At 39.1% G+C, this 60586-nt stretch overlaps 3 protein-coding genes across 4 annotated transcripts; all 3 read left to right on the top strand.

The window, feature by feature from the left end:
* The first annotated feature begins 3421 nt into the window (after window positions 1-3421).
* LOC128629186 (interferon-induced GTP-binding protein Mx2-like) lies at window positions 3422-12920 on the top strand. The gene is made up of 7 exons (XM_053676075.1): window positions 3422-5455; window positions 5562-5716; window positions 5932-6070; window positions 6205-6403; window positions 11275-11416; window positions 11871-12689; window positions 12859-12920. Exons 1-5 carry the CDS (start codon window positions 5350-5352, stop codon window positions 11309-11311), a joined length of 636 nt encoding a protein of 211 aa, XP_053532050.1. The 5' UTR covers window positions 3422-5349; the 3' UTR covers window positions 11312-11416; window positions 11871-12689; window positions 12859-12920.
* LOC108258636 (interferon-induced GTP-binding protein Mx2-like) lies at window positions 12700-15617 on the top strand. Its single transcript, XM_047151197.2, has 2 exons — window positions 12700-13116; window positions 15116-15617. Exons 1-2 carry the CDS (start codon window positions 12826-12828, stop codon window positions 15338-15340), a joined length of 516 nt encoding a protein of 171 aa, XP_047007153.2. The 5' UTR covers window positions 12700-12825; the 3' UTR covers window positions 15341-15617.
* A 4397-nt stretch (window positions 15618-20014) lies between these two features.
* On the top strand, window positions 20015-56863 carry LOC108258627 (interferon-induced GTP-binding protein Mx2-like). 2 transcript variants are annotated; one of them, XM_017457386.3, is made up of 12 exons: window positions 20015-20345; window positions 28291-28428; window positions 28532-28686; window positions 28909-29047; window positions 29182-29380; window positions 33265-33343; window positions 33431-33553; window positions 52585-52726; window positions 53183-53341; window positions 53881-53957; window positions 54127-54384; window positions 56351-56863. In XM_017457386.3, exons 1-12 carry the CDS (start codon window positions 20156-20158, stop codon window positions 56573-56575), a joined length of 1884 nt encoding a protein of 627 aa, XP_017312875.1. In that variant the 5' UTR covers window positions 20015-20155; the 3' UTR covers window positions 56576-56863. The 2 variants fall into 2 exon arrangements, with proteins under 2 accessions (XP_017312875.1, XP_017312876.1); XM_017457387.3 differs by lacking the exon at window positions 20015-20345 and adding an exon at window positions 22932-26898.
* The last annotated feature ends 3723 nt before the right edge of the window (window positions 56864-60586 follow it).

The following is a 60586-nucleotide window of genomic DNA, read 5'->3' as shown; positions in this document are numbered from 1 at the left end:
CGCCCCAACTTACAAGCTAGTGTTAATGCCCAAATTTCAGCTTGTGCAGAGAAGTGCGAGGGTAACTTCCCTGAAAGTAGTACGTTCTGATTAATTACAACGGCAAAACCCACCAGATTTTCACCTGTTTGTGGATCCTTTAGGCTTGAGCCATCCACAAACATAACTAAATCAGGGTCAATCAGTGGTGAACCAAGTAAATCTGGTCTAGCTGTCATTTTCTCATGTACAATAGTTAAGCAGTCATGATGTGGTGTACCGTCATTAAGAGCAGGTAAGAGAGTACCCGATACCCCCGTATTTAGTTACCTCTCAGTGGTAAGGTGGGGTTGAGTCAAAAGGACAGTGGTGTAATGCAGTTGTCGATAAGACAATAAGAATGGAGTCTTTTTTTTGCAACAAAAGCACTGAAACCTGACGTGGAATCAAAAGTTTCAGTTCCTTAAAAAGTACAAAGTGGTGCCAAAGCTTCAAAAGCTAAAGCAGATGCGATGATAGCTTGCAAGCGTGATGGCATTGATTGTGCTGCTGGGTCTAGCTAGGGTACTATTTGCTGGAAACACCTCTAGCTTATACAGTATTTACACTGACAAGTTACAACCTATGTAGACACCTGTCGATATTCTACATCATACAGGATTTACACCAACAATGCTTTCTTGGACCAGCAACAACAATAGAAAGACATTTCCCTGTGTAGTGTAACTCACACAGAAACACACATACACACACCTGTTAATGTTTCCTTCCTGTCTGTCTCTCTCCTCCTCAGCTCTTTCTCTCAGGGGCTCTATGTCTGTCTGGCTCTCTCCTCCTCTCCTGTCTCCAGATGTTCTTTTGGTCCTCCTCTCCTCGGCTCTCCAGAGGCTGTCTTTCTATGTCTGTCTCTCCTCCTTCCCCACTATTTTCTCTACTCTCCTCACTCATTTTGAACTACAACCACTACTCCCACAGTCCTCTCGATTCAGCGCTGGGTTATTTGAAGACAGCGCACGCTTTACACACTTGCGCTTGACCAATTATATCATTCTGTTTAGATTTTAAAAAATCATCATGCTTTTTATCGGTTATACATGGTGTCATTATCAGAAGGCAGCGGCTATTTACACTAAGTGACAATAAATAGCGACATATTCTATTTACACTATATAAAAGTAGCAGTTCTTTGCAATAAGGGGAAATAGTTGTTAGATGCTACTTATACTTATAAATAGTGGCAGATACTATTTGCATCTCAGTATTGTACTTGTAAATGTGAAAAATGTACATGACTGTATTTATTAACATTATTAAATGGATGCCACCTTACTGGGAAAATAAAGCCCTCTACTTTTCAAAACCACTTTTCAAATATTTTCATTTTTATTGAAAATAAATGCCTTTCCAATCTGATATGTGATGGGAAAAGGGAAAAGAGCGAGTTCGGAAAAAGGCGGATTCGAACTCAGGTCGAACGCGTCAAAAGCTACTTTCAGGCATCTTTTTTAATCTTGTGTGGGCCAACCAGACATTGTCCTCTGTTTTCAGCAATGTAAAAATTGGGCCTGCCTGGGCCCCAAGTGCGCATGGGGTCCTGGGCCCATGCCCATAATGCCCATTGGATAATCCTGGGTCTAGCTTGGTGGAATAGTACACCACCGGCTGTAATTTACCACCGTGTGTTTGCAGAAAGACAGAAGTCATAAGGCCATTATTTATATTAACAGTTTGAATGAAAGGTGTAGACATATCAGGTAATCCCAGAGTGGGTGCGGAGGCCAACTGTGTTTTTAGATCCAGAAAAGCTTTTTCAGCCTCTGGAATCCAGATTATTTGATAAGTTAGAGCCAAATTGGAGCCATGTGATATGGAGAGCAATGTTGTGGTTCTTTCAGCAAAATGAGGTGTCCAGGCTCAACAATAATTTACCATTACTAAAAAGGAAAGCATCTGCCTTTCAGTGGATGGTTTAGGAAGAGTAGTGACAGCCTGTACTCTCTCTTTCATGAGTTGTCTCCCTTCAGCTGAAATATCATATCCTTTTTAGGTATTTTACATTAGATTTCTAAAGTTGAAGTTGTTACGGCTCATTCTGTGGCCATTTTCTGCCAAAAAGTGTAGTGATGCAAGGGTGGACTTTTGACACTCAGCTACATTATTAGAGCATTAAAGAATATCCTCAACATAAAGAACGACCTTACTGCCGCAATTCGAATCAAATCTTTCTACATTTTCAGCCATTGCCATAGAAAACAATGCTGGACTCTCGCAATACCCCTGTGGACACCGAGTAAATGTGTACTTTTTCCTTCAAATTGAGGCACCGGTATTAAAGACTTGTGCTCCCAAAGGGATATTATATAACATAGTATATGGATCTGGGACAATAGGAGTGCGAGGTATTATTTCACTATTTACAGCTTGTAAATCTAAGACCCGGTGGAGGGGGCTGCTTTTTTAACTGGAAACAGGAGTGTGTTACATGGGGAATCAGGACATGGAACAATTACTCCACTTTTAATTAAGTCTTGAATGAAGTCTTCAATGGCCTCTGCTTTCAGAGAATATTGTCTTTTACAGGGTCGATAAGAAGATTTTGGATCAACTACTATTGGAAATGCTCCTTCCATGAGTCCCACATCGGCACTTCCCTGTGACCAAAACTTTGATGGTATTTGGGCGATGAAGGGCTCCACAACCCTTTCAGAATTTTGCTATAAAATTAACAGGCTTTTTTGCGACAGTAAACCATTTTAAATCAAGAGAATACGCTTGTAATGCAGGGTAGAGGCGTCCTTCTCCACTGATCACAATCCCTCTAATCCGGTGAATTAAAACAATTCTTTAGTAATCCCCCACACTTCACCCTAAGGACAGGTGTGGTGGGTTTGTGGTGTGAAAAAGTGTTTGTTTTTTTTTGTTTTTTTACTTAAACCAACAGAAACCACACAAAACCCTGCTTTAATCCAACATAGGTTGCAAAGGTGATGTGAAACCATTTCACTTCCTTTAAAAAACCTTTTCCCGTACATGGTATTGGCACCAGAATTAGGTTTAAAATACATAGTACAGTGCATGTTTTCAGGATTTTGAAGGACAGCACTGGGAGAAAGTCTCTCTTTAGACTTTAGTCTTTTAGGGGAGAGTGATTAACCTTGGCCCTGAATTGAGTAAATCTAAAGTATAGTAATAATGTGGTGCAGAATTACCCAGAGCAACACCTTGAAAAGAATTTTGGTCTGTTCTAAAAAATTTCAATTCCCTCACTAGAAGATTTGTTCGGGATTCCTAATTTGTACATTAGATCTCAACCCATGAGATTAACCGGAGGCTAACAGTATTCATTTGTTTAGTCAGTTGTACAATATTTCTTCCCCCATTGGCAGATTGATCTATGACTGTCTCAGAAGACACTGGGTTAAGCTTTAGTTGCCCCTCACTTGAATCTCAACAGTAGGTGGTGAATGAACGTTTAACATAGCTAACAAATGACACAAATTAAATTCTGAATTTTAAACTTTCATCTTCAGGATTATAGGTATGAAAAGGTAATAAATTAAAGGTTACATGACCTGATGGTGTGTTTATTTCAAGCTCTGGATCCTGGTCAGTTACACCTGCCCCTCATCCGGGCCCTGCTCCTCATCAACCCAATGCCCCTCCTGTCCACACATGAAAGACATTTCTTCCCCCATGTATGCCTTTTACCCAACCTCATCCTTGGCCCCTTCTCCTCGGGCCAGAACCTTGGAAAAAAGACCTGGTCAGTGTCGCCCCACATTTGGTTGTCCATTTGCTGTATTTGTTTCTGTATCTTATTCGTGTCCAGGTTTTCGTTCTGCACTTATAAAGTTGCTTTGGAGTCCCGAATAATGTCTTCTCCATGTCGTGGATAGCATGTTTCCAGATGACACAGTGCTTCTTGACTTACTTATTTATTTTTGGCTGCAGACGGTACATGAGTCACTTCTTTTGTTGTTGTTCATACGGAGAGTCATTTCCAGAACTACTCTGGAGTTAGCGTCAAAGATATTGGCCATTCTTTTGACAAATTGGTCCACACTTTTTCCAGTATTTTGTTTACAGCTCTGAATCTTAGTCCAATCTAGGCTTTGTCTGTAATGTTCAGTGATTCGTTCATAAAGAGCTGTGAGTCTCACTTGGTGTTGTTTGTTCGTGTTGTCGGTATAAGGAATCTCCTGATGATTGTCTCAGTAGGCATTGAAATCGCCTTCAACACAGCCCCAATATGTTTTCACTGCAATGTGCCAGTGTACTAATGTTACAAATAAAGTGAATCATTTGAATTTGTATAGAGTTGGATCAAGTACACACTAGCGCACATGCTAGCCTCAATTATCCATATTTATAAAGAAAAAACATGACAAGGAAAATAGAATGAAACCTGATGTTTAAAAAAGATGTCCTTGCTTTTCCTCGCCATCATGCTCATCGAGGTGCCTGCCAGTGACTAGCAACCAACTTCCTGTTTACACTTGTATACGCATGCCCAGTGTGCAAGAATGGTCATGTGACATGCATTTTCGGTCGTGTAGTGTGGATGGAGATCGTTTCTGGAACACAGAGGAAACGCCAGTGTGGACGAGGATGGTTTTCACATGCACTAGTGTAAACAGAGCCTGACTGTCCCTCAGTGGTGGAATGAATTTCCGACCACAATCAAGACTGCAGAATCTGTCAATATGTTCAAAAAACCCCACCTATTCTCTGAACAATTAACTAACCCCTAACTTGACACCACCACACTGGCTCTTCCACCTCTACTCTGTGAACTCTGCTTCTGCATTAAAAAAACTTGCATGGTAGCACTAATGGTAAATGGTCTGCACTTATATAGCACTTTTTCAACCTTAGCAGTTCTAAGGTTGTGTCTCAATCACTGATTCACACACACCAATGGTAGCAGAGCTGCCCTGCAAGGTGCTAGCTTGCTATTGGGAGCAACTTGGGGTTCAGATCAGATGTCACTCATGTTCCTTTCTTATTTACTGATCGGCAGCTGGTTAAATAACGAGAGTATTCTTCCTGCGCATGTTTATAATATTCATTGTTACATACTGTATGCATGCTAATACATTTCATACAACTTGTGTATACTGTGTATTTTGCTCTGCGTCAGTGTCTCACACTATTGGGTTGTTGATTTGCACTTTACATAGTCTTGTGTACTGTACTGTTATGTGTTCTTACCTATATAGAGGAATGACAATAAAAACCCACTTGACTTGACTTGAAATAAAAATAAACAAAAAGCTAAAGAGGAAAAGTTGATGAAAGACTAACAAGCAAACTGTTTCCTCTGCCAACAACCACACAGGTATTGTGACAAGATGTCCGCTCGAGCTCAAGATGAAGAAGAGCAGGAAGACAGACTTCTGGCATGGAAAGATCAAGTATGAGGATTATGAAGAAGAGATTGAAGATCCAGCAGACGTGGAGCAAATGATTAGAAAAGGTAGTGAACAGAATCAAGTGGTTAAAATTGAATACAAGCTAACAGAGAACAGTTAGCATCTGCTTTTCTTATTTATTTATTTACTTACTTATTTATTTATTTTTAGCTCAGAATGAAATAGCTGGGACTGTCATGGGCATCAGTGATAAGCTCATCAGCCTGGAGGTGACATTGTCCAACGTTCCTGACCTCACGGTCATCGATCTGCCTGGTATTACCCGTGTAGCAGTCAAAGACCAACCAGAGAACATTGGAGAACAAGTAAATTTGGGTGAAATCTTAAATATTTCATGGACATCCTTGGGACAGGCCATGCCTCCCTAACTGACATGTCTTTTCAATTAATGAATCATATTAGTAGAGCAGTATTCTTAATAAATATGACACATTTATGACATTGTAAACCCTGATAAAAGGTCAAAACTAGACCAGTGGTATTGAGCTGTAATATAAGCACATGCCTGACTTGGTTTCAGAGTAAGAGGCTGATCAAAAAGTTCATCACAAAGCAAGAAACCATCAACCTGGTGGTGGTGCCGTGTAACGTGGACATCGCCACTACTGAAGCGCTGAAGATGGCTCTGGAAGTTGATTCAAACGGCGAGAGAACGTTCGGTCTGTGGAGCCTTTTCATCAGTATATTATTTTAATATATAGTGAATGACAAAGTTTGTTGTGCTTCTTCTTCTTCTCTAACTTTATTACAGAAGATATCTTCCATGAGCTTCTGTGTGTGTTGATTATAACAGGTGTCCTAACGAAAGCTGACCTGGTGGATAAAGGCTCGGAGGAGACAGTGGTGTCCATCATCAATAACGAGATCGTTTACCTCAATAAAGGCTACATCATCGTCAGGTGCCGAGGACAGCAGGAGATCAAGGACTGTGTCTCTCTGAATGAAACCGTCAAGAAGGAAAGGGACTACTTTGAAGATCACCCACATTTAAGGTGCGCATTTTACTTCTCTTGTCTTTTGAATGTTTATTTTAAAGTCATTTATCTGGAATTTCTCTTTGAAATGTATTTTGTACTTTAAAGGTTCAATATGTAGAAAGTCAATTTTAATACACGAATATTAACCATGTTAGCTAGTACAATGAGTCAAAATGATCATTAAACAGGAAAAAATGAATGCAATAAGTGAGATGAGTGCAAAATGTGTTCCCTTTCAAAGGGAACTTCGACGTTGCGTTTGGCATAACACTAAGGGAGCGCCTCTCACGCGCAACCGGCATCTGAAGCTTGTGTAAAATCATGCCTATTTATAGGCCTGCTATGATCAGGTGATGTGGCAATTAAGCACATCACGTGATAAAAATACGGCACCTGTGAACCGTGCCATCAGCCTTATTATTTTCAGCGAAAGACTGCATGTCGGTTGTTTGTGTAAAGAAACAAAAAGACGCTTCATTTCCTCTCTATCTTTTCTCAAAATCTCTGGACTTTTCTATCCCTTTAAAAAAGAGAAGGAAAAAAAGGAATGAGCGAGAGAGAAAAATATGAGTAAGAGAATTCAGGAAGTGTGTTTCATCACGGGAGTACTGCACACTTTCTGGGTGAAGTGTCTAGGGATAGAGCATGCGATGGCATCCTCGAGAGGCTGCACATGGTAATGCCTACATTAGACAGCTCCGCTCCGCTCTTCTCGGAAGCCAAAGCGAGTTGGGTTTCAGAGCCTTGCGAATCTGGGCCGGCCGCTGCTGAGGCAGCTAACCATCTCAGGTCCGAGGGATCTCTTATGGATCCGGAAGAGGAGCCGGAGACAAGCGCTGCTATATCTCTTGCTCTGTCTTCCGGGTCCGGCTCTCCGCTGGATTTTGGAGCTCGCGTCACAACTCCTACTTCCACTATGTAAAGCCAAACGGAAAAAAAAGAGAAAAAAAAATACAAGCACAAAAATAATAGTAATAATTCATCTCTGACTCCAAGGAGTCAGAAGGATGTGCGAAAAACTGAGAGCAGCATTTAAAGTGCTGGTTGAGGTGATTATAAAGGCTGGATGAGCCTTTTTCTCCCCAGTGAAAGTAAATCTCGCACACTGCAGAAAACTCCCCTTTCTTTCAGAAGTGCATGACAAAATATCATTAGGGAATTCTATGGGAAAACCATGCATAAGCCATATTCATAACCCCACGATGTTGGATTATTCGGCCATTGTGGGGAATGAACGGCATGGCTATTTAGCTATGCTGAAGGGGGAGGAGGCGCTTGCGAGCTACCTCTCTCCATTGACGGCAGGTAATTAGGGGGGCTGGCTTTGCCATCCAAGGCCACCATGGCATTGGTGGGCAAGGCCTATTCAGTATTAGTCCTGCTTGTGGGTCACTGCAGAAAATGACAGTGTTGCAGGCCTACCAAGCAGACTTGCTGCGTGAGCTCGACATATGGCGGCATTCAGCCAGTTCCTTCCCTGTTGTGTCGAGTTCACCCGGGCATCCACGAGTGGAGCCCGGGCCAGCACTAGTGCGAGGGAGACACAGAAGGCGAGTATGGCAGCCCACCAACCCCCGTGGAGGGACTTATCAGGGGACATGAGGTTGTTTGGGCAGTTATTCCCCATTGCTACTGTAGGGCCTCCCCTAGATAGGTGGTCCCATGTTTTCAGTGTTCTCTGGTCAGCGAGCTGTCACAGGGCAACGAAAATCTGATGCTTTCCCTCCAGTAGAATGTGGAATAGTTAACATCACTAAAAGACCATCTGGCAGCATGGAAACTACTGCCAAATGTGTCTCCATGGGTTCTGTCTACCGTAGAAAAGGGTTACCGGGTCCAGTTTAGAGTCCCCCCCCGGGTTCAGAGGTGTGCTCACCACAGTAGTCAGCACAGACCAGAGTCCGACGTTAGTGCAGGAAGTAAGATCCCTCTTGACAAAGGGGCCATAGAACATGTACCCCGTTCCCTGAGGGAGGGAGGTTTTTACAGCCGTTATTTCCTGGTCTGCAAAAAATAGAGGAGTATGTGACCAATTTTAGATCTGAGTCATATCTGAACTGTACTCTTCGGACATACACGTTCAAGATGCTGACGCCCAAACTTATCGTTCCACAGATTCAGTTTGAGGACTGGTTTGTGATGATAGATCTAAAAGGTACATATTTCCACATTGATATATCACTAGCTTTATCCCCTCACACCTTCACAAAGTGCATGGATGGCACTCTGGCTCCATTGTGACTCCAGGGCATCCGTGTACTAAACTACCTGGACGATTGGTTAATTCTAGCACGATCTGGGGAACAGGCGGTTCAACATCGAGATGTTGTTCTTGCCCACATGAAGAGCTTGTGGCTCAGCTTGAACCTCAGAAAAGTATGCTTTCTCCAGTGCAGTGGACAACTTTTCTAGGGGTTATAAGGATTCTACTACGATGAGGACGTTTCTATCTCCAACATGCGTAGGGTCAATCCTAGCAACACTGAGCAAGATAAAGCTGGATCTTGGGAGACTATTGGAGCTTATGGGCCTATTGCACATGAGGCCGTTCAGTGGTGGCTGAGAATTTTGGGGTTTCACCCAAGGACAAAACCTCTGAGAGTAATCAGTGTCATGCATCGATACCTACGTGCTCTGAGAATTTGAGTGTCCCCAGTTTCTAGTCACACTCTAGGGGTGTCTCCTTAGCGCAAGGTGGTAATGACAGACACCTCGCTCACGGGCTGTCTTAGACAGCTGTCCAGCTCACAGTCTCTGGAGCAGACCTCATCTGGAGCAGCATATAAATTGCCAGCAGTGGTCTCATATATTGACCACTAGGGTGGATTATGTCCGCGACCTCTGTTCAGGCAGGCGCAACTAATTCTTATCTGGGCAGAAGGAAAGTTTGTCAGTGAGTACAACGTACACACTGGGACTATGGGGGCAGACATCCTTTTGAGGCAGGGGCTGATCCCCAGGAATTGGTGGCTCCATCCACAAGTGGTAGAGTCCATATGGTGGGTTTTTTTCCAATCAGGACTGCATGTGCTTGGCTCCGAGGAGAAAACACACGGCCCGCTGTGGTTCACGCTCAATCCTCCCGCACAATTAGGGCTGGACTCTATGGTGCACATGTGGCCGAGGTCACATCTGTACGCTTTTCCCCCGATCGCTCTTCTCCCACAAGTTTTAGCGAGAGTTCAAGTAGGAGATCTACAAGCTCTCTCTGTTGCCCTTTCCTGCCTTGTCTTTGCCCCTGGATTACCCAAGGCAATCCTGTATCCTATGTCGGATTATATTACTAAAGTAATATACATCAGCTGCCCACCCTGTGGTGTTGCAGGCTTTCTGCCCTCATCCATTCCCCACACCGGAACAAGAGAAAATGCACCTGCTGTGTCCAGTAAGGGCTCTCTGTACTTACGTCCACCGCTCCGGCCAGTGGCGTAAGTCAGAGCAGCTGATATACTGCTTTGACGGCGACAGTAGAGGTGATGCTGTGTCAAAGCAGCGCATCTTTAATTGTGTGGAAGCAATCTCTATTGCTTATGAGGCGCGCGGTCTCGCTACGCCTCTGGGCATAAGGGCTCATTCCACTAGGGCGGTCGCCTCTACGAAGGCTTTGTACAAAGGGGTATGTCCTTACAGGATATGTGTGCTGCTCCAGGGTGGTCTACGCCACACACATTCATTCAATATTACAGCCTGGATATTCATTCCACATCGGGTAGTAAAATAACAGCTTTACCTTCACTTTTCCTCCGTCAGCCTTTCTTGCCTCGGCTTCATTTACTCTAAAGAAAAACTAGCGCATGTGGGTTATCACAGAGTGTATACGGCGCCGGAGAGTCTAAATGAACACACGGGCAACCAGAGCAGTTCAAAGAGACGTCTGATTTATTCATAGAATAACAGAGGCTTTTATAGGTACAAATAGCCGTGCATAGGCATACTGCTGTGTGGAAATAATATGGCAGTTGAACTGTCTGGCCACATACATGAAAAACATCTTAGGCAATACAAGAATGTACAGCAGTTGTTGAACATATATGGTGTGGTTCGCTTAACAGAAATGAGGAAGTACCTATGGTGACATGTTAAACTGGCATGTACACATCAGACAGATTCTGTAAAGTTCATGAGACAGAAATTAAACTATAACCTAAACATACTTATACATATCTGAGGGAATAGAGAATAGAGAGTTTCCAACAGGCACCCTATATATCTCGCTCTCTTTCTTTCTTAAAACTGCTCATTACATTTTGATTTCAAACTATTTTATATTTTATACTTTCAGACCGGCTTTTATCAAGCCAACATCAATGTTTGTTGTAAAAAACTTTACCTATCTAGTGATGAGTTGTTTTAGATCAATAGCTTCAACTGTTCAGAAGCTATTGGGGTTTTATTTGTTTTTGTTTTTCCAATTAAAAATTGATCAAATACAATAACAGTTAAAATTTGTCAAAGTGAGTGGTGCACTATGTTATATAGAATGTGTATAATATTATACAACTTGGTTTGGAGCAATGATCCTGAACATTTAGAAGCTATTGAATTATGTCCCAAGTAAAAGTAAATCAAGGAAACAGATCAATTTGGCAAATTGACATATGAAGTATATTCTAGAAAAGGTGCTTAATATTGTATAAATTGATATGGAGCAATATTGTATAAAATTAATCCAAATGTATAAAACATTTGGATTAAGTTGCTTGACAAAGGTAACTTGCTTTTACTCTTGATTACCCATTTAGAATGTATTGGAATTCTTTTAAAATAAAAAACTATCATTAAAAATGCATCGACAACTGTCTCTCATGTGTACGAAGGAATTTTCTGTCTTTACCATAAAGTGTGGGTGTTTTAAATCTGAATACAGATCTTCATTTGTTTATTAGAAAATCACAGCATTCACTCAGGATGCCATCAACCTGACGACTGAAGAGGAGGTGAAGAGCATGTCATATATAAACATCTTCTCAGGTCTGAGGAAGCAGTTTTCTCTCTGGAAGAATGATCTAGACAGTGTAGGAGAGACATGTGAGTAGCAGTGTGACAATATATCCATGTGGCTGTATAACAAGGACATTACAGATGTTTGGTACATGAAATTATATAAAGGCTACTAATTTATTTAGTACTTTGATATTCTTAGGCTAACTACAGAATGACTTTTCAAAAATTCATGCAAAGCAAACGCATGAAAGAATCCCAATCAGATTTTTTTAATTATTATTATTTTAATCTAATCAGAGACACAAGGGATTGAAGTGACTGAAGAAATGGTGCATGTACAATGCTATAAATCATGAACAATAACAAAGCTGAATCAGATATTCTGATAATTTCATGAACTATTTTAAATGTTGTTCAAGACAGTATGAGTGTTCACTCATTTTACAAAGACATGAGTGTTGAGAGAGTGTAGGATGGACCACACTGAACGTCATGTCATTTATTTTTACCCTGTATACTTATACCCTGAATTTTCTAGTTAACAAGAGGATTGAGAAGGAAATGCAGGCGTATGAGGAAAAATACAGAGGCAGAGAACTTCCAAGCTTCCTCAACTACAAGACCTTTGAGGTGATAGTGAAGGGCCCGATCAAGCAACTGGAGGAACCTGCCATCGGGAGACTGAAGGAAATCTCAGGTATATGGCATGAATTTGTTTGAAGTTAAATCTATGGAGCATTTTCTTAGGCTTTAAGCTTGTTGCCTGCATTGTATGTGTTGTGAACTTAGCACTGGAATAACAAGCAGTCATTTTCTTTATTTATCCAAAGTGTTTGTGAATGTAAAGGGTAAGTGGAAAAAGATAAGTGGAAAACACCATGTCTTACTACTACTACTACTACTAGATTATATTATATTTCCACAGATTCTAAATTTATCTTCCACACTCCATTTTGCCTTTTGTTTCCCGGTCAACATGACTTCACATGCCAAATAGTTGTGTCTAAGACACTGAACCCCATGTTGCTCCCAGTGGCAGGCTAGCGCCTTGCATGGCAGCTCTGGTATCATTGGTGTGTGAATGTGTGTGTTTGTGTGTGTGTGTGTGTTTGTGTGTGTGTGTGTGTGTGTGTGTGTGTGTGTGTGTGTGTGTGTGTGTGTGTGTGTGTTTGTGTGTGTGTGAATGGGTGAATGAGAAACAGTGCAAAGAACCGCTTTGTAGAACTGCTAAAATTAAAAACCACTATATAAGTGCAGAGCATTTACCAATCTGTCTTTATATCTCATTAAGAAGGAGTTCATCCAACTGGCTCAATCCAACTTCCCAGGTTTCCCTAATCTCTATAAAATAGCAAAGGTAGGTCCTCATATTTTCACCCACAAACTTTACAGACAAACTCTGCCTACATTTGCTGGACCATGAGCACTAAATGACAATATACAATAAACATGAAGCAGAGGTCTAAAACTGTCAGGGAATATTATTTTCAAGCATGTCATGGTGTGATGGTTTTTCGTTGTTCCAGACCAAAATCGAGAACATAAAGCAGGTGAAGGAGTCAGAGACTGAATCAATGCTCAGGACCCAGTTTAAGATGGAGAAGATAATCTACACCCAAGACAGCATGTATAAGAATAACCTGCACATGCTGAAGATCATGGAGGAAGAAGAAGAGAGACAAAAGTTTGGTGTGGTTTGCCCGCCTTCTCAAAGGTTGTACGATCACGCAGACAGTGAAGGCACTCTTGAGGAACTGACACGTCACCTGAAGTCCTACTATTGTGTAAGTGGTTATTAGTTACAATTAATTTCCTTCCCAATCATCTGCAATGTTAGCATGTTGGACCACAGTCAAAAAGAGGTGAGGCAAGAACACAGGGCTGCGTTAGCAGAAGCTCACTCTGCTTCGCATTATTTGGCACAGTAGTAGGGACAAGGAGAGGGCCAGGATATACACTGCCTTCATTGCAAACCCCTTCGGACTTGTGCAAAAAAAAGCAATCACCGTACTTGCTCCAAAGAGGAGCAAGTAAGGTGCACCTCACTTTAGTACCAGCACCTTCATGACACCTACAATGACACAGCAAGGAAATACCATTGGGCATTGATGTCTCCATCAGAACCCACCTTCCAGTTAAACATAAAGGAGCTCACCCAGAAGTAGGTCCAGGAGGTTGTTACAGCCAGAACAAGGTTGGCACCATAGGCCAGCAGAGTGCAATACATGGTCTATAAAAGAGGTGGCTCAGGCTCTTGCACTGTCTCTAGAGGTTCAAGGTGGTATAGAGGACAGGAAGGTGGCCCAGCAATGGAAATTTGCGGTGGGTGTCTGGATCCCAAAAGAGGAGAACTCAAGTAACATTAGCAATTCAGGACAATCTCTCTCCTTAGTGCTGAGGTAAAAGTATTTTTCTTTTTTGTTTTGCCGGACACCTGACAGAGTTTTTTTTTTTTTCTGGAGGAACTCCTATATGAACATTTCTGTGCATAAGGAGGGGGTCCTAAAGGTATCAACATGCATTGAACACACAGAAGTTGTCACCCAGCTGAACCAAGAGGCATGGGAAGGTAAATGAGACCTGGATGGTTTTTGGCTTGACCTCACCAATGCCTATGGTTCAATCCTACATAAACTGGTGGAAACTTTACTGGTCAGCCATCATGTTGCAGGTTATTTATCTTTAGGCAGATCTGACTAAACTAACAATACAAAAAAGAGCAATTCACAGAAACAATAAAACAATACACTAGTTTAAATCATCAGGTTGTTAATTAAAACATCTGGCATCCAAGCAATTCTAATTCTTCACACCAGTCCACCACTTATGTTCACATATTCACATTTTCATAATCAATACAGTAGCTCAATTATATTCAGCATATGAAGGGGATTTCTGGGAATGATAATACAGATTATACAGCTTCAATCAGTAGGTGTGTAAATATGGACTATCGCTGTTATTTCACGGAATTGTTTGGTTGAGGCTAGGGCTGTCTGTATTTACTTGGATTAGTCTTGGACTTACTGACATTTTTACTTGGACTTGCCTCAGACTTGGGCATTGGTCTTGGTCTCATCTGATAGTTTGTATGAATAATGCCTGTTTTGGGGGTATAATGGCCTAGCGGTTAGCATGTTTGCCTTGCACCTCCAGAGTTGGGGGTCCAATTCCTTCCTCTGCCCTGTGTCAGAGCTTGCATGTTCTCCCTGGGTATCTCCAGGCCATAGTCCATAGTGTGTGCATGCAATTGTGCCCTGCAATGGATTGACCCCATTCATGGTGTCTTCTGCCTTGTGCCCTGAGTCCCCTGCGACAGGCCACAGGCTCCACCGCAACCCAGTGTAGGATAAGCAGTACAGAAAATGGATGGATGTTCCTGTTGTCTTTACTTTTCAAAAAGATGCAAAAGTTTGACAAGAAGTATTACCTTCTAAAGCTAACTAGTTGAAGTAAAGTCCTGACTGCAAAAATAATTTACTGGGTTTTGGTCTCAAACTTGACATGGTGTGGCTTTATTTTGGACATGATCTTTACTTGGCCTCAACTTAAAGTCTCAGTCATGACTCGATCTCGGCTAGCCCTGGTCTTGGACTTAACAATGACAGTCTTGACTACAACTATATTTGCGACAGACTTCTATTACTCATTGCCTACTTTAGCCTGATAGTTCCAGAGCAAAAAATTAAATAAGCAAACATCAGTAGACCATACCTGCTTTAGCTAATTGACTCTGTTTGGGGTGAGTGGAATTAATTTTTTTTTTACTTAATATGTCTTTAGATTGTGACTAAGCGCCTGGCGGACCAGGTCCCAATGGTGATCAGGTACATGATGCTTCAGGAGTCAGCGGCACAGCTGCAGAGGGAAATGATACAGCTCATACAGGACAGACATAACATCGAGGAGCTGCTGAAAGAAGATCATGACATCGCCATAAAACAGAATAACCTGCATAGCCGCCAGAAACGGCTGACAGAGGCCCTCAAATACCTGGCTAAATTTTAGAGCCAATCATAAATTTTAACACACAATCTGTGTTGGTAAATTTTGGTAGAATTCTAGGTTTTAGAAATGATGTAACTGTCAATCACTGAAGGAACTGCAAAATCCCTTTATGTTTTTGTTTGTTACTACATTTTCAAGAAAACACAAAGCAATTTTCTGGTAAAGCAGTTTCTTTCTGTACTGTGCTGAGTCTGTCATCTTTGATTTTTTAAATGTTTTGTACTGCTTTCTAGTCCTTAATACAAGTTACACTTCCAAATAAACAATTTTAACGGCATTAATAACGCATATTAAGCACATTATGATTTCTTAACATTTACATTATGGAAGCTGCATCCTATGCTTTTACTTTACTTAAAACCATCAATGATGCATTTATAAACGTTAGTAATTGTATTATAACTCTCAGTAAGTATTTATAAACCGGCACAACATAACTCAACAACAATATAAAATAATTCACTAATTGGACCTAGAAATAAATCTGCATTACCAATAAGTAATTATAGCTATAATATAATAACATTTTAAAAATGCAATCTGTATTTTTATGAATACATTAACAGAACCATAAGACTGACTAATTAATACTTATAAATTGGTGTATAATGCATTATGAGCATGGGCACTAAAAAAGCAAGTGTATCACTTATAAGTAATTATAACAATAATATAAATGTTATTATAATGAAGTATAGGTCTTTATGTGTCGTTATAAATGTGTTTATAGTAATACTTGCTTATAAATAATTAAAATGGGGCTACAATTAATTATAAGCATGGGCTTCATAGAAAGTGTTACCAAAAGTTTCTACATAGCATAAAAATGTAGGGTGGTAGACATTGAGAGCCATTTCTACAAAAGTTTTTTTTTTTTTCCCCAGGTTCACAGAGCCAAAGGAAACGAAGCAGCAACCCATATTTCGCTTGAGTATGACTCATGATTAAATTAATGTAATTAATTGGGGGAAAAGTATTTTAAAAGACTTGAGGTGAGCATAAGGGAACATATTGGAAATTTGGGAGCATAGACCAACAACACCAATAACCAAACAAACCCCCATCCCCCAAAGTTCAACACCCACCTGTATAAAGCATATTGTATATGTAAGTAAGAGAGAAGAACAATTAGGGCTTGATTTATTGAGGGCCAAGAAATACATATACAAATGGGATTTTATGAAGGTTTTTTTTTTCTCTCTGGTTAACCATTATTAATCTAGAACAACAACAACACAATAATAATGAATTCACCCAGCTACTGAACAGTAACAATTTTAATAAAGTATGGAAAAAAAACAGAAATCATATTAATGACAACAGATGCAAAGTCTTTTTTTTAATAAAATGTTACATACCAGCAAAACATTGTAACATTCATTTTTGAAGATTAATGTCAAATTGGAATATTTCCAAACATTTCCATACATATTGCTGAGGAGCTAGAGCTTTTAACATGTCAAACTTTCTAATTAAACACATATTAAGAAACAAATTCCTGACATCAAGAAGTGCCTGAGATGAACAAGTTCATTAAGAACAATTGGCTGACACACTGTGTCTCAGAAGGTGCTGGCTACTGGCAAAAGTTCTCCATGAGTTTTCATCTGAGATATTGTCTCTTTGATGGCACTACTGATTCCATCTATGTATCAGTAAATACTTATATATTATAAGTCCTTGGGTGTCTGCTTATTTTCCTATATGGTACGTCTGAATACAGATATTCATAAGCATGGTACAGGCTTCCACTGCTATGCTGCTGAGACACAGCTGTATGTTTCAACAATGCCGGATGAGGGACATCAGCTTAATAATATTGCGGACATAAGACACTGGAGGCTGAGTAACTTCTGACAAAAAATAAGTACTTCTACTAAGGCCACAGGCAGCTAGAAGTAACCTTTCTGTATATGTTCTCACTCTGGATGGCCTTTCAGTTACATCATTAGCAGCAGTGCAGTGAAAGACTTGGTGGGATTACTGACCCCAGTCTCTCATTTGAATCTCATATAAATAATATTACCGCGATTGTATTTTCATCTCAGAAACATTGCTAAACTATATAAGAAATATAATGTCATTACATGACTCATCAACCAGTTCATGATTTCTATGTTGGACTCTTGTTATCATTTCACCTTGCTTGTCTGGGTGAACCAATAGGTTTATACACAAGCTCCATTTAGTCCAGAATATCTAGCAATAAAATTACATCCCAAACACTTATAAAACATGCCACGGTAATTGGTGTTGTTCTACTGTATATCTTTTGCATTAGCGCTATACTTAGAAAGGGCATTGACACGCTGTCATACTCAGTGGTACGTGACAGAATCTTGAAATTCCTGTTCATAATAAAGCAGTAACTCATGCACTGAAATGACGCATGATTGCAGATCACAGATGCATTTTATAAAAACCTGGAAATGTATTTATATTCTAGAAAGTAGGTGCATTTGCAAAATAACAACAAAAATATTCAAATATTCTAAAAATAATGATTACTATATCTGTTAGATAATTATTAACATACTATTTACACAACGTTCTATGTGTCTACAGTTTCCCATGTAATATTTGAACTTGTCTGGCCTATTAGGCATGACACAGACATCTGAATGGAAATGTAAAATGCACACATTGTTAACATGTATTTGTGTACCCTGCATCAGAAGTCCCTCAGTTACTGTTCATGTACACCTTTTCTTGCACCAAAAACAAAAATATATATAAATGACATAAAACATGACATTCTGATAGGGCAGATGAGTTTCCTTACCGACGTATACAATGTCCTCCACTAATATTGGAACCCTTTCTAAATATGAGCAAAGAAGGCTATGAAAAATTGTCTTTATTGTTTAAACTTTTGATATTTTCTTTAAAAAAAAAAATCACAAAAATACTCTACTCTCATGGATATCAAACAATTGCAAACAAAATACAGGTTTATCAAAAAAAAAAAACTTTGTTAAATATAGATGTGTAACAATTATTGGCACCCTTTTAATCAATACTTTGTGCTACCTCCCTTTGCCAAGATAACAGCTCTGAATATTCTCCTATAATGCCTGATGAGGTTGGAGGATACATGGTGAGGGATCTGAGACCATTCCTCCATACAGAACCTCTCCAGATCCTTCAAATTTCAAGGTCCATGCTGGTGGACTCTCCTCTTCAGTTCACCTCACAGGTTTTCTATGGGGTTCTGGTCAGGGGACTGGGATGAACATGGCAGGACCTTGATTTTGTGGTCAGTAAACCATTTTTGTGTTGATTTTGATGTATGTTTTGGATCATTGTCCTGCTGGAAGATCTGTGGATCCAACCACGGCCATATGAAGCTTTCTGGCAGAGACAGTCAGGTTTTCATTTAATATCTGTTGATATTTGATAGAGTCCATGATGCCATGTATCCTAACAAAAAGTCCTTTATGTAGCCTACACTAATTACTTCGATATTATATTTATTATATATTCTTATTTGGATGCTTTGTGCCCATTAGCGTGATTTCAATATTATTATCTATTTAATACTCACTGATTCCAATAACATTCCATTAAACACAATCAATGGCCAACAGCTCCATCTAGTGTTTAATAGAGACCGTGATTTTTGTGCAATAAGTTCTACAATGTTCATTTAAAGGTGCCTTAGGCAAGATTTCTCAACTTTTGTCAAGATCTCTAACAGTGATGAGTGCACTATATAACACTAAAAAAAACATGAAAAATTAATCTCTTAATGATTTATGAGAATGGTCACGAGGGTGCGGAGTGAAGGGGTGCGAGGGCGTGCTTATGAAATGGCTGACAGGATAACCATGTAAACACAAACAGTACTGGGGACCCCTGAGGTCTTAAAACCATTGTGCGGGGTGTGTGGGTGTGTGTGTGGGTGTGTGTGTGTGTGTGTGTGTGTGTGTGTGTGTCATCACACACACATCTACATATTTTCCATCTTATTCACAATATTGGTAAGGGGGAAAAGCGGCCATTGCACCTTTAACATACGATTGACAATATAAAAACGAAAAACAAAAAAACCTACACATTGTATGCTATAAAACTTCTCATTCGTGGCATTTGCCCAGCATTATGTAGCATGTTTAATCAGTGAGTACTTTGTAGCTTTACATTTGATGTAAATTCGTACACACTCGCCATTTTTAACCAAATATTACCCAAATATAATCTGTGAGTGTGCAAAAAAAAAAAAAAAAAAAAAAAAAAAAAAAAAAAAAAAAAAACAAAAACAGACACCTGATCTTTACTGTGGACGCTTACCATGAAACGATACAAAATAAAAGACAAAAAAAAACCAAAAAAAAAAAACCCACCTGTGCTTACATTCTTTTTCGGGCTTTTAGCACACAAAAAGATTCGATTCTTTACACTGAATCGACTCTTTAAAGCAAAGCTATATACGTGAGTCGAGTTTTATTGTGTATGATTTGCTACAGTGGAAAACACCTATGATGACTAGTATAAGCTAACAATATAAGCTACTATATAAGCTACTATATAAGCTAACAATATTTTGTTTTTAGCCTTTCACTAAAAAAAGGCTTTAATATGTTTGTTTGTAAGCGACTCCAGGGATCGACTCCGTTAGATGAATCATGTGGAAAGAACCGATTCGTTGGATTTGGATGATAAATAGAGCATCCAGGTGCACAAGTTTCGGTTTCCCAATAAACACAGTGGAAACAAGGCTGCGATATACTGTAGCTCAGACTCCAAACGAGAACAATAAGATCGAATTGTTAATAGTTATTAATACTTATTTGCCGAGTTTCTCAGCGGTCAGAGATGAGCGCGAGCCTGAGTGAGCAGTATGAGGAGAAGGTGCGCCCGTGCATCGACCTGATCGACTCTCTGCGCGCGCTGGGTGTGGAGAAGGACCTCGCGCTTCCAGCCATCGCCGTGATCGGAGACCAGAGCTCGGGGAAGAGCTCGGTGCTGGAGGCGCTGTCCGGAGTTGCTCTGCCCCGCGGGAGTGGTGAGACACCATGGGTCATGTTATCACTACATACACCCTAAAAACTTACACTGTGATGTACTAATTAAAAAAAAAATAAAAAATTACACTTATAAATATTTAGTACATATTACAGCTGTGAAATAATTTAAATATACCTTATGAATTCAATAATTTATCTCAGCTTTACCTGCTGCTTTAGGTGATGGCAATAAATTGCAATATTATGAAGCAGGAACGTTATAAAAGTTTCAAAAGATAAACCATTACATGTCTAAACTGATGTTTAACATTAAACATGGGACCTACTAGGCTATATTACAGTGACCAACAAAACATAAATTTTTTCTGACCTTTATCTCTGCGTGAAGTGGCAGTTTTGCTTTTAAAAAGGTAATCTCATGTAGAATTAGTTCAGTTTTATAAGGAAATTAGTTTTATTGAGCATTTTGTAGAACCAGCCACGGTTTTTCTGGAGACTTTGTTTGTTGCACTCGCTTCTTATTTTTGCAGCAAAAATCCAGCAGCCTTCATTGTGTTTTTTATCTGAAAAGTGTCTCTTACCACTTACTATGCTGGTTTCTTTACTGACATGCAAACATTCATCTGTTTTAACATTTCATTTTGTGCTGGAAAACAAATGTTTGGGAATCTAAAATGTTTTTGTACAGACTCGATAATGTATAAGTCATCAAATAAAAATCTATAACAAAGTTTGTACTAAAAGAAATAGGGTGCGCAAGACTTTTACACTGTAGTGTACATAAACATACACTTCCTGGATTTTCTTCTTCTTCTTCTTCTTCTTCTTCTTCTTCTTCTTCTCCTTCTTCTCTCTCTCTCTCTCTGTACAATGTACAAAATATAAAATATGAATTTGATGAGAATAAAAGGTGCCATCACACTGCCGCAGGTATGTCCTGTTTCGAGCGTTCTGGAGAGTTGTCGCCTCTCAGTTGATTCAAAAAGACTTTAGAGTTTATATATCAGACATTCAGGTGCCTCAGCAACAATGTGCACATCATTCAAGGTAAAATGGCGGGCCATTGGTAGATCGGTAGCATGTTTTTGCAAGAAAGAGAAACTAGGAGAGAACGACACATTCCTGTGATATGGGTTGTCGAGGTAGAAAGCTAGAAAGAACTCACATAAACTCATGAGCTAAAGTAAGAGAGCATTCCATTTTAATGTGTATCATATGTACAGTGCCTTCCACTAATATTGGTAAATATGAGCAAAGAAGGCTGTGAAAAATTGTCTTTATAGTTTAACTTTTTCATCTTTTTTTGAAAGACCTTTCTTTGCTCATTTCTTAAGACCTGGGCCACTTGCAAAGGTGACGGGAAGAGCATGGGCAATCCTGAAAGAGGTGAAAAAGAACCCATGGGTAACAGCAAAAGACCTGCAGAAAACTCTACAAACTGTGAAAGTCTTTGTTCATATGTCCACTATTTGAAAAACACAACAAGAATGGTGTTAATGGAAGAACACCACCAAGAAAACCGATACTGTCTTTAAAAAAAAACATTGCTGCACATCTCAAGTTTGCCAAAAACAACGTGGTTATTCCACAGTGCTACAGGGAAAATGTTCTGTTGATAGATGAGACAAAAGATTTTGGCAAAAATGCTATTTTTTTGGGGGGGGGCACTGCACACCAACACCAACACCAAAACCTCATCCTGTTGGATCATTTTTAGGTGAATTATCTAGACTAGGGTAATTCTGAGAGTTTCTAATAGCTTTAAGTTGTTTAACAAAATGCTGCTATATATTCTATCAAGTCATCATGGATATTTTCTCCCTCCTTGGGTACCTGTAACACAGTATTTAACAGAAAGGGTCTGCCATGGAGCAGTTCATACCGAGAGAGTCCTAGTGAGCCTTTGATGGCTTTAATATAATATAATGTTAAAACTAAAAGCAAACATTGAACCCAGTTTAGACCAGTGTGATTCATGGTCTTTCTCAATTTATTTTTTATAGTGCTGTTAATGCGTTCCACTGGTCCAGCTGATTGAGGATGGAATGCACAGTGTTTTCTGAGATCTATTCCTAGCCATTCACTAAAGACGTCTGTGACTTTGTTACAGAAATGTGGTCCAATGTGGTCACTGTAGATTTTTACAGGGATTCTCCACCTTGGAATGATTTCATTGACCAATATTTTAGCCAGTGTGGTGGCATCAGCTTTCCCAATTGGGAAGGCCTCTACCCATTTTGACCAGCTGTCCACAATCACTAGACAGTATTATTACGCCTGACATGGTGTCAATTCAATGAAATGCATTACTAGGTGTTCAAATGGTGCTTCTGGTTTAGGGAAGGTTAAGGTTGGTTGTTTTACGTTCCCGTGTGGATTAAATTTAGCACAGCTGAAAATTTAGCACAATAGGTGGTGAATCCTATAGTATAGAAATGCTTTTGTACCATCCCTCTTCTTGAGTCATGAGTTACTCCATGGCTCAATTTCGCAGCATAAGGAAAGAGTGCTTTTAGGTTGAACAGGTTTTTTTTTTTTATTAAGCCCATACCAGACATTATGCTGAAATGGGCAATTGTGTTTTATCCACACCAATTGTGCTTTTTCTTGTGGGGTGGAGTTCATTTGGGCTTCCTTTATTTGAAGAATGGTTAATGGTTTCTATAAAGAGATTCGCTTTCTCATCAGCAAACGTATTTCCCCTTGAAATAACGTCAGTGTTTTTGGTGTGGTCCTTGGATTTACATTCCACAAGTGCAGATGGCAGAAACACGGCACCTAACAATTGTCAATTTAGGTCCCAGTGCGTGATGGGTTCATCTGTTGAAGTAATCATTCTACTATTCTTTCACTGTTTCGCAAAACAGTGTAGGGTAGAGAAAGCATACTGACTGTCTGTCCAGATAGTGACTCGTTTATTTCGCCCCAACTTACAAGCTTGTGTTAATGCCCAAATTTCAGCAGCTTGTGCAGAGAACTTCCCTGAAAGTAGTACGTTCTGATTATTTTCTCATGTACAATAGTTAAGCAGTCGTGCTGCAGTGTACCATCATTAGGAGCAGGTAAGAGAGTACCCGATACGCCCGTATTTAGTATTGTGCACCTCTCAGTGGTAAGGTGGGGTTGAGTCAAAAGGACAGCAGAGTAATGCAGTTGTCGATCAGACGATAAGAATGGAGTCTTTTGTTGCAACAAAAGCACTGAAACCTGACGTGGATTCAAGAGTTTCAGTTCCTTAAAAAGTACAAAGTGGTGCCAAAGCTTCAAAAGCTAAAGCAGATGTGATGATAGCTTGCAAGCGTGATGGCATTGATTGTGCTGCTGGGTCTAGCTAGGGTACTATTTGTTGGAAACACCTCTAGCTTATACAGTATTTACACTGACAAGTTACAACCTATGTAGACACCTGTCGATATTCTACATCATACAGGATTTACACCAACAATGCTTTCTTGGACCAGCAACAACAATAGAAAGACATTTCCCTGTGTAGTGTAACTCACACAGAAACACACATACACACACCTGTTAATGTTTCCTTCCTGTCTGTCTCTCTCCTCCTCAGCTCTTTCTCTCAGGGGCTCTCTGTCTGTCTGTCTCTCCTCCTTCCCCACTATTTTCTCTATTCTCCTCACTTATTTTGAACTACAACGACTACTCCCACAGTCCTTTCAATTCAGCGCTGGGTTATTTGAAGACAGCGCAGGCTTTACACACTTGCGCTTGACCAACTATATCGTTCTGTTTAGATTGAAAAAAATCATCATGCTTTTTATCGGTTATACATGGTGTCATTATCTGAAGGCAGCGGCTATTTACACTAAGTGACAATAGCAGCATTGTCTTAGCGATATGCTATTTACACTAAGTGACAATAAATAGCGATATATTCTATTTACACTATATAAAAGTAGCAGATCTTTGCAATAAGGGGAAATAGTTGTTAGATGCTACTTATACTTATAAAATAGTGGCAGATACTATTTGCATCTCAGTATTGTACATGTAAATGTAAAACATGTACATGACTATATTTATTAACATTATTAAATGGATGCCACCTTATTGGGACAATAAAGCCCTCTACATTTCAAAACCACTTTTCAAATATTTTCATTTTTATTGAAAATAAACGCCTTTCCAATGTGATATGTGATGGGAAAAGGGAAAAGAGCGAGTTGGGAAAAAGGCGGATTCGAACTCAGGTCAAACGCGTCAAAAGCTACTTCCAGGCATCTTTTTTAAAAATTGGGCCCGCCTGGGCCCCAAGTGCGCATGGGGTCCTGGGCCCATGCCCATAATGCCCATTGGATAATCCTGGGTCTATCTTGGTGGAATAGTACACCGCTGGGTGTAATTTACCACCGTGTGTTTGCAGAAAGACAGAAGTCATAAGGCCATTATTTATATTAACAGTTTGAATGAAAGGTGTAGACATATCAGGTAATCCCAGAGTGGGTGCGGAGGCCAACTGTGTTTTTAGATCCAGAAAGGCTTTTTCAGCCTCTGGAGTCCAGATTATTTGATCAGTTAGAGCCAAATTGGAGCCATGTGATATTGAGAGCAATGGTGTGGTTCTTTCAGCAAAATGAGGTGTCCAGGCTCAACAATAATTTACCATTACTAAAAAGGAAAGATATTTGCCTTTTAGTGGATGGTTTAGGAAGAGTAGTGACAGCCTGTACTCTATCTTTCATGAGTTTTCTCCTTTCAGCTGAAATATCATATCCTTTTTAGGTATTTTACATTAGATTTCCAAAGTTGAAGTTGTTACGGCTCACTCTGTGGCCATGTTCTGCCAAAAAGTGTAGTGATGCAAGGGTGGCCTTTTGACACTCAGCTACATTATTAGAGCATTAAAGAATATCGTCAACATAAAGAAGCACCTTACTGCCGCGATTCGAATCAAATCTTTCTATATTTTCAGCCATTGCCATAAAAAACACTGCTGGACTCTCGCAATACCCCTGTGGACACCGAGTAAATGTGTACTTTTTCCTTCAAAAGTGAAGCACCGGTATTAAAACTTGTGCTCCCAAAGGGATATTATATAACATAGTATATGGATCTGGGACAATAGGAGTGCGAGGTATTATTTCACTATTTACAGCTTGTAAATCTAAGACCCAGTGGAGGGGGCTGCTTTTTTAACTGGAAACAGGGGTGTGTTACATGGGGAATTACTACATGGAACAATTACTCCACTTTTAATTAAGTCTTGAATGAAGTCTTCAATGGCCTCTGCTTTCAGAGAATATTGTCTTTCCCAGGGTCGATAAGAAGATTTTGGATCAACTACTAGTGGAGATGCTCCTTCCATGAGTCCCACATCACCACTTCCCTGTGACCAAAACGTTGATGATATTTGGGCGATGAAGGGCTCCACAACCCTGTAGGAATTTTGCCATAAAATTAACAGCCTTTTTTGTGACAGTAAACCATTTTAAATCAAGAGAATAAGCTTGTAATGCAGGGTAGAGGCATCCTTCTCCACTGATCACAATCCCTCTAATCCGGTGAATTAAAACAATTCTTTAGTAATCCCCCACACTTCACCCTAAGGACAGGTGTGGTGGGTTTGTGGTGTGAAAAAGCGTTTTTTTTTTCTTTTTTCTTTTTTATTTAAACCAACAGAAACCACACAAAACCCTGCTTTAATCCAACATAGGTTGCAAAGGTGATGTGAAACCATTTCACTTCCCTTAAAAAACCTTTTCCCGTACATGGTATTGGCACCAGAATTAGGTTTAAAATACATAGTACAGTGCATGTCTTCAGGATTTTGAAGGACAGCACTGGGAGAAAGTCTCTCTTTAGACTTTAGTCTTTTAGGGGAGAGTGATTAACCTTGGCCCTGAATAGAGTAAATCTAAAGTATAGTAATAATGTGGTGCAGAATTACCCAGAGCAACACCTTGAAAAGAATTTTGGTCTGTTTTAAAAAATTTCAATTCCCTCACTAGAAGATTTATTCGGGATTCCTAATTTGTACATTAGATCTCAACCCATGAGATTAACCGGAGGCTAACAGTATTCATTTGTTTAGTCAGTTGTACAATATTTCTTCCCCCATTGGCAGATTGATCTATGACTGTCTCAGAAGACACAGGGAAAGCTTTAGTAGCTCTCTTGAATCTCAACAGTAGGTGGTGAATGAGCATTTAACATAGCTAACAAATGACACAAATTAAATTCTGAATTTTAAACTTTCATCTTCAGGATTATAGGTATGAAAAGGTAATAAATTAAAGGTTACATGACCTGATGGTGTGTTTATTTCAAGCTCTGGATCCTGGTCAGTTACACCTGCCCCTCATCCGGGCCCTGCCCCTCATCAACCCAATGCCCCTCCTGTCCACACATGAAAGACATTTCTTCCCCCATGTATGCCTTTTACCCAACCTCATCCTTGGCCCCTTCTCCTCGGGCCAGAACCTTGGAAAAAAGACCTGGTCAGTGTCGCCCCACATTTGGTTGTCCATTTGCTGTATTTGTTACTGTATCTTCTTCGTGTCCAGGTTTTCGTTCAGCAAAGTTGCTTTGGAGTCCCGAATAATGTCTTCTCCATGTCGTGGATATTCTAGAACATTGGTAAGTCTACCATGTTTCCAGATGACACAGTGCTTCTTGACTTACTTATTTATTTTTGGCTGCAGACGGTCCATGAGTCACTTCTTTTGTTGTTGTTCATACGGAGAATCATTTCCAGAACTACTCTGGAGTTTGCGTCAAAGATATTGGCCATTCTTTTGACAAATTGGTCCACACTTTTTCCAGTATTTTGTTTACAGCTCTGAATCTTAGTCCAATCTAGGCTTTGTCTGTAATGTTCAGTGATTCGTTCATAAAGAGCTGTGAGTCTCACTTGGTGTTGTTTGTTCGTGTTGTCGGTATAAGGAATCTCCTGATGATTGCCTCAGTAGGCATTGAAATCGCCTTCAACACAGCCCCAATATGTTTTCACTGCAATGTGCCAGTGTACTAATGTTACAAATAAAGTGGAATCGTTTGAATTTGTATAAAGAAAAAACATGACAAGGAAAATAGAATGAAACCTGATGTTTAAAAAAGATGTCCTTGCTTTTCCTCGCCATCATGCTCATCGAGGTGCCTGCCGGTGACTAGCAACCAACTTCCTGTTTACACTTGTATACGCATGCCCAGTGTGCAAGAGTGGTCATGTGACATGCATTTTCGGTCGTGTAGTGTGGATGGATATCGTTTCTGAAACACAGAGGAAACGCCAGTGTGGACGAGGATGGTTTTCACATGCACTAGTGTAAACAGAGCCTGACTGTCCCTCAGTGGTGGAATGAATTTCCAACCTCAATCAAGACTGGAGAATCTGTCAATATGTTCAAAAAACCCCACCTATTCTCTGAACAATTAACTAACCCCTAACTTGACACCACCACACTGGCTCTTCCACCTCTACTCTGTGAACTCTGCTTCTGCATTAAAAAAACTTGCATGGTAGCACTAATGGTAAATGGTCTGCACTTATATAGCACTTTTTCAACCTTAGCAGTTCTAAGGTTGTGTCTCAATCACTGATTCACACACACCAATGGTAGCAGAGCTGCCCTGCAAGGTGCTAGCTTGCTATTGGGAGCAACTTGGGGTTCAGATCAGATGTCACTCATGTTCCTTCCTGATTTACTGATTGGCAGCTGGTTAAATAACGAGAGTATTCTTCCTGCGCATGTTTATAATATTCTTTGTTACATATGCATGCTAATACATTTCATACAACTTGTGTATACTGTGTATTTTGCTCTGCGTCTGTGTCTCACACTATTGGGTTGTTGATTTGCACTTTACATAGTCTTGTGTACTGTACTGTTATGTGTTCTTACCTATATAGAGGAATGACAATAAAAACCCAATTGACTTGACTTGAAATAAAAATAAACAAAAAGCTAAAGAGGAAAAGTTGATGAAAGACTAACAAGCAAACTGTTTCCTCTGCCAACAACTACACAGGTATTGTGACAAGATGTCCACTCGAGCTCAAGATGAAGAAGAGCAGGAAGACAGACTTCTGGCATGGAAAGATCAAGTATGAGGATTATGAAGAAGAGATTGAAGATCCAGCAGACGTGGAGCAAATGATTAGAAAAGGTAGTGAACAGAATCAAGTGGTTAAAATTGAATACAAGCTAACAGAGAACAGTTAGCATCTCCGTTTTCCTATTTATTTATTTATTTACTTACTTATTTTTAGCTCAGAATGAAATAGCTGGGACTGACATGGGCATCAGTGATAAGCTCATCAGCCTGGAGGTGACATCGTCCAACGTTCCTGACCTCACGGTCATCGATCTGCCTGGTATTACCCGTGTAGCAGTCAAGGACCAACCCGAGAACATTGGAGAACAAGTAAATTTGTGTGAACTCTTAAATATTTCATGGACATGCTTGGGACAGGCCATGCCTCCCTAACTGACATGTCTTATTAGGAATCAATTAATGAATCATATTAGTAGAGCAGTATTCTTAATAAATATGACACATTTATGACATTGTAAACCCTGATAAAAGATCAAAAATAGACCAATGGTATTGAGCTGTAATATAAGCACATGCCTGACTTGGTTTCAGAGTAAGAGGCTGATCAAAAAGTTCATCACAAAGCAAGAAACCATCAACCTGGTGGTAGTGCCGTGTAACGTGGACATCGCCACTACTGAAGCGCTGAAGATGGCTCTGGAAGTTGATCCAAACGGCGAGAGAACGTTCGGTCTGTGCAGCCTTGTCATCAGTATATCATTTTAATATATAGTGAATGACAAAGTTTGTTGTGCTTCTTCTTCTTCTCTAACTTTATTACAGAAGATATCTTCCATGAGCTTCTGTGTGTGTTGATTATAACAGGCGTCCTAACGAAAGCTGACCTGGTGGATAAAGGCTCGGAGGAGACAGTGGTGTCCATCATCAATAACGAGATCGTTTACCTCAATAAAGGCTACATCATCGTCAGGTGCCGAGGACAGCAGGAGATCAAGGACCGTGTCTCTCTGAATGAAACCGTCAAGAAGGAAAGGGACTTCTTTGAAGATCACCCACATTTCAGGTGCGCATTTTATTTCTCTTGTCTTTTGAATGTTTATTGTAAAGTCATTTATCTGGAATTTCTCTTTGAAATGTATTTTGTACTTTAAAGGTTCAATATGTAGAAAGTCAATTTTAATACACGAATATTAACCATGTTAGCTAGTACAAAGAGTCAAAGTGATCATTAAACAGGAAAAAATGAATGCAATAAGTGAGATGAGTGCAAAATGTGATCCCTTTCAAAGGGAACTTCGACGTTGCGTTTGGCATAACACTAAGGGAGCTGCACAAGAGGCTGCACATGGTAATGCCTACATTAGACAGCTCCGCTCCGCTCTTCTCGGAAGCCAAAGCGAGTTGGGTTTCAGAGCCTTGCGAATCTGAACTAGCCGCTGCTGAGGCAGCTAGCCATCTCAGGTCCGGGGGATCTCTTATGGATCCGGAAGAGGAGCCGGAGACGAGCGCTGCTATATCTCTTGCTCTGTCTTCCGGGTCCAGTTCGCCGCTGGATTTTGGAGCTCGCGTCGCAACTCCTCCTTCCACTATGTAAAGCCAAAAAGGAAAAAAAAGAGAAAAAAATATACAAACACAAAAATAATAGTAATAATTCATCTCTGACTCCAAGGAGCCAGAAGAATGTGCAAAAAACTGAGAGCAGCATATAAAGTGCTGGTTGAAGTGATTATAAAGGCTGGATGAGCCTTTTTCTCCCCAGTGAAAGTAAATCTCACACACTGCAGAAAACTCCCCTTTCTTTCAGAAGTGCATGACAAAATATAGGGGGAATTCTGGGGGAAAACCATGCATAAGCCGTATTCATAACCCCACGATGTTGGATTATTCGGCCTTTGTGGTGAATGAACGGCATGGCTATTTAGCTATGCTGAAGGTGGAGGAGGCGCTTGCGAGCTACCTCTCTCCATTGACGGCAGGTAATTAGGGGGGCCGGCTTTGCCATCCAAGGCCACCATGGCATTGGTGGGCAAGGCCTATTCAGTATTAGTCGTGCTTGTGGGTCACTGCAGAAAATGACAGTGTTGCAGGCATACCAAGCAGACTTGCTGCGTGAGCTTGACATATGGCGGCATTCAGCCAGTTCCTTCCCTGTTGTGTCGAGTTCACCCGGGCATCCACGAGTGGAGCCCAGGCCAGCACTAGTACGAGGGAGACACAGAAGGCGAGTATAGCAGCCTGCCAACCCCCGCAGTCAGCCAGGGGAACCGGGCGGCCACAGTCGAGGCCTGCTACTAGGCCTGATGTGAGAATGGTCATAAAGGCCAAGCAGGCAAAGAAGAGTGGTCCTGAGAGGCCTTGGAGGGACTTATCAGGGGACATGATATTGTTTGGGCAGTTATTCCCCATTGCTACTGTAGGGCCTCCCCTAGCCAGGTGGTCCGTAGTTTTCAGTGTTCTCTGGTCAGCGAGCTGTCACAGGGCAACGAAAATCTGATGCTTTCCCTCCAGTAGAATGTGGAATAGTTAACGTCACTAAAAGACCATCTGGCAGCATGGAAACTACTGCCAAATGTGTCTCTATGGGTTCTGTCTACCATAGAAAAGGGTTACCGGGTCCAGTTTAGAGTCCCCCCCCGGTTCAGAGGTGTGCTCACCACAGTAGTCAGCACAGACCAGAGCCCAACAGTGCAGGAAGTAAGATCCCTCTTGACAAAGGGGCCATAGAACATGTACCCTGTTCCCTGAGGGAGGGAGGTTTTTACAGCCGTTATTTCCTGGTCTGCAAAAAATAGAGGAGTATGTGACCAATTTTAGATCTGAGTCATATCTGAACTGTACTCTTCGGACATACACGTTCAAGATGCTGACGCCCAAACTTATCGTTCCACAGATTCAGTTTGAGGACTGGTTTGTGATGATAGATCTAAAAGGTACATATTTCCACATTGAAATATCACTAGCTTTATCCCCTCACACCTTCACAAAGTGCACGGATGGTACTCTGGCTCCATTGTGACTCCAGGGCATCCGTGTACTAAACTACCTGGACGACTGGTTAATTCTAGCACGATCTGGGGAACTGGCGGTTCAACATCGAGATGTTGTTCTTGCCCACATGAAGAGCTTCCGGCTCAGCTTGAACCTCAGAAAAGTATGCTTTCTCCAGTGCAGTGGACAACTTTTCTAGGGATTATAAGGATTCTACTATGATGAGGATGTTTCTATCTCCAACATTAGTAGGGTCAATCCTAGCAACACTGAGCAAGATAAAGCTGGATCTTGGGAGACTATTGGAGCTTATGGGCCTATTGCACATGAGGCCGTTCAGTGGTGGCTGAGAAGTTTGGGGTTTCGCCCAAGGACAAAACCTCTGAGAGTAATCAGTGTCATGCATCGATACCTACGTGCTCTGAGAATTTGAGTGTCCCCGGTTTCTAGTCACACTCTAGGGGTGTCTCCTTAGTGCAAGGTGGTAATGACAGACACCTCCCTCATGGGCTGTCTTAGACAGCTGTCCAGCTCACGGTCTCTGGAGCAGCCCTCATCTGGAGCAGCATATAAATTGCCAGCGGTGGTCTCATATATTGACCACCAGGGAGGATTATGTCCGCGACCTCTTTTCAGGCAGGCGCAACTAATTCTTATCTGGGCAGAAGGAAAGTTTGTCAGTGAGTACAACGTACACTCTGGGACTATGGGGGCAGACATCCTTTTGAGGAATGGGCTGATCCCCAGTAATTGGTGGCTCCATCCACAAGTGGTAGAGTCCATATGGTGAGGTTTTGTCCAATCGGGACAGCATGTGTTCGGCTCTGAGGAGAAAACACATGGCCCGCTGTGGTTCACGCTCAATCCTCCCGCACAATTAGGGCTGGACTCTATGGTGCACATGTGGCCGAGGTCACGCTTTTCCAACGATCGCTCTTCTCCCACAAATTTTAGCGAGAGTTCAAGTAGGAGATCTACAAGCTCTCTCTGTTGCCCTTTCCTGTCTTGTCTTTGCCCCTGGATTACCCAAGGCAATCCTGTATCCTATGTCGGATTATATTACTAAAGTAATATACATCAGCTGCCCACCCTGTGGTGTTGCAGGCTTTCTGCCCTCATCCATTCCCCACACCGGAACAAGAGAAAATGCACCTGCTGTGTCCAGTAAGGGCTCTCTGTACTTACGTCCACCGCTCCGGCCAGTGGCGTAAGTCAGAGCAGCTGATATACTGCTTTGACGGCGACAGTAGAGGTGATGCTGTGTCAAAGCAGCGCATCTCTAATTGTGTGGAAGCAATCTCTATTGCTTATGAAGCGCGCGGTCTCGCTACGCCTCTGGGCATAAGGACTCATTCCACTAGGGCGGTCGCCTCTACGAAGGCTTTGTCCAAAGGGGTATGTCCTTACAGGATATGTGTGCTGCTGCAGGGTGGTCTACGCCACACACATTCATTCAAAATTACAGCCTGGATATTCATTCCACCCCGGGCGCGAGTGTCTTGCAGTGACCCTCGGGCTTGGGTCTTTTTGACCAGGCCGTACCCTTGGTATGACGGAGTGGGTATTATCGTTCCCATAGTGTTACGCTAAACGCAATGTCGAAGTTCCCTTTGAAAGGGAATGTCTGGGTTATACATGTAACCCTTTTCGATGAGAAGGGAACAAGATGTTGTGCAGATTTGTCATACTAGGGTAGGCCTGTGAATTGCGCCTTCGCTTCAGATAATAGAGGCTGATGGCGCGGTTCACAGGTGCCATATTTATATCATGCGACGCATTTAATTGCCACATCACCTGATCAGGGCAGGCCTATAAATACGCATGATTTTACACAAGCTTCAGATGCCGGTCATGCGCGAAAGGCGCTCCCACAGTTTTATGCTAAATGCAAAGTCTTGTTCCCTTCTCAGTGAACAGGGTTACATGCGTAACCCAGACGTTTTGTTTTTTTCACCACAGCACACTGTATGACAAAAGAAAAGCCACTATTCCCAACTTGGCCGAGAAACTTACGCTTGAACTTGTCCTTCATATTGAGGTAAACATTTTTTTTCAAGAAGCCCGCAAATTTTGTGGTAAACAAAAATCCTGGCTCGTAGTAAATTGTATCTGGGTGTGTATTAAGCGATGTCTGCCGCAACTGGAGGAGCAAATCCTGATGAAGTTGGCTGAAATTCAGGCTGAAGTGGACCGCTATGGCTCAGGGCCTCCTACAGAACCAGAACAAAGGATCTACTTCTTGACTGATGTGAGTGATACAAAAAAAAATAATAATAAATTATGCTCAACAATGAGCCTGAAATTTAAAGCTATGTCATTTAACATGGCCAAATTTTATCAACTACCAGCTTCAAGGCCATAGCTCTAGATGCTTAAATCCCTTTGATAAGCAGTTTCCTACTTGAGTATATGAGATTATAATGAGCCCACTCACAGACCTCCATAGTGATGTACTCTATGCTACATTCGACTAGAGCCACGGTTACCCTAGGCGCAGTATTGGGCCAGTTTGTCTCTGAAAGGATGCTATATTGTTAAGGGAACCAAGAGTGAGAGTGGGATGGACAAGGAAGTGCATGCTAGCCGCCAACCAATTCAAACAAACCTGAGAGCCTTGGCTGAGGAATGACACAAGTAGCTTTGGTATGCCACTCAGTAGCAATAACCACCAAGCTGATTACAGAAGCAGTTCATGTGAGGGTAGTGGTGTTTATGTGACACGATTTGGGGTCAGAAATGTCGGAGCTTCAGTGTTAATTAGGCTTAACACAAATGGCGAGTATATGGCGAGTATATTTCTTTCACTAGAAACCTTAACTTGCTTCCTTCTTTTCCCCGTTCTCTCTCTCCAGCTGATTTTCCTTATCTTACTGTTTTCCCATGTTTTACCTTGTCCTCTGTCATGTTTTTTTTTTCCATGAGCCACTGCTCTTACATATCCCATCAGCTATTCGTATTGCTGCATTTCCATCTCTACAATTACATGTCTCTGTTGTTGTGCTACTGTCTTGTGTCAATGCCAAGCAGGCCTATTTGAACCTGTGCCAGTAGCTTCTGAACTATCTTCATGAAGACTTTAGCTCCAACCGTAATCATGCCTATCTGACCATCTAATCATTGCCTTAAGTTTTTGATAAACTAAAACAGGTGTGTTAGATTTCGGTTGGAGATAAAACCTGCGGAAAGGTAGATCTCAAGGAAGAGGGTTAGTGAATACTGTACTACATTCTGTACTTAGCATGTTTAACTGGTACAAAATTGTAATACATTCTTATTTGGAAAATTCAATAGCTTCAGAATGTAAATGGCTATAATGCTTGAACAAAATGAGATATCTTCACCAAACTTGGCAGGCTTATGTATGAGGTCCCCCGAAAATAATCACAAGGTTTTGCTACATGGTTGCGTTATAGCACCAAAAAACATGAAATTGTCTGTATAAATATGGAACCATTGACTTCAAAATTTGCATACAGTGTCTTTGTCTCAGATGCCATCATTGTTTATAAGGAAATTCACGTATGTTGAAAAACAGTTTCATCAGCTATTAGACAATGTTAACAATGGCTGATCGGAAATCTGGTCTGCACTTATATTGCAAAAACCCCTTAGACCTATTTGACTCTTGGTTTTGAAAAAACCGGCCACTTGGTGACTCTGTCACGATTTTTGTAGTTGTTAACGGTTGTATATATAATGCAATGTTTTCAAAAGACACAAGTAGTATATATTAAGTGATAGCTCTTCTCATTCTAAACAACTTTGCCTCAAGAATCATTGCTGTTTGTCAAACCATTCGGTAAATATTTCAGATAATGTTAAAACCTACTTTTGCAAACTAGTCGTAGGTTTTTCACTCAGTATCAACAAAACAAGTGCTGCATGATTCTCTGGAGTTCATTTATAAATAATTATCAAAAAAAAGTTGAACTTTCGATTTTACATGTCAACGGTATGACAAAAGTAAAGGTAGTGGACTTGGCCATGTTAGTTACATAGTAATAACTCTTAAACGGAATGAGATATTTTCACCAAACCTGGTATACGTATGAAAGGGTGCACTGTATGGTCATTTGATAAAAATTGCAGAGTTTGGCCACTTGTGGCGCTATAATAGTAAAAAAAACAAATGATGAAAATGGCTGTATAAATGGTGTGTAAATGATTGTATATTATCTGATGTTTCAGACATACACATGTTCTTTGTATCATATGTCAGATCTCCTCATTCTGAACAATGTTTCTTCTAGGACCATGGCTGTCAATCAAATCTTTCGTTAAATATCTGAGATTATTTAAAACCTAGTTTTGCAAACTCCTAAGTCGTAGGGTTAGGTTGTTCGCCTGATCGGAACCAAACCAGTGTAAACATTGAAATTTCAATCAAAGTGATGGTTTAGATGAAAACGCAAGATTCTATCAATGTCACCTTGCTATCTGGTATATCTATAGCACTTTAAATGTGCAAATCTGCCTAAACTTATTGAAATCTCATTAAGAAAATACATGGATGAAATGGGACACAGAACAACACATAGTTAATATTAAAAGAGTTAAAGGCCCTACAGTGCTTGAACCCCGATAATTGCTGCTTGCAGCTAAATTTATTATTATAATTATTCTGAGACCCAAAATTTCTAAATGCTACTCCTCCCAGAGCTTTCAAGGTACATGCACCAAACTCGCCATAGACCTACAGCCTGTTCTGACTTGCTTCCGTTAACTCAACTCAGCACAGTCCTTCAGGCTTTTCAGATGAGTCATGCTCTGTATTTCCTAACTGATTATACTTATGGTTTTCCCATAGTGGATGAGCTAAAAATCCCCCAAAACTCCCAATCGCTTACATTCTCATAATGTTCAGAGCCTGGCTCAGAATTTTCAAGATTTCAAACTCCAGCTGTCAAAACACACACACCTGTGTGCACACGGCCCGAATCCCTTCTTCGGTCCTTCTCACTTTGTCAATGTACCTGTAACAGAGACTCTCACTTCATCTCTCTATCTATTTAGCCAACTCAAAAAGTATTAGCACCATATCTATCCATCCAACTTTAAAACTATTGGCACCCTATATCTGACTCTACAAGTATTGACACTCTATCTATCTATCTATCTATCTATCTATCTATCTATCTATCTATCTATCTATCCAACTCTAGATGTATTGGCACCCTATCTGTCCAACTCTAAAAGTGTTGGCACCCTTGCTATCTATCCAGTTCTAAAAGTATTGGCATTCTATCTATCCAGTCAACTCTAAAAGTGTTGGCACCCCAGCTTTCTATTTAATGTTACTCTTGGTTTTGAAAAAACCGGCCACTTGGTGACTCTGTCACGATTTTTGTAGTTGTTAACGGTTGTATATATAATGCAATGTTTTCAAAAGACACAAGTAGTATATATTAAGTGATAGCTCTTCTCATTCTAAACAACTTTGCCTCAAGAATCATTGCTGTTTGTCAAACCATTCGGTAAATATTTCAGATAATGTTAAAAACCTACTTTTGCAAACTAGTCGTAGGTTTTTCGCTCAATATCAACACAACAAGTACTGCATGATTCTCTGGAGTTCATTTATAAATAATTATCAAAAAAAGTTGAACTTTCGATTTTACGTGTTGACGGTATGCCAAAAGTAAAGGTAGTGGACTTGGCCATGTTAGTTACATAGTAATAACTCTTAAACGGAATGAGATATTTTCACCAAACCTGGTATACGTATGAAAGGGCGCACTCTATGGTCATTTGATAAAAATTGCAGAGTTTGGCCACTTGTGACACTATAATAGTAAAAAAACAAACCATGAAAATGGCTGTATAAATGGTGTGTAAATGATTGTATATTATCTGATGTTTCAGACATACACATGTTCTTTGTATCATATGTCAGATCTCCTCATTCTGAACAATGTTTCTTCTAGGACCATTGCTGTCAATCAAATCTTTCGTTAAATATCTGAGATTATTTAAAACCTAGTTTTGCAAGCTCCTAAGTCGTAGGGTTAGGTTGTTCGCCTGATCGGAACCAAACCAGTGTAAACATTGAAATTTCAATCAAAGTGATGGTTTAGATGAAAACGCAAGATTCTATCAATGTCACCTTGCTATCTGGTATATCTATAGCACTTTAAATGTGCAAATCTGCCTAAACTTATTGAAATCTCATTAAGAAAATACATGGATGAAATGGGACACAGAACAACACATCGTTAATATTAAAAGAGTTAAAGGCCCTACAGTGCTTGAACCCCGATAATTGCTGCTTGCAGCTAAATTTATTATTATAATTATTCTGAGACCCAAAATTTCTAAATGCTACTCCTCCCAGAGCTTTCAAGGTACATGCACCAAACTCGCCATAGACCTACAGCCTGTTCTGACTTGCTTCCGTTAACTCAACTCAGCACAGTCCTTCAGGCTTTTCAGATGAGTCATGCTCTGTATTTCCTAACTGATTATACTTATGGTTTTCCCATAGTGGATGAGCTAAAAATCCCCCAAAACTCCCAATCGCTTACATTCTCATAATGTTCAGAGCCTGGCTCAGAATTTTCAAGATTTCAAACTCCAGCTGTCAAAACACACACACCTGTGTGCACACGGCCCGAATCCCTTCTTCGGTCCTTCTCACTTTGTCAATGTACCTGTAACAGAGACTCTCACTTCATCTCTCTATCTATTTAGCCAACTCAAAAAGTATTAGCACCATATCTATCCATCCAACTTTAAAACTATTGGCACCCTATATCTGACTCTACAAGTATTGACACTCTATCTATCTATCTATCTATCTATCTATCCAACTCTAGATGTATTGGCACCCTATCTGTCCAACTCTAAAAGTGTTGGCACCCTTGCTATCTATCCAGTTCTAAAAGTATTGGCATTCTATCTATCCAGTCAACTCTAAAAGTGTTGGCACCCCAGCTTTCTATTTAATGTTACTCTTGGTTTTGAAAAAACCGGCCACTTGGTGACTCTGTCACGATTTTTGTAGTTGTTAACGGTTGTATATATAATGCAATGTTTTCAAAAGACACAAGTAGTATATATTAAGTGATAGCTCTTCTCATTCTAAACAACTTTGCCTCAAGAATCATTGCTGTTTGTCAAACCATTCGGTAAATATTTCAGATAATGTTAAAAACCTACTTTTGCAAACTAGTCGTAGGTTTTTCGCTCAATATCAACACAACAAGTACTGCATGATTCTCTGGAGTTCATTTATAAATAATTATCAAAAAAAGTTGAACTTTCGATTTTACGTGTTGACGGTATGCCAAAAGTAAAGGTAGTGGACTTGGCCATGTTAGTTACATAGTAATAACTCTTAAACGGAATGAGATATTTTCACCAAACCTGGTATACGTATGAAAGGGCGCACTCTATGGTCATTTGATAAAAATTGCAGAGTTTGGCCACTTGTGACACTATAATAGTAAAAAAACAAACCATGAAAATGGCTGTATAAATGGTGTGTAAATGATTGTATATTATCTGATGTTTCAGACATACACATGTTCTTTGTATCATATGTCAGATCTCCTCATTCTGAACAATGTTTCTTCTAGGACCATTGCTGTCAATCAAATCTTTCCTTAAATATCTGAGATTATTTAAAACCTAGTTTTGCAAGCTCCTAAGTCGTAGGGTTAGGTTGTTCGCCTGATCGGAACCAAACCAGTGTAAACATTGAAATTTCAATCAAAGTGATGGTTTAGATGAAAACGCAAGATTCTATCAATGTCACCTTGCTATCTGGTATATCTATAGCACTTTAAATGTGCAAATCTGCCTAAACTTATTGAAATCTCATTAAGAAAATACATGGATGAAATGGGACACAGAACAACACATCGTTAATATTAAAAGAGTTAAAGGCCCTACAGTGCTTGAACCCCGATAATTGCTGCTTGCAGCTAAATGTATTATTATAATTATTCTGAGACCCAAAATTTCTAAATGCTACTCCTCCCAGAGCTTTCAAGGTACATGCACCAAACTCGCCATAGACCTACAGCCTGTTCTGACTTGCTTCCGTTAACTCAACTCAGCACAGTCCTTCAGGCTTTTCAGATGAGTCATGCTCTGTATTTCCTAACTGATTATACTTATGGTTTTCCCATAGTGGATGAGCTAAAAATCCCCCAAAACTCCCAATCGCTTACATTCTCATAATGTTCAGAGCCTGGCTCAGAATTTTCAAGATTTCAAACTCCAGCTGTCAAAACACACACACCTGTGTGCACACGGCCCGAATCCCTTCTTCGGTCCTTCTCACTTTGTCAATGTACCTGTAACAGAGACTCTCACTTCATCTCTCTATCTATTTAGCCAACTCAAAAAGTATTAGCACCATATCTATCCATCCAACTTTAAAACTATTGGCACCCTATATCTGACTCTACAAGTATTGACACTCTATCTATCTATCTATCTATCTATCTATCCAACTCTAGATGTATTGGCACCCTATCTGTCCAACTCTAAAAGTGTTGGCACCCTTGCTATCTATCCAGTTCTAAAAGTATTGGCATTCTATCTATCCAGTCAACTCTAAAAGTGTTGGCACCCCAGCTTTCTATTTAATGTTACTCTTGGTTTTGAAAAAACCGGCCACTTGGTGACTCTGTCACGATTTTTGTAGTTGTTAACGGTTGTATATATAATGCAATGTTTTCAAAAGACACAAGTAGTATATATTAAGTGATAGCTCTTCTCATTCTAAACAACTTTGCCTCAAGAATCATTGCTGTTTGTCAAACCATTCGGTAAATATTTCAGATAATGTTAAAAACCTACTTTTGCAAACTAGTCGTAGGTTTTTCGCTCAATATCAACACAACAAGTACTGCATGATTCTCTGGAGTTCATTTATAAATAATTATCAAAAAAAGTTGAACTTTCGATTTTACGTGTTGACGGTATGCCAAAAGTAAAGGTAGTGGACTTGGCCATGTTAGTTACATAGTAATAACTCTTAAACGGAATGAGATATTTTCACCAAACCTGGTATACGTATGAAAGGGCGCACTCTATGGTCATTTGATAAAAATTGCAGAGTTTGGCCACTTGTGACACTATAATAGTAAAAAAACAAACCATGAAAATGGCTGTATAAATGGTGTGTAAATGATTGTATATTATCTGATGTTTCAGACATACACATGTTCTTTGTATCATATGTCAGATCTCCTCATTCTGAACAATGTTTCTTCTAGGACCATTGCTGTCAATCAAATCTTTCCTTAAATATCTGAGATTATTTAAAACCTAGTTTTGCAAGCTCCTAAGTCGTAGGGTTAGGTTGTTCGCCTGATCGGAACCAAACCAGTGTAAACATTGAAATTTCAATCAAAGTGATGGTTTAGATGAAAACGCAAGATTCTATCAATGTCACCTTGCTATCTGGTATATCTATAGCACTTTAAATGTGCAAATCTGCCTAAACTTATTGAAATCTCATTAAGAAAATACATGGATGAAATGGGACACAGAACAACACATCGTTAATATTAAAAGAGTTAAAGGCCCTACAGTGCTTGAACCCCGATAATTGCTGCTTGCAGCTAAATTTATTATTATAATTATTCTGAGACCCAAAATTTCTAAATGCTACTCCTCCCAGAGCTTTCAAGGTACATGCACCAAACTCGCCATAGACCTACAGCCTGTTCTGACTTGCTTCCGTTAACTCAACTCAGCACAGTCCTTCAGGCTTTTCAGATGAGTCATGCTCTGTATTTCCTAACTGATTATACTTATGGTTTTCCCATAGTGGATGAGCTAAAAATCCCCCAAAACTCCCAATCGCTTACATTCTCATAATGTTCAGAGCCTGGCTCAGAATTTTCAAGATTTCAAACTCCAGCTGTCAAAACACACACACCTGTGTGCACACGGCCCGAATCCCTTCTTCGGTCCTTCTCACTTTGTCAATGTACCTGTAACAGAGACTCTCACTTCATCTCTCTATCTATTTAGCCAACTCAAAAAGTATTAGCACCATATCTATCCATCCAACTTTAAAACTATTGGCACCCTATATCTGACTCTACAAGTATTGACACTCTATCTATCTATCTATCTATCTATCTATCCAACTCTAGATGTATTGGCACCCTATCTGTCCAACTCTAAAAGTGTTGGCACCCTTGCTATCTATCCAGTTCTAAAAGTATTGGCATTCTATCTATCCAGTCAACTCTAAAAGTGTTGGCACCCCAGCTTTCTATTTAATGTTACTCTTGGTTTTGAAAAAACCGGCCACTTGGTGACTCTGTCACGATTTTTGTAGTTGTTAACGGTTGTATATATAATGCAATGTTTTCAAAAGACACAAGTAGTATATATTAAGTGATAGCTCTTCTCATTCTAAACAACTTTGCCTCAAGAATCATTGCTGTTTGTCAAACCATTCGGTAAATATTTCAGATAATGTTAAAAACCTACTTTTGCAAACTAGTCGTAGGTTTTTCGCTCAATATCAACACAACAAGTACTGCATGATTCTCTGGAGTTCATTTATAAATAATTATCAAAAAAAGTTGAACTTTCGATTTTACGTGTTGACGGTATGCCAAAAGTAAAGGTAGTGGACTTGGCCATGTTAGTTACATAGTAATAACTCTTAAACGGAATGAGATATTTTCACCAAACCTGGTATACGTATGAAAGGGCGCACTCTATGGTCATTTGATAAAAATTGCAGAGTTTGGCCACTTGTGACACTATAATAGTAAAAAAACAAACCATGAAAATGGCTGTATAAATGGTGTGTAAATGATTGTATATTATCTGATGTTTCAGACATACACATGTTCTTTGTATCATATGTCAGATCTCCTCATTCTGAACAATGTTTCTTCTAGGACCATTGCTGTCAATCAAATCTTTCCTTAAATATCTGAGATTATTTAAAACCTAGTTTTGCAAGCTCCTAAGTCGTAGGGTTAGGTTGTTCGCCTGATCGGAACCAAACCAGTGTAAACATTGAAATTTCAATCAAAGTGATGGTTTAGATGAAAACGCAAGATTCTATCAATGTCACCTTGCTATCTGGTATATCTATAGCACTTTAAATGTGCAAATCTGCCTAAACTTATTGAAATCTCATTAAGAAAATACATGGATGAAATGGGACACAGAACAACACATCGTTAATATTAAAAGAGTTAAAGGCCCTACAGTGCTTGAACCCCGATAATTGCTGCTTGCAGCTAAATTTATTATTATAATTATTCTGAGACCCAAAATTTCTAAATGCTACTCCTCCCAGAGCTTTCAAGGTACATGCACCAAACTCGCCATAGACCTACAGCCTGTTCTGACTTGCTTCCGTTAACTCAACTCAGCACAGTCCTTCAGGCTTTTCAGATGAGTCATGCTCTGTATTTCCTAACTGATTATACTTATGGTTTTCCCATAGTGGATGAGCTAAAAATCCCCCAAAACTCCCAATCGCTTACATTCTCATAATGTTCAGAGCCTGGCTCAGAATTTTCAAGATTTCAAACTCCAGCTGTCAAAACACACACACCTGTGTGCACACGGCCCGAATCCCTTCTTCGGTCCTTCTCACTTTGTCAATGTACCTGTAACAGAGACTCTCACTTCATCTCTCTATCTATTTAGCCAACTCAAAAAGTATTAGCACCATATCTATCCATCCAACTTTAAAACTATTGGCACCCTATATCTGACTCTACAAGTATTGACACTCTATCTATCTATCTATCTATCTATCTATCCAACTCTAGATGTATTGGCACCCTATCTGTCCAACTCTAAAAGTGTTGGCACCCTTGCTATCTATCCAGTTCTAAAAGTATTGGCATTCTATCTATCCAGTCAACTCTAAAAGTGTTGGCACCCCAGCTTTCTATTTAATGTTACTCTTGGTTTTGAAAAAACCGGCCACTTGGTGACTCTGTCACGATTTTTGTAGTTGTTAACGGTTGTATATATAATGCAATGTTTTCAAAAGACACAAGTAGTATATATTAAGTGATAGCTCTTCTCATTCTAAACAACTTTGCCTCAAGAATCATTGCTGTTTGTCAAACCATTCGGTAAATATTTCAGATAATGTTAAAAACCTACTTTTGCAAACTAGTCGTAGGTTTTTCGCTCAATATCAACACAACAAGTACTGCATGATTCTCTGGAGTTCATTTATAAATAATTATCAAAAAAAGTTGAACTTTCGATTTTACGTGTTGACGGTATGCCAAAAGTAAAGGTAGTGGACTTGGCCATGTTAGTTACATAGTAATAACTCTTAAACGGAATGAGATATTTTCACCAAACCTGGTATACGTATGAAAGGGCGCACTCTATGGTCATTTGATAAAAATTGCAGAGTTTGGCCACTTGTGACACTATAATAGTAAAAAAACAAACCATGAAAATGGCTGTATAAATGGTGTGTAAATGATTGTATATTATCTGATGTTTCAGACATACACATGTTCTTTGTATCATATGTCAGATCTCCTCATTCTGAACAATGTTTCTTCTAGGACCATTGCTGTCAATCAAATCTTTCCTTAAATATCTGAGATTATTTAAAACCTAGTTTTGCAAGCTCCTAAGTCGTAGGGTTAGGTTGTTCGCCTGATCGGAACCAAACCAGTGTAAACATTGAAATTTCAATCAAAGTGATGGTTTAGATGAAAACGCAAGATTCTATCAATGTCACCTTGCTATCTGGTATATCTATAGCACTTTAAATGTGCAAATCTGCCTAAACTTATTGAAATCTCATTAAGAAAATACATGGATGAAATGGGACACAGAACAACACATCGTTAATATTAAAAGAGTTAAAGGCCCTACAGTGCTTGAACCCCGATAATTGCTGCTTGCAGCTAAATTTATTATTATAATTATTCTGAGACCCAAAATTTCTAAATGCTACTCCTCCCAGAGCTTTCAAGGTACATGCACCAAACTCGCCATAGACCTACAGCCTGTTCTGACTTGCTTCCGTTAACTCAACTCAGCACAGTCCTTCAGGCTTTTCAGATGAGTCATGCTCTGTATTTCCTAACTGATTATACTTATGGTTTTCCCATAGTGGATGAGCTAAAAATCCCCCAAAACTCCCAATCGCTTACATTCTCATAATGTTCAGAGCCTGGCTCAGAATTTTCAAGATTTCAAACTCCAGCTGTCAAAACACACACACCTGTGTGCACACGGCCCGAATCCCTTCTTCGGTCCTTCTCACTTTGTCAATGTACCTGTAACAGAGACTCTCACTTCATCTCTCTATCTATTTAGCCAACTCAAAAAGTATTAGCACCATATCTATCCATCCAACTTTAAAACTATTGGCACCCTATATCTGACTCTACAAGTATTGACACTCTATCTATCTATCTATCTATCTATCTATCCAACTCTAGATGTATTGGCACCCTATCTGTCCAACTCTAAAAGTGTTGGCACCCTTGCTATCTATCCAGTTCTAAAAGTATTGGCATTCTATCTATCCAGTCAACTCTAAAAGTGTTGGCACCCCAGCTTTCTATTTAATGTTACTCTTGGTTTTGAAAAAACCGGCCACTTGGTGACTCTGTCACGATTTTTGTAGTTGTTAACGGTTGTATATATAATGCAATGTTTTCAAAAGACACAAGTAGTATATATTAAGTGATAGCTCTTCTCATTCTAAACAACTTTGCCTCAAGAATCATTGCTGTTTGTCAAACCATTCGGTAAATATTTCAGATAATGTTAAAAACCTACTTTTGCAAACTAGTCGTAGGTTTTTCGCTCAATATCAACACAACAAGTACTGCATGATTCTCTGGAGTTCATTTATAAATAATTATCAAAAAAAGTTGAACTTTCGATTTTACGTGTTGACGGTATGCCAAAAGTAAAGGTAGTGGACTTGGCCATGTTAGTTACATAGTAATAACTCTTAAACGGAATGAGATATTTTCACCAAACCTGGTATACGTATGAAAGGGCGCACTCTATGGTCATTTGATAAAAATTGCAGAGTTTGGCCACTTGTGACACTATAATAGTAAAAAAACAAACCATGAAAATGGCTGTATAAATGGTGTGTAAATGATTGTATATTATCTGATGTTTCAGACATACACATGTTCTTTGTATCATATGTCAGATCTCCTCATTCTGAACAATGTTTCTTCTAGGACCATTGCTGTCAATCAAATCTTTCGTTAAATATCTGAGATTATTTAAAACCTAGTTTTGCAAGCTCCTAAGTCGTAGGGTTAGGTTGTTCGCCTGATCGGAACCAAACCAGTGTAAACATTGAAATTTCAATCAAAGTGATGGTTTAGATGAAAACGCAAGATTCTATCAATGTCACCTTGCTATCTGGTATATCTATAGCACTTTAAATGTGCAAATCTGCCTAAACTTATTGAAATCTCATTAAGAAAGTACATGGATGAAATGGGACACAGAACAACACATCGTTAATATTAAAAGAGTTAAAGGCCCTACAGTGCTTGAACCCCGATAATTGCTGCTTGCAGCTAAATTTATTATTATAATTATTCTGAGACCCAAAATTTCTAAATGCTACTCCTCCCAGAGCTTTCAAGGTACATGCACCAAACTCGCCATAGACCTACAGCCTGTTCTGACTTGCTTCCGTTAACTCAACTCAGCACAGTCCTTCAGGCTTTTCAGATGAGTCATGCTCTGTATTTCCTAACTGATTATACTTATGGTTTTCCCATAGTGGATGAGCTAAAAATCCCCCAAAACTCCCAATCGCTTACATTCTCATAATGTTCAGAGCCTGGCTCAGAATTTTCAAGATTTCAAACTCCAGCTGTCAAAACACACACACCTGTGTGCACACGGCCCGAATCCCTTCTTCGGTCCTTCTCACTTTGTCAATGTACCTGTAACAGAGACTCTCACTTCATCTCTCTATCTATTTAGCCAACTCAAAAAGTATTAGCACCATATCTATCCATCCAACTTTAAAACTATTGGCACCCTATATCTGACTCTACAAGTATTGACACTCTATCTATCTATCTATCTATCTATCTATCCAACTCTAGATGTATTGGCACCCTATCTGTCCAACTCTAAAAGTGTTGGCACCCTTGCTATCTATCCAGTTCTAAAAGTATTGGCATTCTATCTATCCAGTCAACTCTAAAAGTGTTGGCACCCCAGCTTTCTATTTAATGTTACTCTTGGTTTTGAAAAAACCGGCCACTTGGTGACTCTGTCACGATTTTTGTAGTTGTTAACGGTTGTATATATAATGCAATGTTTTCAAAAGACACAAGTAGTATATATTAAGTGATAGCTCTTCTCATTCTAAACAACTTTGCCTCAAGAATCATTGCTGTTTGTCAAACCATTCGGTAAATATTTCAGATAATGTTAAAAACCTACTTTTGCAAACTAGTCGTAGGTTTTTCGCTCAATATCAACACAACAAGTACTGCATGATTCTCTGGAGTTCATTTATAAATAATTATCAAAAAAAGTTGAACTTTCGATTTTACGTGTTGACGGTATGCCAAAAGTAAAGGTAGTGGACTTGGCCATGTTAGTTACATAGTAATAACTCTTAAACGGAATGAGATATTTTCACCAAACCTGGTATACGTATGAAAGGGCGCACTCTATGGTCATTTGATAAAAATTGCAGAGTTTGGCCACTTGTGACACTATAATAGTAAAAAAACAAACCATGAAAATGGCTGTATAAATGGTGTGTAAATGATTGTATATTATCTGATGTTTCAGACATACACATGTTCTTTGTATCATATGTCAGATCTCCTCATTCTGAACAATGTTTCTTCTAGGACCATTGCTGTCAATCAAATCTTTCGTTAAATATCTGAGATTATTTAAAACCTAGTTTTGCAAGCTCCTAAGTCGTAGGGTTAGGTTGTTCGCCTGATCGGAACCAAACCAGTGTAAACATTGAAATTTCAATCAAAGTGATGGTTTAGATGAAAACGCAAGATTCTATCAATGTCACCTTGCTATCTGGTATATCTATAGCACTTTAAATGTGCAAATCTGCCTAAACTTATTGAAATCTCATTAAGAAAATACATGGATGAAATGGGACACAGAACAACACATCGTTAATATTAAAAGAGTTAAAGGCCCTACAGTGCTTGAACCCCGATAATTGCTGCTTGCAGCTAAATTTATTATTATAATTATTCTGAGACCCAAAATTTCTAAATGCTACTCCTCCCAGAGCTTTCAAGGTACATGCACCAAACTCGCCATAGACCTACAGCCTGTTCTGACTTGCTTCCGTTAACTCAACTCAGCACAGTCCTTCAGGCTTTTCAGATGAGTCATGCTCTGTATTTCCTAACTAATTATACTTATGGTTTTCCCATAGTGGATGAGCTAAAAATCCCCCAAAACTCCCAATCGCTTACATTCTCATAATGTTCAGAGCCTGGCTCAGAATTTTCAAGATTTCAAACTCCAGCTGTCAAAACACACACACCTGTGTGCACACGGCCCGAATCCCTTCTTCGGTCCTTCTCACTTTGTCAATGTACCTGTAACAGAGACTCTCACTTCATCTCTCTATCTATTTAGCCAACTCAAAAAGTATTAGCACCATATCTATCCATCCAACTTTAAAACTATTGGCACCCTATATCTGACTCTACAAGTATTGACACTCTATCTATCTATCTATCTATCTATCTATCTATCCAACTCTAGATGTATTGGCACCCTATCTGTCCAACTCTAAAAGTGTTGGCACCCTTGCTATCTATCCAGTTCTAAAAGTATTGGCATTCTATCTATCCAGTCAACTCTAAAAGTGTTGGCACCCCAGCTTTCTATTTAATGTTACTCTTGGTTTTGAAAAAACCGGCCACTTGGTGACTCTGTCACGATTTTTGTAGTTGTTAACGGTTGTATATATAATGCAATGTTTTCAAAAGACACAAGTAGTATATATTAAGTGATAGCTCTTCTCATTCTAAACAACTTTGCCTCAAGAATCATTGCTGTTTGTCAAACCATTCGGTAAATATTTCAGATAATGTTAAAACCTTCTTTTGCACACTAGTCGTAGGTTTTTCACTCAGTATCAACAAAACAAGTGCTGCATGATTCTCTGGAGTTCATTTATAAATAAAAAAAAGTTGAACTTTCGATTTTACATGTCGACGGTATGCCAAAAGTAAAGGTAGTGGACTTGGCCATGTTAGTTACATAGTAATAACTCTTAAACGGAATGAGATATTTTCACCAAACCTGGTATACGTATGAAAGGGCGCACTGTATGGTCATTTGATAAAAATTGCAGAGTGTAAATGATTGTATATTATCTGATGTTTCAGACATACACATGTTCTTTGTATCATATGTCAGATCTCCTCATTCTGAACAATGTTTCTTCTAGGACCATGGCTGTCAATCAAATCTTTCGTTAAATATCTGAGATTATTTAAAACCTAGTTTTGCAAACTCCTAAGTCGTAGGGTTAGGTTGTTCGCCTGATCGGAACCAAACCAGTGTAAACATTGAAATTTCAATCAAAGTGATGGTTTAGATGAAAACGCAAGATTCTATCAATGTCACCTTGCTATCTGGTATATCTATAGCACTTTAAATGTGCAAATCTGCCTAAACTTATTGAAATCTCATTAAGAAAATACATGGATGAAATGGGACACAGAACAACACATAGTTAATATTAAAAGAGTTAAAGGCCCTACAGTGCTTGAACCCCGATAATTGCTGCTTGCAGCTAAATTTATTATTATAATTATTCTGAGACCCAAAATTTCTAAATGCTACTCCTCCCAGAGCTTTCAAGGTACATGCACCAAACTCGCCATAGACCTACAGCCTGTTCTGACTTGCTTCCGTTAACTCAACTCAGCACAGTCCTTCAGGCTTTTCAGATGAGTCATGCTCTGTATTTCCTAACTGATTATACTTATGGTTTTCCCATAGTGGATGAGCTAAAAATCCCCCAAAACTCCCAATCGCTTACATTCTCATAATGTTCAGAGCCTGGCTCAGAATTTTCAAGATTTCAAACTCCAGCTGTCAAAACACACACACCTGTGTGCACACGGCCCGAATCCCTTCTTCGGTCCTTCTCACTTTGTCAATGTACCTGTAACAGAGACTCTCACTTCATCTCTCTATCTATTTAGCCAACTCAAAAAGTATTAGCACCATATCTATCCATCCAACTTTAAAACTATTGGCACCCTATATCTGACTCTACAAGTATTGACACTCTATCTATCTATCTATCTATCTATCTATCTATCTATCCAACTCTAGATGTATTGGCACCCTATCTGTCCAACTCTAAAAGTGTTGGCACCCTTGCTATCTATCCAGTTCTAAAAGTATTGGCATTCTATCTATCCAGTCAACTCTAAAAGTGTTGGCACCCCAGCTTTCTATTTAATGTTACTCTTGGTTTTGAAAAAACCGGCCACTTGGTGACTCTGTCACGATTTTTGTAGTTGTTAACGGTTGTATATATAATGCAATGTTTTCAAAAGACACAAGTAGTATATATTAAGTGATAGCTCTTCTCATTCTAAACAACTTTGCCTCAAGAATCATTGCTGTTTGTCAAACCATTCGGTAAATATTTCAGATAATGTTAAAACCTTCTTTTGCACACTAGTCGTAGGTTTTTCACTCAGTATCAACAAAACAAGTGCTGCATGATTCTCTGGAGTTCATTTATAAATAAAAAAAAGTTGAACTTTCGATTTTACATGTCGACGGTATGCCAAAAGTAAAGGTAGTGGACTTGGCCATGTTAGTTACATAGTAATAACTCTTAAACGGAATGAGATATTTTCACCAAACCTGGTATACGTATGAAAGGGCGCACTGTATGGTCATTTGATAAAAATTGCAGAGTGTAAATGATTGTATATTATCTGATGTTTCAGACATACACATGTTCTTTGTATCATATGTCAGATCTCCTCATTCTGAACAATGTTTCTTCTAGGACCATTGCTGTCAATCAAATCTTTCCTTAAATATCTGAGATTATTTAAAACCTAGTTTTGCAAACTCCTAAGTCGTAGGGTTAGGTTGTTCGCCTGATCGGAACCAAACCAGTGTAAACATTGAAATTTCAATCAAAGTGATGGTTTAGATGAAAACGCAAGATTCTATCAATGTCACCTTGCTATCTGGTATATCTATAGCACTTTAAATGTGCAAATCTGCCTAAACTTATTGAAATCTCATTAAGAAAATACATGGATGAAATGGGACACAGAACAACACATAGTTAATATTAAAAGAGTTAAAGGCCCTACAGTGCTTGAACCCTGATAATTGCTGCTTGCCGCTAAATTTATTATTATTATTATACTGAGACCCAAAATTTCTAAATGCTACTCCTCCCAGAGCTTTCAATCTACATGCAACAAACTCGCCATAGACCTACAGCCTGTTCTGACCTGCTTCCGTTAACTCAACTCAGCACAGTCCTTCATACTTTTCAGATGAGTCATGCTCTGTATTTCCTAACTGATTATACTTACGGTTTTCCCATAGTGGATAAGCTAAAAATCCCCAAAAACTCCCATTTCACTTACATTGTCATAATGTTCAGAGCCTGGCTCAGAATTTTCAAGATTTCAAACTCCAGCTGTCAAAACACACACACCTGTGTGCACACAGCCTGAAGCCGCTCTTCGGTCCTTCTCACTTTGTCAGTGTACCTATAACAGAGACTCTCACTTCATCTCTCTATTTATTTAGCCAACTCAGAAAGTATTAGCACCATATCTATCCATCCAACTTTAAAAGTATTGGCACCCTATATCTGACTCTACAAGTATTGACACTCTATCTATCTATCTATCTATCTATCTATCTATCTATCTATCCAACTCTAAATGTATTGGCACCCTATCTGTCCAACTCTAAAAGTGTTGGCACCCTTGCTATCTATCCAGTTCTAAAAGTATTGGCATTCTATCTATCCGGTCAACTCTAAAAAGTATCGGCACCCCAGCTTTCTATTTAATGTTACAAGTATTGGCACCCTATCTATACAACTCAAAGTACTGGCAAACTATTTCTCTAACTCAGAGAAGTATTGGCACTGTAAGGATAAAGCAAATAACAATTTTATCTTCACTTTTCCTCCGTCAGACTTTCTTGCCTCTGCTTCATTTACTCTAAAGAAAAACTAGCGCATGTTGGTTATCACAGAGTGTATACGGCGCCGGAGAGTGTAAATGAACACACTGGCAACCAGAGCAGTTCAAAGAGACGTCTGATTTATTCATAGAATAACAGAGGCTTTTATAGGTACAAATAGCCGTGCATAGGCATACTGCTGTGTGGAAATAATATGGCAGTTGAACTGTCTGGCCACATACATGAAAAACATCTTAGGCAATACAAGAATGTACAGCAGTTGTTGAACATATATGGTGTGGTTCGCTTAACAGAAATGAGGAAGTACCTATGGTGACATGTTAAACTGGCATGTACACATCAGACAGATTCTGTAAAGTTCATGAGACAGAAATTAAACTATAACCTAAACATACTTATACATATCTGAGGGAATAGAGAATAGAGAGTTTCCAACAGGCACCCTATATATCTCGCTCTCTTTCTTTCTTAAAACTGCTTATTACATTTTGATTTCAAACTATTTTATATTTTATACTTTCAGACCGGCTTTTATCAAGCCAACATCAGTGTTTGCTGTAAAAAAAACTTTACCTATCTAGTGATGAGTTGTTTTAGATCAATAGCTTCAACTGTTCAGAAGCTATTGGTGTTTTATTTGTTTTTGTTTTTCCAATTAAAAATTGATCAAATTCAATAACAGTTAAAATTTGTCAAAGTGAGTGGTGCACTATGTTATATAGAATGTGTATAATATTTAGAGCAATGATCCTGAACATTTAGAAGCTATTGAATTATGTTCCAAGTAAAAGTAAATAAGAGAAACAGATCAATTTGGCAAATTGACATATGAAGTATATTCTAGAAAAGGTGCTTAATATTGTATAAATTGATATGGAGCAATATTGTATAAAATTAATCCAAATGTATAAAACATTTGGATTAAGTTGCTTGACAAAGGTAACTTGCTTTTACTCTTGATTACCCATTTAGAATGTATTGGAATTCTTTTAAAATAAAAAACTATCATTAAAAATGCATCGACAACTGTCTCTCATGTGTACGAAGGAATTTTCTGTCTTTACCATAAAGTGTGGGTGTTTTAAATCTGAATACAGATCTTCATTTGTTTATTAGAAAATCACAGCATTCACTCAGGATGCCATCAACCTGACGACTGGAGAGGAGGTGAAGAGCATGTCATATATAAACATCTTCTCAGGTCTGAGGAAGCAGTTTTCTCTCTGGAAGAATGATCTAGACAGTGTAGGAGAGACATGTGAGTAGCAGTGTGACAATATATCCGTGTGGCTGTATAACAAGGACATTACAGATGTTTGGTACATGAAATTATATAAAGGCTACTAATTTATTTAGTACTTTGATATTCTTAGGCTAACTACAGAATGACTTTTCAAAAATTCATGCAAAGCAAACGCATGAAAGAATCCCAATCAGATTTTTTTTATTATTATTATTTTAATCGAATCAGAGACACAAGGGATTGAAGTGACTGAAGAAATGGTGCATGTACAATGCTATAAATCATGAACAATAACAAAGCTGAATCAGATATTCTGATAATTTCATGAACTATATTAAAAGTGTTGTTCAAGACAGTATGAGTGTTCACTCATTTTACAAAGACATGAGTGTTGAGAGAGTGTAGGATGGACCACACTGAACGTCATGTCATTTATTTTTACCCTGTATACTTATACCCTGAATTTTCTAGTTAACAAAAGGATTGAGAAGGAAATGCAGGGGTATGAGGAAAAATACAGAGGCAGAGAACTTCCAAGCTTCCTCAACTACAAGACCTTTGAGGTGATAGTGAAGGGCCCGATCAAGCAACTGGAGGAACCTGCCATCGGGAGACTGAAGGAAATCTCAGGTATATGGCATGAATTTGTTTGAAGTTAAATCTATGGAGCATTTTCTTAGGCTTTAAGCTTGTTGCCTGCATTGTATGTGTTGTGAACTTAGCATTGGAATAACAAGCAGTCATTGTCTTTATTTATCCAAAGTGTTTGTGAATGTAAAGGGTAAGTGGAAAAAGATAAGTGGAAAACACCATGTCTTACTACTACTACTACTACTAGATTATATTATATTTCCACAGATTCTAAATTTATCTTCCACACTCCATTTTGCCTTTTGTTTCCCGGTCAACATGACTTCACATGCCAAATAGTTGTGTCTAAGACACTGAACCCCACGTTGCTCCCAGTGGCAGGCTAGCGCCTTGCATGGCAGCTCTGGTATCATTGGTGTGTGAATGTGTGTGTGTGTGTGTGTGTGTGTGTGTGTGTGTGTGTGTGTGTGTGTGTGTGTGAATGGGTGAATGAGAAACAGTGCAAAGAACCGCTTTGTAGAACTGCTAAAATTAAAAAAAACTATATAAGTGCAGAGCATTTACCAATCTGTCTTTAGATCTCGTTAAGAAGGAGTTCATCCAACTGGCTCAATCCAACTTCCCAGGTTTCCCTAATCTCTATAAAATAGCAAAGGTAGGTCCTCATATTTTCACCCACAACCTTTACAGACAAACTCTGCCTACATTTGCTGGACCATGAGCACTAAATGACAATATACAATAAACATGAAACAGAGGTCTAAGACTGTCAGGGAATACTATTTTCAAGCATGTCATGGTGTGATGGTTTTTTGTTGTTCCAGACCAAAATCGAGAACATAAAGCAGGTGAAGGAGTCAGAGACTGAATCAATGCTCAGGACCCAGTTTAAGATGGAGATGATAATCTACACCCAAGACAGCATGTATAAGAATAACCTGCACATGCTGAAGATCATGGAGGAAGAAGAAGAGAGACAAAAGTTTGGTGTGGCTTGCCTGCCTTCTCAAAGGTTGTACGATCACTCAGACAGCGAAGGCACTCTTGAGGAACTGACACGTCACCTGAAGTCCTACTATTGTGTAAGTGGTTATTAGTTACAATTAATTTCCTTCCCAATCATCTGCAATGTTAGCATGTTTGACCACAGTTAAAAAGAGGTGAGGCAAGAACACAGGGCTGCGTTAGCAGAAACTCACTCTGCTTCGCATTATTTGGCACAGTAGTAGGGACAAGGAGAGGGCCAGGATATACACTGCCTTCATTGCAAACCCCTTCGGACTTGTGCAAAAAAAAGCAATCACCGTACTTGCTCCAAAGAGGAGCAAGTAAGGCGCACCTCACTTTAGTACCAGCACCTTCATGACACCTACAATGACACAGCAAGGAAATACCATTGGGCACTGATATCTCCATCAGAACCTACCTTCCAGTTAAACATAAAGGAGCTCACCCAGAAGTAGGTCCAGGAGGTTGTTACAGCCAGAACAAGGTTGGCACCATAGGCCAGCAGAGTGCAATACATGGTCTATAAAAGAGGTGGCTCAGGCTCTTGCACTGTCTCTAGAGGTTCAAGGTGGTATAGGGGACAGGAAGGTGGCCCAGCAATGGAAATTTGCGGTGGGTGTCTGGATCCCAAAAGAGGAGAACTCAAGTAACATTAGCAATTCAGGACAATCTCTCTCCTTAGTGCTGAGGTAAAAGTATTTTTCTTTTTTGTTTTGCCGGACATCTGACAGAGTTTTTTTTTTCTGGAGGAACTCCTATATGAACAAAGGTATCAACATGCATTGAACACACAGAAGTTGTCACCCAGCTGAACCAAGAGGCATGGGAAGGTAAATGAGACCTGGATGGTTTTTGGCTTGACCTCACCAATGCCTATGGTTCAATCCTACATAAACTGGTGGAAACTTTACTGGTCAGCCATCATGTTGCAGGTTATTTATCTTTAGGCAGATCTGACTAAACTAACAATACAAAAAAGAGCAATTCACAGAAACAATAAAACAATACACTAGTTTAAATCATCAGGTTGTTAATTAAAACATCTGGCATCCAAGCAATTCTAATTCTTCACACCAGTCCACCACTTATGTTCACATATTCACATTTTCATAATCAATACAGTAGCTCAATTATATTGAGCATATGAAGGGGATTTCTGGGAATGATAATACAGATTATACAGCTTCAATCAGTAGGTGTGTAAATATGGACTATCGCTGTTATTTCACGGAATTGTTTGGTTGAGGCTAGGGCTGTCTGTATTTACTTGGATTAGTCTTGGACTTACTGACATTTTTACTTGGACTTGCCTCAGACTTGGGCATTGGTCTTGGTCTCATCTGATAGTTTGTATGAATAATGCCTATTTTGGGGGTAGAACGGCCTAGCGGTTAGCATGTTTGCCTTGCATCTCCAGGGTTGGGGGTCCAATTCCTTCCTCTGCCCTGTGTGTCAGAGCTTACATGTTCTCCCTGGGTATCTCCAGGCCATAGTCCATAGTGTGTGCATGCAATTGTGCCCTGCAATGGATTGACCCCATTCATGGTGTCTTCTGCCTTGTGCCCTGAGTCCCCTGCGACAGGCCACAGGCTCCACCGCAACCCAGTGTAGGATAAGCAGTACAGAAAATGGATGGATGTTCCTGTTGTCTTTACTTTTCAAAAAGATGCAAAAAGTTTGACAAGAAGTATTACCTTCTAAAGCTAACTAGTTGAAGTAAAGTCCTGACTGCAAAAATAATTTACTGGGTTTTGGTCTCAAACTTGACATGGTGTGGCTTTCTTTTGGACGTGATCTTTACTTGGCCTCAACCCAAAGTCTCAGTCATGACTCGATCTCGGCTAGCCCTGGTCTTGGACTTAACAATGACAGTCTTGACTACAACTATATTTGCGACAGACTTCTATTACTCGTTGCCTACTTTAGCCTGATAGTTCCAGAGCAAAAAATTAAATCAGCAAACATCAGTAGACCATACCTGCTTTAGCTAATTGACTCTGTTTGGGGTGAGTGGAATAAAATTACTTACCATGTCTTTAGATTGTGACTAAGCGCCTGGCGGACCAGGTTCCGATGGTGATCAGGTACATGATGCTTCAGGAGTCAGCGGCACAGCTGCAGAGGGAAATGATACAGCTCATACAGGACAGACATAACATCGATGAGCTGCTGAAAGAAGATCATGACATCGCCATAAAACGGAACAACCTGCATAGCCGCCAGAAACGGCTGACAGAGGCCCTCAAATACCTGGCTAAATTTTAGAGCCAATCATAAATTTTAACACACAATCTGTGTTGGTAAATTTTGGTAGAATTCTAGGTTTTAGAAATGATGTAACTGTCAATCACTGAAGGAACTGCAAAATCCCTTTATGTTTTTGTTTGTTACTACATTTTCAAGAAAACACAAAGCAATTTTCTGGTAAAGCAGTTTCTTTCTGTACGGTGCTGAGTCTGTCATCTTGGATTTTTTAAATGTTTTGTACTGCTTTCTAGTCCTTAATACAAGTTACACTTCCAAATAAACAATTTTAACAGCATTAATAACGCATATTAAGCACATTATGATTTCTTAACATTTACATTATGGAAGCTGCATCCTATGCTTTTACTTTACTTAAAACCATCAATGATGCATTTATAAATGTTAGTAATTGTATTATAACTCTCAGTAAGTATTTATAAACCGGCACAACATAACTCAACAACAATATAAAATAATTCACTAATTGGACCTAGAAATAAATCTGCATTACCAATAAGTAATTATAGCTATAATATAATAACATTTTAAAAATGCAATCTGTATTTTTATGAATACATTAACAGAACCATAAGACTGACAAATTAATATTTATAAATTGGTGTATAATGCATTATGAGCATGGGCACTAAAAAAGCAAGTGTATCACTTATAAGTAATTATAACAATAATATAAATGTTATTATAATTAAGTATAGGTCTTTATGTGTCGTTATAAATGTGTTTATAGTAATACTTGCTTATAAATAATTAAAATGGGGCTACAATTAATTATAAGCATGGGCTTCATAGAAAGTGTTACCAAAAGTTTCTATATAGCATAAAAATGTAGGGTGGTAGACATTGAGAGCCATTTCTACAAAAGTTTTTTTTCCCCCAGGTTCACAGAGCCAAAGGAAACGAAGCAGCAACCCATATTTGGCGCACGGAGCTTGAGTCTGATTCGTGATTTAATTAATGTAATTAATTGGGGGGAAAAGTGTTTAAAAAGACTTGAGGTGAGCATAAGGGAGCATAGCGGAAATTTGGGAGCATAGACCAACAACACCAATAACCAAACAAACCCCCATCCCCCAAAGTTCAACACCCACCTGTATAAAGCATATTGTATATGTAGGTAAGCGAGAAGAACAATTAGGGCTTGATTTATTGAGGGCCAAGAAATACATATACAAATGGGATTTTATGAAGGTTTTTTTCTCTCTGGTTAATCATTATTAATCCAGAACAACAATATAATAATAATGAATTCACCCAGCTACTGAACAATAACACCTTTAATAAAGTAAGGAAAAAACAGAAATCATATTAATGACAACAGATGCAAAGTCATTTTTTTTTTTAATGTTACACACCAGCAAAACATTTTAACATCAATTTTTGAAGTATAATGTCAAATTGGAATATTTCCATACATATTGCTGAGGAGCTAGAGCTTTTAACATGTCAAACTTTCTAATTAAACACATATTAAGAAACAAATTCCTGACATCAAGAAGTGCCTGAGATGAACAAGTTCATTAAGAACAAGTGGTTGACACACTGTGTCTCAGAAGGTGCTGGCTACTGGCAAAAGTTCACCATGAGTTTTCATCTGGGAAATTGTCTCTTTCATGGCGCTGCTGATTCCATCTATTTATCAGTAAATACTTATATATTATAAGTCCTTGGGTGTCTGCTTATTTTCCTGTATGGTACCTCTGAATACAGATATTCATAAGCATGGTACAGGCTTCCACTGCTGTGCTGCTGAGACGCAGCTGTATGTTTCAACAATGCCGGATGAGGGACATCAGCTTAATAATGTTGAGGACATTAGACACTGGAGGCTGAGTAACTTCTGACAAAAAAGAAGTACTTCTACTAAGACCACAGGCAGCTAGAAGTAACCTTTCTGTATATGTTCTCACTCTGGATGGCCTTTCAGTTACATCATTAGCAGCAGTGCAGTGAAAGACTTGGTGGGATTACTGACCTCAGTCTCTCATTTGAATCTCATATAAATAATATTACCGCAATTGTATTTTCATCTCAGAAACATTGCTAAACTATATAAGAAATATAATGTCATTACATGACTCATCAACCAGTTCATGATTTCTATGTTGGACTTTTGTTATCATTTCACCTTGCTGTCTGGGTGAACCAATAAGTGTATACACAAGCTCCAGTTAGTCCAGAATATCTAGCAATTAGGGTATGAAATTACATCCCAAACACTTATAAAACGTGCTACGGTAATTGATGTTATTCTATATCTTTTGCGTTAGAGCTATACTTAGAAAGGGCATTGACACGCTGTCATACTCAGTGGTACGTGACAGTATCTTGAAATTCCTGTTCATAATAAAGCAGTAACTCATGCACTGAAATGACGCACGATTTCAGATCACAGATGCATTTTATAAAAACCTGGAAATGTATTTATATTCTACAAAGTAGGTGCATTTGCAAAATAAAAACAAAAATATTCAAATATTCTAAAAATAATGATTAGTATGTCTGTTAGATAATTATTAACATACTATTTACACACCGTTCTATGTGTCTACAGTTTCCCATATCATATTTGAACTTGTATGGCCTATTAGGCATGACACAGACATCTGAATGGAAATGTAAAATGCACACATTGTTAACATGTATTTGCGTACCCTGCATCAGAAGTCCCTCGATTTCTGTTCATGTACACCTTTTCTTGCACCAAAAACAAAAATATATATAAATGACATAAAACATGACATTCTGATAGGGCAGATGAGTTTCCTTACCGACGTATACAATGTCCTCCACTAATATTGGCACCCTTTCTAAATATGAGCAAAGAAGGCTATGAAAAATTGTCTTTATTGTTTAAACTTTTGATATTTTCTTTTTTTAGAAATCACAAAAGTACTCTACTGTCGTGGATATCAAACAATTGCAAACAAAATACAGGTTTATCAAAAAAAAAAAAAACTTTGTTAAATATAGGTGTGCAACAATTATTGGCACCCTTTTAATCAATACTTTGTGCTACCTGCCTTTGCCAAGATAACTGCTCTGAATCTTCTCCTATAATGCCTGATGAGGTTGGAGGATACATGGTGAGGGATCTGAGACCATTCCTCCATACAGAACCTCTCCAGATCCTTCAAATTTCAAGGTCCACGCTGGTGGACTCTCCTCTTCAGTTCACCTCACAGGTTTTCTATGGGGTTCAGGTGAGGGGACTGGGATGAACATGGCAGGACCTTGATTTTGTGGTCAGTAAACCATTTTTGTGTTGATTTTGATGTATGTTTTGGATCATTGTCCTGCTGGAAGATCCGTGGATCCAACCACGGCCCATATGAAGCTTTCTGGCAGCGACAGTCAGGTTTTCATTTAATATCTATTGATATTTGATAGTCCATGATGCCATGTATCCTAACAAAAAGTCCTTTATGTAGCCTACACTAATTACCTCGATATTATATTTATTATATATTCTTATTTGAATGCTTTGTGCCCATTAGCGTGATTTCAATATTATTATCAATTCAATACTCACTGATTCCACTAACATTCCATTAAACACAATCAATGGCCAACAGATCCATCTAGTGTTTAATAGAGACAGTGATTTCATGTAATAAGTTCTACAATGTTCATTTAAAGGTGCCTTAGACAAAATTTCTCAACTTTTGTCAAGATTCGATCTCTAACAGTGATAAAGTGCACTATATAACACTAAAAACATGAAAAATGAATCTCTTAATGATTTATGAGAATGGTCACGAGTGTGCGGAGTGAAAGGGTGCGAGGGCGTGTTTATGAAATGGTTGACTGGATAACCATGTAAACACAAACAGGACTTCTGAGGACCCCTGAGTTCACCGCTTAAACCTGTGTGTGTGTGTGTGTGTGTGTCTGTGTGTCTGTGTGACACACACATCTACATATTTTCCATCTTATTCACAATATTGGTAAGGGGAAAAAGCGGCCATTGCACCTTAAACATACGACTGACAATGTAAAAACGAAAAACAA

Source organism: Ictalurus punctatus, chromosome 26 (genome assembly GCF_001660625.3).
Source record: "Ictalurus punctatus breed USDA103 chromosome 26, Coco_2.0, whole genome shotgun sequence".
Classification (NCBI taxonomy): domain Eukaryota; kingdom Metazoa; phylum Chordata; class Actinopteri; order Siluriformes; family Ictaluridae; genus Ictalurus; species Ictalurus punctatus.
The sequence above is the reverse complement of the archived record's forward strand: the minus strand, read 5'-3'. Positions and strand labels throughout refer to the sequence as shown.

Excerpts from the sequence above, each read along its gene's own strand:
- LOC128629186 (XM_053676075.1), top strand. The coding sequence starts at position 5,350 with ATGAAGAAGAGCAGGAAGACAGACTTCTGGCATGGAAAGATCAAGTAT. Across the intron at positions 5,717-5,931 it reads CAGAGAACATTGGAGAACAA|AGTAAGAGGCTGATCAAAAA; the intron begins GTAAATTTGGGT and ends ACTTGGTTTCAG. Across the intron at positions 6,404-11,274 it reads GAAGATCACCCACATTTAAG|AAAATCACAGCATTCACTCA; the intron begins GTGCGCATTTTA and ends TTTGTTTATTAG.
- LOC108258636 (XM_047151197.2), top strand. The coding sequence starts at position 12,826 with ATGTCATGGTGTGATGGTTTTTCGTTGTTCCAGACCAAAATCGAGAAC. Across the intron at positions 13,117-15,115 it reads ACCTGAAGTCCTACTATTGT|ATTGTGACTAAGCGCCTGGC; the intron begins GTAAGTGGTTAT and ends ATATGTCTTTAG.
- LOC108258627 (XM_017457386.3), top strand. The coding sequence starts at position 20,156 with ATGAGCGCGAGCCTGAGTGAGCAGTATGAGGAGAAGGTGCGCCCGTGC. Across the intron at positions 52,727-53,182 it reads AGACAGTGTAGGAGAGACAT|TTAACAAAAGGATTGAGAAG; the intron begins GTGAGTAGCAGT and ends TGAATTTTCTAG. Across the intron at positions 54,385-56,350 it reads ACCTGAAGTCCTACTATTGT|ATTGTGACTAAGCGCCTGGC; the intron begins GTAAGTGGTTAT and ends CCATGTCTTTAG.